The following is a 61,271-nucleotide window of genomic DNA, read 5'->3' as shown; positions in this document are numbered from 1 at the left end:
CGCTGATGGTACCAATGGCTTCTGGTCTTCCACCTCGCTAAGAGGTGGGGTCAGAAAGCGCTTGGCCCCCTTAATTGGTGTTCGCAGCTATATTTAGTACCAGAACTTTGAAATGGCTACGCAAGAAATTTGTACCATGGGAAAAATAAACCATGGGAACTTCAAGGAAATTATCTCTTTTGTTGGAGGAGAATTTGCAGGCAATGGTCACCTTCAAGGCTATCTTGGTTACAATCTAACAGATGCAACTCCAGTGTTCTCAGTACAGAAATTGGGCCTCCAATGCATTCTCGGCACTGAGCCGAGGCATATGAACTCGTACGATAACTTAAGGCTTATGACGAGATGATTTGAATTCTCATTGTCTCCCGTGAAACTACACACTGTATGGCAAGCAGATATAACCATCGATAGTCTTGAAGGCAATCACTGCCTGCGATTTCTCGTTCAACAAAAGAGACAACAACTTCACCAAATCCTCAGTGTCCCGCATTTTACCACTCAGATCAGAATGGTCCTCTGATATGTACTATTTTATCATAGTATCATTGTTCTCTAAATATTTCAACTTTTTCTCATAATACCAGATATTATGACTTTTTTCTTGATATGACTTTCTTTCTCAAATATCATGACTTTATCCTTCAAATTTATATATATATATATATATATATATATATATATATATATATATATATTTTTTTTCAATCAGTGGCCCTAACCCTAAAACACCGTTATAAAGGTTCATGTCATCCAGTGCTGGTAAAATTATTTTTACTGTAGAGCTTGTTCTTCAGTCAAGTTAAATACATTAATGATGACGTGTCGCTCCACAGACGACATCTCGAGAGACTCTTTTTCCGGGATTACTCGTTCGAATAATGCGCACGCGCAAGTTTCTGATTCATGCGTCACAACCGTGATTCATTAAAAGTGTCAAATATTTTCGTTACACCGGATATGAAATAATGATCTCGACCCACATTGAATCTCGCGAGATCTCACTGGCTACTCTTTACCGCTGCAACGAAAATAGTTGACTCTGTTAAAATAATAATAATAATAATAATAATCAAAAGCCTTGAGCTTAAATCCGCATTCGCGGAGCACGAAAAGTTGACAATTTGGGCAACTGTAAAAATAGCTAAAGTCACACTATATATTTATTCTCGTTAGCAGACAGAAAGCTACACGACCTATGACTCCAAAAGACAGGAAGCAGCTACAAGGCATGATGGATTAAAATATGTCTAAACGTTACGCAAATAAACTGTTTATCAGCTATTTTTTTCACACCGGAAATAGACGTGGCAAATTGAACGGTTCCTGGTGTTTATAGCTACAGCTGTTCAAGTCCAAGAACTTTTGAATCGACTCTGATTCAAGCTTCATGTCCGTGGCCTGTGTCTGAATTAAGCGGCTTTAAATGTCAACTCTCCAGTCAAATGCAGTAACAGAGGGACATGAGCTCAGTCTACATTCCCCATAATCTATCTGTCAGCTGCTTTTATCCTTAATACACTTTAGCACTTGCGATCATATTTTTGTTAATTAGATTTTTTTTTTAAAACAAATGTTTCTTTCTTTGATTTCTCCACGTTAAAATGCAGTGAATGAAGCAATAACGTTACACCTGTGCTATGGCCAAACCAGTTTTATTGTGTGAATCGACTCCTTAAGCTTTTGTATCGACTCTTGATTCCCAGTGACTGGAATCGGAGAATCGACTCTATTTGGGCTCGACTTCCAACCCTAGCCTGAGGTAGTTAGTTAGCTATATAGCAAGCACTGCTGTTGGATTTGTGTATGAGTCGGAACTACGAGTCAGTCACTGGCACAGTTAAAGTGTTCTCGCATCTTCTTTGTACTCCGTCCCGTTAACTGTCCCATGTGGCTATAGCAGACCGGATAAAGTGGCTAGTCGGAGCCATGCTCGGAGTTCGCCTGTGTTTGGTGTGTTTTGATGCACTGCTGCTGTTGTATGTCGGAGCTTCTGCACATCGCGGAGCCTCGCATTTATTCACAGATGAGATCCCCTTCAAAATCAGCTGGCCCGGGGAACATTTCACCTTGGTAAACCAGTTTGCACAAATTAGCAGTGTTGTCAAAACAGTGAAATGTGTTTCAAGCCAGCTAAGTGGCTAACACTAGGACGTATTGGTTACATTACCTTGTTTCGTATTTAATACTGCTGAAACTCATTTACAAATTACGTTATATAGCATTAATTTTCAATGGACAATTGTTACAGCATGACATGCACTTCATATATTAATTCATTTATATTTATTGTATATTATTATCTAGTTCTCTGGTAGTGCCCTTAGTTCCGTGTGTGATGCGTTTCGCCGTTGCGGATCACGTGATCGCTTTTCTTTGGTATGATTAACACTGCTCTGAAAGTAATTTTGTTAACCTGCTCTGTCCTCCAAAGCCAGCCTCCGGAGCCCTTTATGAAGAAGATGACTTCCTTATTATGACAACGGCAGAAAAGGAGAAATACAAGTGTTTATTGCCTTCTTTGTCTAAGGGAGATGAGGTAAAACCTTTTACTTAGTTTAATTCCATCACAGCGCAGTTTATCAGATATTGACAGGTGTCACTAGTGGTTTAAATGCCTGAATCAACTAAGAAGCATAATCTGTGCTGTTTGAACATGGCAGATTATGACAATAACCCTAACCCTAACCCAAATTTTCAAAGTTATAGTTGTTTAGTTTTTGTGTATTTGAACATTTGACTCCTTACAACTTTTCATCTAACAAAAGTTTCTTAGATGATAAACGCCTTGTCCTGCCTTGTCTAGTGATAATTGTTCACAAATTCATTTAAACTTCAAAATAATCAAATATAAGTCATAATATCAAAATAAATAAGATGATAAATATCTTTTTTTTTTTCTTCTATAATACAGAGTCATAGTCTCTCACTTTGTCTGTGCTTGCTTCCTCCTGATCTTTCTTATTTGATCCCTTTTTCACTTAATAATGGTCTTTTCATCAGGATGAAGAGAAGGACTATATGGGACATGGTCCAGCTGTTCTACTTGCACCATTATTCAAACAGAGCAGCTGCTCATACAGGGCAAGTTTCATATCTCAGTTTTCGTTATTTTAAAATTACTTTCGATTTTCACACTTTGAGAGCTTTTCAGGTTTCTGGCCAGCTATGACATAATTTGTCTACACTGGTTTGTGTCAGTGCTGTTTCAAGATTTCAGGAATAAAGTCTTAATATTTCTAGAATAAAGTTGTAATATTTTGATTAAAAAAAGTCATAATATTTCCAGACAAATTCTGGAAAAGTCTGAAAAAAATTTTAGGTTACAGTCAGATCCATAATTATTTGGACAGAGACACAATTTTCGTAATTTTGCCTCTGTACACCACCACAAAGGATTTGAAATGAAGCAGTCAAGATGTGATTGAAGTATAGACTTTCATCTAATTCAAGGGGTTTAAAAAATATTGCATTAGCTGTTTAGGAATTACAGGCTTTTTTTTTTTTTTTAATTAAACATAGTCCCTCCATTTTCACAGGTTCAAAAGTACTTGGACAGTTGACTGATAAGCAGTTTCATGGCCAGCTGTGGCCTGTTTCCTCGTTATTTCATGACAAATTAAGGAGGTAAAAGGGATGGAGTTGATTCCAAGTGTTCAGTTTGCATTTGGTAGCTGTTCAAGGGAACTCTCAATATGTGGTCCAAAAAGGTGTTGACATTCTTAAAAAAAAAAAAAAAAAGGAATGCATTGGAGAGCTCAGCAACACCAAAAGGCCTGGAAGACCACAGACGACAACTAAAGTGGGTGATTGCAGAATTCTTTCCTTGGTGAAGAAAAACCCCTTCACAATATCCTAGCCAAGTCAAGAACACTCTGGAGGACATAGGCGTATCATTGTCGGTCTACAATGAAGAGACTCCTTCATGAATGTATATACAGATGGTTTACCTCAAGATGCAAACCACTGGTAACACTCAAGAACAGAAAGGCCAGATTAGACTTTGCTATAAAACCTCTTAAAAAGCCTGACCAGTTCTGATGCAAGATTAACTTGTACCAGAATGATGGGAAGAGAAGAGTTTGGAGAAGGAAAGGAAGGGCTCATGATCCAAAGCATACCATGTCATCTGTCAAATGTGGTGGAGGAAGTGTTATGGCATGTATGGCTGCCAATGGAAGTGGGTTACTGGTGTTTATTGATGATGTGACTGCAGATAGCAAGATGAATTCTTAAGTGTATGGAGTTATACTTTCTGCTCAGATTCAGTCAAATGCTGCAAAAACTGATAGGGTGGCGCTTCACAATAGAGATGGGTAAAGGCCCAAAATATACTGTGAAAGCAACCCAAGAGCTTCTTAAAATAAAGGAAAGGAATATTCTTAAATGGCCAAGTCAGTCACCTGACCTCAACCCAATAGAGTATGCTTTTCACTTACTGGAGACAAAACTGAAGGCAGAAAGACTCACAAACAAGCAGCAACTGAAGGTGGGCTGCCAAAGCATCTCAGTGGAGGAAACTCAGCATTAGGTGATGTCCATGGGTTCCAGACTTCAGGCAGTCATTGACTGCAAAGGATTTGCTTCCAAATATTAAAAATAAGTCTAATATTTGTGATTGTTAGTTTGTCCAATTACTTTTGAGCCTGTGAAAATGGAGGGACAATGTAAAAAAATGGCTGTAATTCTTAAACGGTTAATGCAATATTTTTGCTAAACCCCTTGAATTAAAGCTGAAAGTCTACACTTCAGTCTTGATTGCATCATTTCAAATCCATTGTGGTGTACAGAGGCAAAATTATGAAAATTGTGTCCAAGTGCTTATGGACCTGACTGTATGACAAAAATTTGTGTGTTAAATTGAGGAATTGTGAGGATTTGGTGAAGTTATTGTCTCTTTTGTTGAAGGAGAAATCTCAGGCAGTGTTCTCCTTCAAGGCTATCAGTGGTTACATCTGCATGCCATTTAAAGAAGGTGTGTAGATGAATGATAGTCAAAATGATCGATCCTGAAGGAGTAGAACTCTGGCTTGCTAAGCGTCGAGCCTCTAATATGTTGTGTTATATGGACTTGTACGATAAACTTAAGACTTGGGGAAGTCCATATGCCATAACACATTTAGAGCTCAATTGTTTTACTGAGTGCTCTGGAGTTGCATCTGTTAGGCTGCAAATGTAACCATTGATACCTTTGAAGGTGACCACTGCTTGGGATTTGTCCTTCAACAAAAGAGACCATTTCCTCTATGTTCTTGTGGTACTTTCTTTTAAAGAAACGCAATTTCTTGCACAGCTGTTTCAAAGATCTAGTACTAATAATAAGGAGCTGAAGACTTTTCTCAAAATCTTCTATTTTTTTAAACAGTTGCCCTAAAATACCATCGTAGATATGTACCATTTAGTAATAGTATTATGACTATTCTCAGAATATCGTGGCTTTTTACTCGAAATAGTGCAACTTTATTCTCAAATTATGACTTTTTTTTTTTTTCCTCGAAATCATGGATTTTTATTTTTTTTAAACAGTGGGGCTAAAACTCTTACAAATTCCTGTATTTTCCATTCTGGTATATTTATATTCTGTTATATAATAAATAAAATCAGACACGGTGGACAGATGATAAATTTGTTAGCCAGCCCACCAGGCAGGTGAAGGCACCAGGACCATGTTTTGGTTCCCTAGGTTAGGCAAACGTAGCTAACATAATGTAATAATGTATGGCCAGCTGGTCAGATAGTTAACTGCATTAATATAGACTGAGTGAAATGACCATGTATATGATTTCCTGGAAATGGGGTGACTGGGTAGTCATAGTCCTTATCCTCTCCTGAAGTTTTTGGTGTCGAATATCATGTTTATGATCCTGACAAAAAGTCACTGAGTTTTCAGCAACCGTTTTGGCTGTATGGAGTTCTCTCCTCGCATTACAAGTAAACATGTTACATGAGTGTGGCTAACATTTATGTGGCAGCTTTTTTTTTGCTGGATTTGATTTTGCTTGGTTTTGTCTTTCCACAAAACTCTGTTCCTGATTTTATGTTTTTTGTTTGAATCACATCATCAAAGTGCGTCACATCATAGTGAAATGTGTTACATTTTAATAACACATACTAAATTAAAACTTTTGTTCTGCAAACGTCAATGGGAAATAAGATATATATTCTTTCTCTGGTTAAAACTTACTTGTCCACCAGGCAACTTTGAATAAAGCACTAAGCCTGGACATAAAATCTGTTCATTCTTGATGCCTGGGCTGGTGATCTGTCCACTCCTGTTAAAGTTTTTATTAAAAATTGGTCGGTTGTAAGCTTCTAGATATTCAACCATAATTTATTTGTTATATGTATATAATGTTAAATTTTTTCTGTTCTCTGTATTTTGAGTGTTATATAGTTACTTAATTTGGGTTGTTGTAGTTTGCTCATAAGTTAACCCTTAATAGTAAAATTAATAATGAACTTTCTTACGCTGCTTGTCTTTAGTGCTAGCTGTAGATGGGGTCTTAGCCATGTCATTTTAATATTTTGACTTGTTGTTAAGCAATAAAACCTAAATATCCATTTCTTGTTAATGACACTCTTTAATTTGTGACCATCATAATATACTTCCCTTTTCAGTCATATAATAAGGCCTCTGTTTGTTCCAGATTGAGTCTTACTGGTCCTATGAGGTGTGCCATGGTAAACATGTGAGGCAATATCATGAGGAAAAAGAGACTGGTCAGGTCTGTTAGACTGTTCCAATTCCCTTTATGGTTAAAAGCCAAGCACATAATGTAACAGTGTTTAAACAGTTTCGAAAAAGTTACCTAGTACAAGGACCTACTAAACTGCATTTATAGAAATTATGCAGCTGTAATGCTGATTTGTCTGTTCTGGGCCTGCAGAAAGTGAACTTACAGGAGTATTACCTGGGGACCATGACCAGCAAACACACTGATTCTTTAGCAGGTGGCTTGTTGTTATTATTATTATTATTGTTATTATTATTATTATTATAGTTTTGCTGATGCAAGTTTTTAAGCCTATGAGGTTTTCATATGCTTTGTCTGCTCCTCAGATTCAGAACCTAGTAAAGCAGGGGAAGCTGCCAATGAAAGACTAGACACCAACACTGAGGTTTGTGAAGTTCCAATCAATTAGGTTAACCAACTAACATGTAAAAAGCCAATAGACTTTCCATAGATTAAAACACAGTATTAGTGAAGTCATTTGTTTTTTGTTTGTTTCTGAAGAAATATATAAATATGTTGGTAAATATTACAGGTGCCAACTAAAAATATAGAAGGCCAGCTGACCCCTTATTTCCCGGTGGAGATGGGAAATGGGACCCCATGTGTGTTGAAACAGAACAAGCCTCGTTCTACCTCTGTGCTGTACGTGTGTCACCCAGAGGCAAAACATGAGATCCTTTCCATTGCTGAGGTGACAACCTGCGAGTATGAGGTGGTGGTGCTCACACCACTGCTCTGCGCTCATCCTAAATATAGGTAGGTAAGCGCAGGGAGTAAACGCAGCCAATAAACAAGAGAGCTGATGTTAGGCTCCTAATGCAACCTGCAATTGTATTTATATAATTATATATACACTCACCATCCACTTTAATAGGAACACCTGTATACCTGCCCATTTATACAGTTATCCAATCATTCAGTCATGTGACAGCAGCACAATACATAAATTTATGCAGATACAGGTCAAGAGCTTCAGTTAATGTTCACATCAAACACCAAGAATGGGGAAAACGTGATCTCAGTGACTTTAACCGTGGCATGATTGTTGGTGCCAGATATACTGGTTTATTTATTTCAGAAACTGACAATCTCCTGGGATTTTCACACACAACAGTCTCTTTACACCGAATGGTGCAAAAAACAAAAAACATCCTGTGAATGGAGGGTCTGCAGGCTGAAACACCTTGTTGATGAGAGAGATCAGAGGAGAATGACCAGGCTGGTTTGAGCTGACAGGAAGTCTATAGTACCTCAAATAAGCACTCTTTACAACCATGGTGAGCAGAAGGCTATCAGAATGCACAACATATCAAACTTTGAGGTGGATGGGCTACAACAGCAGAAGACCACATCAGTTTCCACTCCTGTCAGCAAAGAACAAGAATCTGAGGCTATCATTAGCACAGACTCACCGAAACTGGACACTTGAAGACTGGAAAAAGACCATGTGGTGTTTTAAAACAAACAAACAAAAAAACACCCCTCTAATCTTCAACTTCCCAGTTTCTGTGAGCCTGTGTCCACTATAGCCTCAGATTCCGGTTCTGGGCTGACAGGAGTGGAATCCATGTAGTCTTCTGCTGTTGTAGCCCATCCACCTGCTTTTCTGCTCAAAACAGTTATAAAGAGTGATTATATGAATTAATACTATTTATAGGTATGTGTTCGAGTAAAATGAACATTTTTTTTTATTCTACAAACTACTGACAACATTTCTTCCAAATTCCAAATAAAAATATTGTCATTTATAGAATTTATTTGCAGAAAATGACAACTGGTCAAAATAACAAAAAAGATGCAGTGTTTTCAGACCTCGAATAATGCAAAAAAAAATTATTATTTGGTGGAATAACCCTAATTTTCAATAACTGCTTTCATGTTGGCATGCTCTCCATCAGTCTTTCATATTGCTGTTGGGTGACTTTATGCCACTCCTGGCTCAAAAATTCAAGCAGCTAAGCCATCAAACAAAGCTGGTGACCATCCATCTTCCACTTGCTCAAATTTCAGAGGTTTTCAGGTTTGGAGTTCAGGTTTGGAGATTTAGCTGGCCATGACATGGTCTTGATCTGGTGGTCCTCCATCCACACCTTGATTGACCTTGCTGTGTGGCATGGAGCATTGTCCTGCTGGAAAAACCAATTCTGAGAGTTGTGGAACATTTGTCAGAGCAAAAAGAAGATGAATCTGCCCGAGTCCAGGCTTGTTGAAGCACCCCAGATCATCACCGATCCTCCACCAGATTTCACAGTGGGTGCGAGACACTGTGGCTTGTAGGCCCGGTTTTGGGAAAAGCTGAAAATTGGACTCATCAGAGAAGATGACCTTCAGTCATCTGCAGTCTTTTATGGTCCAATCCTTATGGTCTTTTGCAGACCTCAGCCTGGCTCTTCTTTGCTCCTCATTGATGAAGGGCAATTTTTCTATCTTTGCACGACAGCCCTGTCCCTAGGAGCCTGTTTCGAACCATCTTTGCCGTGCACTTCACCCCAGCTGCCGTTTGCCGTTTGCAGGTGACTTGATGTCATCCTACGGTTGCTGAGTGACATTTGAATGAGTTGGCGGTCATCCCGGTCAGTGGAGAGTCATTTTCCAAAGGTATTTTTGATTCCAATTACTCTTGAGGTACTACTAGCACTGTTTTCCCATCCAGCTGGTCCTATTGCAGGAGGATAGTGATGATCACAGCAGCGGTTTTTATACTTTTCCTCCTCAAATAAGATTTGGTTCAAGTTATCACCTAATCAGTACCTTATTAAGTAGAATGAGGTGTTCTTGTGTTGGGATTCAACAGACACTGGAATGGAATGGCTGGCATACATGTAGATATGCTGATTTAAGAAAAATTTGACATGGTCTCTTAATTTTTCCAGAGCGTGCACACACACACACACACACCTTGATCAGCCAACATTAACATTAAAACCACCTGCCTAATATTGTGTAGGTCCCCCTTGTGCAACCGAAACAGCTTTGACCTGTCTAGACATGGACTCCACAAGACCTCTGAAGGTGTGCTGTGGTATCTGGCACCATGATGTTAGCAGCAGATCCTTTAAGTCCAGTAAGTTGCGAGGTGGGGCCTCCATGGATTGGACTCGTTTGTCCAGCACATCCCACAGATGCTTGGTCGGGTTGAGACTTGGGGAATTTGGAGGCCAAGCCAACACCTTGAGCTCTTTGTCATGTTCCTCAAACCATTCCTGAACAATTTTTGCAGTGTGGCAGGACGCATTATCCTGCTGAAAGAGGCCACTGCCTTTAGGGAATACCGTTGCCATGAAGGGGTGTACTTGGTCTGCAACAATGTTTTAGGTAGGTGGTACGTGTCAAAGTAACATCCACATGAATGCCAGGACCCAAGGTTTCCCAGCAGAACATTGCCTGGAGCATCACACTGCCTCCGCTGGCTTACTTTCTTCCCACAGTGCATCCTGGTGCCAGCTCTTCCCCTGGTAAGTGGACACACCCTGATGTGATTCATCAGACCATACCACCTTCTTCCATTGCTCCATGGTCCAGTCCTGATGATCATGTGCCCATTGTAGGTGCTGGACAGTGGTCAGCATGGGCACTCTGACCAGTCCACAGCTATGCAGCCCAATACGCAGCAATCTGCGATGCACTGTGTGTTCTGACACCTTTCTGACATAGCCAGCCTAAACCTTTCCTGCAATTTGTGCTACAGTACTTCTGTGGGATCATTATATATACAGTCAGGTCCGGAAGTATTTGGACAGTGACGGAGTTTTCGTGGTTTTGCCTTTATACACCACCACAACGGATTTGAAATAAAAAGACTTTCAGCTTTATTTTAAGAGGTTCCCCAAAAATATGGCATTTGCCATTTAGGAATTACAGACATTTTAAGCAAAGTACTTCCATTTAAGGTATGACAATAAGTTAATTGACCAGGTGTGGTCCATTCCCTCGTTACTTCAAGACAAATAAAGCAGATAAATGGTCTGGAGTTGATATCAGGTATTGAGTTGGCATTTGGCAGTTGTTCGACTGGAGCTACCAATATGAAGTCCAAGGAGATCTCAATGCAAGTGAAGAAGGCCATCGTTAGGCTGAAAAAACAACATAAATCTATAAGAGAGATAGCAAAAACCTTAGTTGTGGCCAAATCAACAGTTGGGTACATTCTTAAAAAGAAAGAAAGCACTGGTGAGCTCAACAACATCGAAAGGCCTGGAAGACCACGGAAGACAACTAAAGTGGTGTATTGCAGAATCCTTTCTTTGGTGAAGAAAAAACCCCTTCACAACATCAACAGAAGTCAAGAATACTCTGGAGAAAGTAGGCATAAAAAAATCTGTCAAAATCTACAATCAAGAGACGCCTTCATGAATGCAAATACAGAGGGCTTACAACAAGGTGCAACATTGAAGAACAGGAAAGCCAGATTAGACTTTGCCAGAAAACATCTTTAAAAAAAAAAAAAAAAAAAAAAAAAAGCCTCCCATGTTCTGGAATAAGATTCTTTGGACTGATGAAACCAAGATTAACTTGTTCCAGAATGATGGGAAGAGAAAAGTATGGCGAAAGAAAGGAACAGCTCATGATCCGAAGTATACCACATCATCTGTCAAACATGGTGGAGGCAGTGTTATGGCATGGGCATGTATGGCTGCCAGTGGAACGGGCTCACTGGTGTTTATTGATGATGTGACTGCTGACAGAAGTAGCAACATGAATTCTGAGGTGTATAGGGCTGCACTCTCTGCTCACATTCAGCCAAATGCTACAAAACTGATAGGACGCTGCTTCACAGTGCAGGTGGATAATGACCCTAAACATACTGCGAAAGCAACTCAGGACTTTTTGAAGGCAAAGAAATGGAATATTCTTGAATTCAAGTCAGTCACCTGATCTCAACACAATAGAGTATGCTTTTCACTTACTGAAGACAAGACTGAAGGCAGAAAGACCCACAAACAAGCAGCAACTGAAGGTGGCTGCAATGAAGGCCTTGCAAAGCATCTCCAGGGAGGAAACTCAGAATTTGGTGATGTCCATGGGCTCCAGACTTCAGGCAGTCATTGACTGCAAAGGATTTTCATCCAAGTATTAAAACTATGGTTATATTTACAATTATGTCACTTTGTCCAAATACCTTTGAGCCCCTGAAAATGGAAGTACTTTGCTTAAAATGGCTGTAATGAAGCAATCAAGATGTGATTGAAGTGTAGACTTTCAGCTTTAATTTAAGGGGTTTAACAAAAATATTGCATTAATCATTTAGGAATTACAGCCATTTCTTACATAGTACCTCCATTTTTCACAGGCTCAAAAGTAATTGGACAAACTAACACTCACATATTAGGATTATCAAAATGGCTATAATTCCTAAATGGTTAATGCAATATTTTTGTTTAACCCCTTGAATTAAAGCTGAAAGACAAACCACTTGTCAAAGTACCAATTAAACAATTTATTTTACTCTACTTCCTGCAACAGTTGCTCTTTACTGTCTGTGAAGTAGTTCATTATCTTAGAAGTTGTGCTAGTCTTTATTCTGCAATAAGCAGTTCCACAAAAAAAGGTTTTTTTTTTTTTTTTTTTTAAAGTTTTTAAATATACATGTGTATATTTATTATTACACTATTACAGTCAGGTCCATAAATATTGGGACATCGACACAATTCTAACATTTTTGGCTCTATACACCACCACAATGGATTTTAAATGAAATGAAGAGGTGCGTTGAACTGCAGACTGTCAGCTTTAATTTGAGGGTATGTACATCCAAATCAGGTGAACGGTGTAGGAATTACAACAGTTTGCATATGTGCCTCCCACTTGTTAAGGGACTAAAAGTAATGGGACAGAATAATAATCATAAATCAAACTTTCACTTTTTAATAATTGGTTGCAAATCCTTTGCAGTCAATTACAGCCCGAAGTCTGGAACGCATAGACATCACCAGACGCTGGGTTTCATCCCTGGTGATGCTCTGCCAGGCCTCTACTGCAACTGTCTTCAGTTCCTGCTTGTTCTTGGGGCATTTTCCCTTCAGTTTTGTCTTCAGCAAGTGAAATGCATGCTCAGTCGGATTCAGGTCAGGTGATTGACTTGGCCATTGCATAACAGTCCACTTCTTTCCCTTCAAAAACTCTTTGGTTGCTTTTGCAGTATGCTTTGGGTCATTGTCCATCTGCACTGTGAAGTGCCGTCCAATGAGTTCTGAAGCATTTGGCTGAATATGAGCAGATAATATTGCCCGAAACACTTCAGAATTCATCCTGCTGCTTTTGTCAGCAGTCACATCATCAATAAATACAAGAGAACCAGTTCCATTGGCAGCCATACATGCCCACGCCATGACACTGCCACCACCATGCTTCACTGATGAGGTGGTATGCTTAGGATCATGAGCAGTTCTGTTCCTTCTCCATACTCTTCTCTTCCCATCACTCTGGTACAAGTTGATCTTGGTCTCATCTGTCCATAGGATGTTGTTCCAGAACAGTGAAGGCTTTTTTAGATGTCGTTTGGCAAACTCTAATCTGGCCTTCCTGTTTTTGAGGCTCACCAATGGTTTACATCTTGTGGTGAACCCTCTGTATTCACTCTGGTGAAGTCTTCTCTTGATTGTTGACTTTGACACATACACCTACCTCCTGGAGAGTGTTCTTGATCTGGCCAACTGTTGTGAAGGGTGTTTTCTTCACCAGGGAAAGAATTCTTCGGTCATCCACCACAGTTGTTTTCCGTGGTCTTCCGGGTCTTTTGGTGTTGCTGAGCTCACCGGTGCGTTCCTTCTTTTTAAGAATGTTCCAAACAGTTGTTTTGGCCACGCCTAATGTTTTTGCTATAGCTCTGATGGGTTTGTTTTGTTTTTTCAGCCTAATGATGGCTTGCTTCACTGATAGTGACAGCTCTTTGGATCTCATCTTGAGAGTTGACAGCAACAGATTCCAAATGCAAATAGCACACTTGAAATGAACTCTGGACCTTTTATCTGCTCATTGTAATTGGGATAATGAGGGAATAACACACACCTGGCCATGGAACAGCTGAGAAGCCAATCGTCCCATCACTTTTGGTCCCTTAACAAGTGGGAGGCACAAATGCAAACTGTTGTAATTCCTTCACCGTTCACCTGATTTGGATGTAAATACCCTCAAATTAAAGCTGACAGTCTGCAGTTAAAGCACATCTTGTTCGTTTCATTTGAAATCCATTGTGGTGGTGTATAGAGCCAAAAATGTTAAAATTGTGTCGATGTCCCAATATTTATGGACCTGACTGTATATTGTCTAACAAAGTTGAACATTTCTAGAGGGAGATTTCAGAATTCTGGACTTGACTGTATTTGATTGAATCAGTAAGGGATTTGCTGTTTATTACATTATTTTTTATGCTTAGTTTAATGTACAATTTTTTTATTTAAAAATGTAGGTTTTTTTCTATTCTAGATTGTTTTAGCATTATGCCTTTGTCCTGTTCTTGTCACAAAACATTCAGGTTCAAGTCATCGCCAGTGAATGCCATCTTTTGCCAAGCTCTGGCAGGCTCTCCACTCCGGCCCCACAGCCTCTCCCAACTGGACCAGCGGCAGGAGGAGCTACTTAGGCCACACTTCACCCCTCCCACTGAGCGAGAGGTGAGAGCAACACACATGTAACATTCACTACATTTAGGTCATTATTCCGCTTGTACGCATACTATCATACTTTCCAGTTTGTCTCTCACATTCACGTTAAAGCTTTGCCTGTCGTGTTCCCGTCATTAAGGTGTATTTTCTATGTATTGAATTGTAACAATAGTGAAGTTTAGATCTTTTTTTAATGTGTAAGATTTAAATAATGGCCCAAACACCACTTCACAGACTCACTCTCACAGTCCCTCTGGTATAATCAGAAGACCCCATTTTTAGGCAGATGGGTCTTTTCTCTTTTAGGAGGACACATCACCTGTGCGGGAGGAGGCCTTTACTTCTACCCACAAACCCATGGCAGTAGGTGGACACACCCAGGTGACAGTGGGCACTACCCACATATCTCGCCTGACTGATGAGCAGCTCATAAAGGAATTTCTGAGTGGCTCATACTGTCTACATGGGGTGAGGCCTTTCAGAGTGTTGATATAATCTTTTTTTCAAGAACTTTATTTACATGTGAAAAGGGAAATGATCCTAAATTAGGGCTTTTATGGTTTTCTGCCTATGTTAATGTTTTAATTATAGTAGAATTGCTACTTTTTTGCCTTGATAAAGCCATGATTCATTCATGACATTGTACTCTTCTGTTCAGGGTGTGGGATGGTGGAAATATGAATTCTGTTATGGAAAACATGTTCATCAGTATCATGAGGTGAGAGGAAAGAGAATGTTTTGTAAATGATGTAAATAAATGTACATTACATGCTAGATGACAAACAGTTGTTTGGATCTACACTTTGGGTTTTGAATTTGAGCAAAATAGTAACCATGCAATTACAGTGCAGACTCCTGCTTTAAATTGGGCTTATTTACATCTGTTGGTAAAGCATCTAGGAATTAAACATATATTATGCCTTATTAGTTCATGACAAAACGGCCCTGAAATAAACAGGAACTGAAAATGACTACATTTCAAACCTGGCAGAACATTGTCAACAAAAATACCCAGTACCTATTATTGTCTATGGATTACAGATTTCAGAGGGCCAGTGACTGCAGAAAAATACTATAAATAGTAAACATCTACAATTTATGTTCATTAGCTATGTTGGTATTAGTGACAAGAATGGGGAAAAGTATAAAAAAAAAAAAAAAAGGATTATATGGTTTCTATATATAATTTATATGGTTCTCCCTGTGTGACTGTATGTACATTCAAATGAAAATATTCAGCTTTTTTAAAATTTTTTTTTTTATTTTTAAAACCATCATGACCATTATTTTGTCTCGTATTCACTATACTGGACTACAAAACACAAGAATTGCCACTGTCAAATTACTTACGGACTGTACTATATTATTTCAGTATTTTAAAAAGGTAATTAAGCTATGATAATGAGTTCAACCCAAGAAAATAAATGGAGAAAAATTTTATTTGCATCCCCAGACATAACAATATGATTTTTATGAGTGACCAAGTCACTTGTTTTCATGTTGTCTCAGGACAAAGAACAAGGGAAGAGTATTGTAGTGGTGGGCAGTTGGAATCACGCTGAGCATTTAGAGTGGTCTAAGAAGAATGTGGCACGTACCTACCAGCTTAAAGAAGAGGGAATCCAGAAAGTGAAGTATGAAATCTGTGTATTGCTCCTTCATGTGTAAATATGACAGGTTAATGTGTTATGTTATATAGGAACAAAAAACTTGGGGGTGTGCAGTTATGGGAATATAATCAATCATGTGGTGGTGCATAGCAGAGTTAGTTACCACCCTGAAGATGATTATTTTCCAGGAATGTTAGTTCCTGTTATCACTTAAGTTATAACAGTTATACATTTTCAGCCTATTTCTTCCAGCCTATTTCCCCCACCCTCTCTCTTGAGCTTAATAAGACAAAAATCTGCAGCTTGTCATGTTGCCGAGCAATTGAAAAGCCCTCCATCCTGAAGACTTTCCTGTCAGTAAAAAAATATACAATATTTTTGTATTGGGTTATACCCCCACATTAATATAAAGCTGTGATTTGCCAGAAAATTCATCAACACCTTCTGTAATTAGAAATCTGTGTATGTGTGTATAAGCAAAAAAAAAAAGCATTTATATATATATATATATATATATATATATATATATATATATATATATATATATATATATATATATATATATATATATATATATAGTGTGTGTGTATACATATATATCTATAATATTATATGTATAATATTATATGTATAATATTATATGTATATTATATGTACATATAATAATGCATTTTTTTGCTTACTTGTAATATTCCAGGGTGGTATCCCACTTCTATGGGCATGGAGATGTGTGTGACCTCACAGGGAAGCCAAGACAGGTCATTGTGAAGCTCAAGTGAGTCACTTCAGTAATCAGTTTAAAAAAAAAAAAAAGTGTTTGAGACAGTGAGAATTTGTATGAATGCTGCCATTCTTTCATTTTCAGGTGTAAGGAATCTGAGTCTCCTCATGCTGTTGTTGTGTATCTCTTGGAACCCCAGACTTGCCAGTATATTCTTGGGGTAAGAAGTTGTAACTCATTAATATTCTGTAATAAAGACCAATGCTCTAGTAGGTTTTCTCACATAAATGTATAAAGAGGAATGAGGTTTTGAACTGTGCTTCTCTTTGTTTATCTTCTTTGTTCTTTTTTTCCTCCTCAGGTTGAGTCTCCTGTGATCTGTAAAGTCTTGGACACAGCTGATGAGAATGGCCTTCTCTCTCTCCCTAGCTAGAAATAAGACCTACTAGTGAAATGGGCATGTTTTAGAAGAGGAAGAATATTATAATTCTAGTGAAATGTGCGTTTTTGAAGGAAAGCAGAGTGCCTGAACCCAGGAATTCCTCATTATCCCTTTAAAAAAAATTGAGAATTTGCTCTAGGCTGAGCTCTGGATGATGTGTTTGTCCTGTGTTGCAGCAGGTGTGTTGTTGAAAGTATGTCATGTTATGAACTGGCAGTTGTGGAACTGTTTAATTTCCTGATCTGCTGGAGAATATCACTCTGTTTTTGTAACTTTTTGGCATATTTTAATGACTGCTCATGTTTTTTTTTTATTTTATTTAATGCAATAATTTCTGCAGGGTAATATATTGGGTTGTTTTAACTGTTTATTTATTTCTGTTAATTACATGCTTGCTGTTGCAAGCATTAAATTACATTTTAAGTAAAGCAAGGATTCAAGAATTGAAACAGTTTGTTCACTGAATATATGGAGAGCTAGAATACAATGAAAAAGTAGTCGAACAGTTACATAATCAATCCATATAAGCATAAAGAGGACTACGCAAATGCAGAAAGAATGCAGACTGAACTTTTATTTTGGACTACATCTGAACATACAATATGTTTCATGTTGATACTGCCATGAAATTATGGCAGTATCATTACCACATTTAAGTGGGCACAAGTGCTTCCAGTCATACATTATGGTAAGCATGTGTTTTTTTATTTAAAAACAACAAAACTAGATTGTGCTTTGGTTAATTGTTAAAATATTTAGGGTGTGCACTGTGTATATACACCCCTAAATGAATGTAGTTAGTGAACTGTGATTTAATTCAGGGATGTTTGCCTGGGTTTTGAAAACTGTGATATTCATGATTTAGGATGGAATCCCATTGTCCAATTCAGTAAGAAGACTTGAGCAAATAAAAGATGAATATTTTTTGGTTATAATTAATTTGCATAGGATTTAATGTTCTTAAAACTAAAACTTCAGTCTTGATGTTAAATACAAGTATACACCAACAGGCTCTTACAATTTAGATAACTTGGAAACAAAATTGTTTCCTCTGTTTTAATGAAACAGCCCAGTGGTCCTTTCTAGAAAACAGATGTTCAGTGACGGTGAATGGAAATTGACCACCATTATGATATAGGTTGTGTAGAGCCCTACCTATTGCAGACTTTACTTCCAACAGGGCTTTACTGTTCATATTCCAGCAGGTAAAGGTTGTAAACAAATGTTGAAGGGCAGTAGATCTCTCAGTGTCATATTATGTCAGATATAAGCTCATGGATGCAAAACATAGAAAAAATACTTTTTTGAGATCTACTGCAGATGCAGGCAAATTAAATGAAAAACTGGTGGCTCTGTGGGGGCATTTTGCTGGCAGGGTTTGGTTCAGTTTGTCCTCTTAGAGGGAGGACACTGCAAAGCAAACTTATTCTGACAAAACATTTTTCGCCTGATGCGAGTGGTTTCTTACAGGATGACCCCACCCCAACCTACAGGAAACGAGGGGACACTGAATAGTTTGATGAAAATTATGTATATTATATGCTATGGTCTTCACAGTCACCAAATCTCAATGTAACTGAACACCTATGGGAGATTTTGAAGCAATGTATTAGACAGCACTCTTCATCATTCTTTGGAAGAATGGTGTTCCTCCCTCCAGTACAGTTCTAGGAACTAGGATTTAAGCATGTAAGCTGTTCTGGTGGCTTGTAGTGGCCTAGCACTTTACTTGGCTTTTCATTTATTTTACCCAGTAATTAATTAATTCACCCATTTCAACATCAGTTAAAATTTGCACTCTGAAAACAACTGCTTAAAACAGTCATTAATTTAAAATGAACATTTGCATTTTGAGTTGCTATAATATAGAATTAGCATGTTTTGAATGTTATTTTCATCTAGATACTCTGGACAATCTGGCTTAGACATATCATGTATTATATCTGAAAATAAATACTTAGAGTGTAGCTCTCCAGGACAAGTTAAACAAAGCTGACACAAAATATAATTGTACTTTCATAATGAAGCTGCTAAATGTTTAATTCTATTATTGATTTTTTTTTGGGTGTAACAAATCTATAACATTGATGATGGTTGACCATTTACATGATTTCACCTTATTCAGATGGGCCTCATCAGAATCTACAGTGAACCTACAGTGTGCTCCATCTCTCCCTCGGTTTAGTTCTTCAAAATGAAGTCAATAAAAAATACACTTGCAAAACATTTAATACGACATTAAATGTATAACAATTTCACAAATACTTTATCTTAATGAAAAGACACTTTCGCCACCAACTCCATGTCAGTGTAAAAATAGAATATCCTTAAGTCAAGGAACATCAGTAACACTTTGTGGATAGTCTGCATTACCATCAACTCTGTTTAAATGTGCACAGCCTCTCAAAGTCCAGCACTGAAAAACCACAAATGAACAATGTACATTCTCTTGTATATCATGTAAGCAAACACTGCAATTCTATTGCTCCATATATGCTTAGAAGCAGTACAGCATTCATACTGATGGTGTGGGGATCTGATGGGCTGAGGTACTGTCAAAGTCCTGCAGTGCCTCCTGGTGGATGTGATAATGCATGGCCATGAAGCTCTTAGCAAAGCCTGTAGTCTGAGAGTTCACTGGCTTCAGGCTGTTCGGAGAACTGGGTCCAGCTGAGGGACTGCTATTGTAGATGCTATAGTAGGGCTCTATGCGGGTGTTGATGGGTGTGGAGGTGCTAGGAGGATGGGATTTGCATTCAGTTGTGGCGCGCATACTGGGCATGCTGTTCCGAGACTGGCTAGGCCCGCATGCCTGGTCCACCAGCCTCCTCTGCGGCTTTGGCGAGAGCATATAGGCCGAGTTGGTTTCATGGTGTGAGGACTTATTGCGGTTTACCTCCAGGTTTCCCTTGCCCATGGCATGCAAACGGGTCTTGTGCTTGCAGCAGAAGGAGCCAAATGCCAGCCACTGGAGGAAGCAGAGCACACGGCGTCGCAAGCCAGCACTGTTCCTGGAGTAAACAAATGGGTTTATGCCCGACTTGAGAAAGATCAGAGCAAATCCACACAGCTCAAACTGGTAGTGAACGAAGCTGTTCTCAGGCGACAAAACATCCTGTGCCAAAGCCACACCCATGGGCAGGCAGCACAGAAGTACAGATATGACTATGACCACACATGTCACTACAGCCTTGGAATCCTTGGCTGTGGACAGGTTGGAAACAAACTGACAGCAGGTAGCATGTGTGGCAGCCCTGGACACCAGGGCCCGATTGCTACTCTTTGTAAAGGGGTGTGTCTGAACATGCTGAAGCTTGTTGTAGGTCTGGTTACGATATAGTGAGGGCACCTGGACAGCACACTGTATGCCCTCAAATCCAGCAGCAATGAAGGCTGGAGGAGCGGCTGGGGGACCTGTGGCACCCACCATGATAACAGAACACTTCCGAACCAGGGCATTCTTTCGCAGTGCCTGTGCAATCAGAAGATATGACATGGACACCACACCCACACAAAAAGCAAAATCTGCTAGGTACACATACAACACCACCTTTGCCCGATTCCCCGTGAGACCAAAGTGAGGCAGGCAGGGACCAGCACTCCTGGGGTAGGCTCTTAAGCTGACCAAGGCTGCCAGGGTGAAGCTAGAAGTCCACAGTAGGGCAGTGAGGGACAAAGTGCATGGGAAGGAAGCAGCATGGTTTGGCTGCTGGCCAAGTACCATGCGCAACCGATGCAGGGCGATGACTGCCACTGTTTCCAAAGACATGATGATGAAACCTGAGCTAGTGAGATGAAAGGCAAAGCAGAAGCCCTTTGATACACCACCTCCACTGTCCCCGACGTCCAGGAAAAGGATGAGAGCAAACATGGGTGCAGTAACGCAGCAGATGAACAGGTCGCAGAAGGACAGGTTCAGGATCATAAAGTCAAAGTTGGTACGGAACTTGCGGAATGCTGGATCAAAGAAGGAGAGGAACACTACCAAGTTGCCATAAGAGCCCAGGCAGAAGATAAGGACGAGGAGAAGAGAGCAGGAGGCCAGAGTAGCAGTGTGGATCAAGGCCCAGCCGCTGACAGGAGTCTGCCCAAGAGTGCTGTTGAAGGCTTGGCTCCTAGCAAAATCTGCAAGGTCCAAAGGCCAGGCAGTGCTGTTCATGGTACAAATGGAGTTGGTTGGTATTACAGCCTTAGACTACTTTGCCCATTGTGCAGCAATCCCCCAGCAGCGTGTTTTCTCCTGGAGTACTGATAGAACACAGAAAGAAAAACATGAGTCTTCCTCACCAGGAGCTCTCTGAAGATTAATATTAACAAAAATGCTATCCATGCGCAATCTAACCGAAGATCCATACCCTTTATGAATTATTTATGAATTACGCTACGTTCGCCTGAGCGATTAAATATGTTGTAAGCTGTAGCCTCTTAGTTTTGCTGTAAGACTTTAAACTAGCTGTTCTAGTGTTCGCCTTGTTTTTGACGATTATCTGTTATATGACATCTGTCTTTTTCATAGATGTATGTGTAGAAAACGGGGAGTTGATGATTCAGTACGTTGATTCAATACGTTGGAAATGCTAAATCGGTTATTTTTACTACGAGTATTTCACACGAACAGACCATTTCATATCGTTCACAACCAACCATCAGCGCCCCTGTATCTGATGGACAAATATACAGTAAATAGAAATGAAGCCCGGAAATATGCAGATTTCCTCCAGCCTGGACAAGAAGACACCACATCAATGCTCAGTTCGCATATTTTACCAAATTATAATAGCTATATAACGCCATATTTATATGTATCGCTTCTATCAACAGCATGGCGATTTTTACCTTATCAATAAAAAGAAATACATAAACAGAAAATGACCTTACCACATTGTAATTTCCTATTTTGATAATCTATACTGTTTCCAGTATGAATGTATATCTTGTAGCGCTAACAGAAATCGACTGTACTGAAATACACGCAATGTAGAGGAATAAAAAGACTGAATACAGCTGCGGCGCGCGCGCGGTAGCTGCAGCTCTCACCGATTGGACCAAACCTGTAAGAGAAGACACAGCATGCGCGTGCCCGTGAAAAACCGCTAAAGTGGCAGAAGCATGATGGGAAACTAACTGTCAGTGTGTCGTCAATTTGATTTACATCAATTTCCGGCCATAATCCAATACTTAAGGACGACACTGTTCTGAAATTCACAAGCTGATGTCTTATTATATCAGAAGGAAAACAGGAAAACATTTCCTCTAGTAATCTCGTGAGGTGTAGGGGCGGATTTCGGGTGTGAAACAATCTGAAATGTTTTATGACAGTTTAATGCTTATGCGTTGGTTAACTTAACGCACACAGAGCACAGTTGTATGCCTGTATATACATACGGCACCGTTGTGCTGTGTGTCAAACATTTTTTTGGTGCAGTAATTGCACTATAATGATGTTCATAAAAGGTCAACAGTGTCATCATTTCGACCACATTGGTTTATTTAATCACATTTTATTAGCTACCAGGTGCCATGGTGGGAAACTGGATTAACCAGTCAGGATCATGGATTTTCCCTGTTTCTGTTTCACCTAGGTACACTGAATGTAAAAAAAAAAAAAAAAAGAATCTCAGTGACTTGACACACACACACACACACACACACACACACACATATATACTGCTCAAAAAAAATTAAAGGAACACTTGGAAAACACATCAGATCTCAATGGGGAAAAATATCATGAAAAATATCATGCTGGATATACTGATATGGACTGGGTAATGTGTTAGAAACGAAAGGATGACACATTGTTTGATGGAAATGAAAATTATCAACCTACAGAGGGCTGAATTCAAAGAAACCCCGAAAATCAAAGTGAAAAAATTATGCAGCAGCCTAGTCCATTTTGCTGAAATTTCATTGCACCAACTCAAAATGGTACTCAGTAGTTTGTATGGCCCCCATGTGCTTGTATGCATGCCTGACAACGTCGGGGCATGCTCCTAATGAGACGACGGATGGTGTCCTGGGGTATTTCCTCCCAGATCTGGACCAGGGCATCAGGTGGACAGTCTGAGGTGCAACCTGGCGGCGTTGGATGGACCAAAACATAATGTCCCAGAGGTGTTCTATGGGATTTAGGTCAGGTGAGCGTGGGGGCCATTCAATGGTATCAATTCCTTCATCCTCTAGGAACTGCCTGCATACACTCGCCACATGAGGCCGGGCATTGTTGTGCACCAGGAGGAACCCAGGACCCACTGCACCCGCGTAGGGTCTGACAACGGGTCCAAGGATTTCATCCCAATACCTAATGGCAGTCAGGGTGCCATTGTCTAGCCTGTAGAGGTCTGTGCATCCCTCCATGGATATGCCTCCCCAGACCATCACTGACCCACCACCAAACCGGTCATGCTGAACGATGCTTCTCCAGACCCTTTCACGTCTGTCACATGTGCTCAGGGTGAACCTGCTCTTATCTGTGAAAAGCACACGGCGCCAGTGGCGGACCTGCCAATTCTGGTGTTCAATGGCAAATGCCAATCGAGCTCCATGGTCCCGGGCAGTGAGCACAGGGCCCACTAGAGGACGTTGGGCCCTCAGGCCACCCTCACGAAGTCTGTTTCTGATTGTTTGGTCAGATATATGGCCTGCTGGAGGTCATTTTGTAGGGCTCTGGCAGTGCTCATCCTGTTCCTCCTTGCACAAAGGAGCAGATACCGGTCCTGCTGATGGGTTAAGGACCTTCTATGGCCCTGTCCAGCTCTCCTAGAGTAACTGCCTGTCTCCTGGAATCTCCTCCATGCTCTTGAGACTGTGCTGGGAGACACAGCAAACCTTCTGGCAATGGCACGTATTGATGTGCCATCCTGGAGGAGTTGGACTGCCTGTGCAACCTCTGTAAGGTTTGGGTATCGCCTCATGCTACCAGTAGTGACACTGACCCTAGCCAAATGCAAAACTAGTGAAAAACAGTCAGAAAAGATGAGTAGGGAAAAAATGTCAGTGGCCTCCACCTGTAAAACCATTCCTGTTTTGGGGGTCGTCTCATTGTTGCCCATCTAGTGCACCTGTTGTTAATTTCATTGACACCAAAGCAGCTGAAACTGATTAACAACTCCCTCTGCTACTTTACTGACCAGATCAATATTCCAGGAGTTTAACTGACTTGATGCTATACTCTGATTAAAAAGTGTTCCTTTAATTTTTTTGAGCAGTATATATATATATATACATACATACAGTACTTTGCAAAACTCTTAGGAACCCTATTTTTTAGTACAAACTTTGTTATAGATTTTTATTTTTTGACTTCTACATTATTGATTCAGTACAAAAACTTTTTAGAATTCCAAACAGCACAAAGTTTTCCAGCACAAAATTAAATGTTACAGAAAAATGTTTGTATGTCAGTAAAGAAAGCAGCATATTACATAAGAGACCACTTTTCAGACAAAGGCCCTTAACCCTCAATGCTCCAGGGATGCCTATCATGGGATACAAGCTGGGATATGGAAAGAAAATTACTTTTCCACATAGGAAAATTTTATTGCTCAAAGCTTTTTAATATAACATGAGACTTAACAATGATTCTCACTTCTGTTTCATTTGACTCAGATGTTTCTCCTAAAATTCCTTAGACAGTTAGACAAAAAACAATTAGACATGAGGTACTTCTGTAATTAAAGGAGTCAAAACGGATAATTTATCTTCAAAAGCATATTGAACAACGGTCAGTCTCTTGCTTTAATCTCCTTCAAACTTTAGACTTGAACTTATTCAGTGGGTCAGCAAAGTACAGTAGCTAGCATTCAGAAGTACTACAGCTCTATTTCCATATTTCCATAAGCAAATAAAAGTGTAGCTCTTGTCATTGTATTATAATAGAAACATCTGTCACAATAATAACTTTGTAGTTGCCAAAAAAAAAAAAAAAAAAAATTCCGGGTAATGTACTCACATCCGTTTTCCTAAATTTTTCCTAAATCTGCATAAATTTGTTTCATTAATCTCTTTTATTTATTTAGTACAGTTGTGTGTAATTTTTTTTTTTTGTAGGACAAACAGAACTAAAAAGTCTTGCCAGATTTCAGTAATGTTGTTTTCTTTGTACTCACATGCGTACTGCATGTTGATAAATGCCAATTACATAAAGTCATAGTGCGTTCATGACACAGCTCTTTTGCATTTAGTTATGCCCACAAAACTTGATTAAAAAGGAAAAGCTCACAGAGAGCTGAAAGCACAAAATGAAAATAAACAAAGCAGTGAAAGAAAAGGAATATCTCAAAGTGGAAATGAATTATTCAATTTCATTCTCAGAAAAAAATCATATCCATTCCTTTCTAAACGTGTCATGGCTAAATCAGTAGTAGCTACTAAATCAGTAATAGTCTAATGTCAGCTGAATTATTTGCAGGGCATCAGCGTATGGCTACCATATGCACAGACTAGCCCGTCCTCCTTTTATACAGTGACATTCTTTATTAAATTACTAAATGCCTTATTTGTCATAATTTCTGGATTTTTGGCTTGCTTTCATTAATTATTAAAATAATATTAAGTGCATTAATATAAAACAAATAAGTTTCACAAAATTTTAATTAAATTTGTGTGTACTTGAAATAAGTAAGCTATTTAAACTTGACAGTGTATTCTGTGTATAAAATTGCAGTAACTCTCCAATTATACGACCGACTAGTGAGTCTCATATGTACAGTGGGATCCTGACCTAAAATCTGATGTTTTGTACAAAGCAGTTAACACGGTCAATATCACAAATTTGCTTACATTTAAATAGGGACTTAGAAATAGTGCAGAATCTTGAATATTAAATACTCATGTCGAACATTCAACTTCTTTGTTTTACATATTTCAAAATTCTAAAACTTTCTGTTTATTTCCAATTTAAATGGAAAGAAGTCCCAGATTTTGAATGTGGTCTCAGACTTTTGGACTCCACTGTGTATTTACACAAACTCAGGAGCTCTTGCAGGATACAAACATACAAATACAAACTGTAATGATGTTCATAAAAGGTCATAAACGTCATCATTAAGATCCCATATTTAACTGCCCCAGACATCAAGTGAAGCTCCCCTTAAGTTGGTTAATCACATTTTATTCGCTATCAGGATTAACCAATTAATATCATGCATTTTCCTGTTTCTGTTTGAAAGCTCCTAGCCAGCTACAGTTATATGAAAAAGTATTTACCCTCTTCCTGATTTCTTCTATTTTGCATATTTGCAAATATTCACACTTCATTGTTTCAGATCTTCAGACAAAATATAGTATAGGACAAAGTCAACCTTAGTAAACTTCAATTCAATTCAATTCACTTTCATTTGTGTCCTGCTTTTAACAATGGACATTGTCACAAAGCAGCTTTACAGAAATATATAAATTCTGGATATAAATTTTAAATTTATCAAATTATCCCTAATGAGCAAACCAGAGGCGACGGTGACAAGGAAAAACTCCCTGAGACGACATTAGGAAGAAACCTGAGAGGAACCAGAATCAAAAGGGAACCCATCCTCATCCGGGTGACACCAGATAGTGTGATTATAAATAATTTCCCTTATAACTGTATACTATATCAACAAAGTGCAATTGTGTAAACATGAACTTATTAGCAATTTATGAGTATGCGCATTAGAGTAATTTCTGAATTCATAATAGTTTTAACTTGAAGTCTATTGTGTTGATGTTATCAACTGTTCATTGATGGAGTGCAAAACCGTTCATAGTAATTGCAGTCCTAAGGCTATTCAAGGAAGAACATCCACAGCCATCTTTATGGTTTTTATGCAGTATCATCCACAGTAATCTGATGGTGATCTTTAGGCTGTTGATGTGGAGCCATCCTTAGCAGCAAGTGATTTCATCTGATGAGAACTACTTCTGTTTGGAGGGCATCAGGATGGATCAGGCAGATCCCCAGAGCAGAAAGGGTCAGGAGTAGCATCTGTAGCTCAGAGAGAAGGAGAGAGAGAGGGAGAGAGAGAGGGGAGGGAAGAGAGAGCACAGATTATTAGGTATGCTCTTATCATGAATGGTTAAAGAATGCGACAGTAGCTGAACATCCTAGTTTACCAGAACCCTCTATGCCCAGGAACCCTCCAGATCTTGCCTTTACCTAAGAGAAAGGCTATTAACAAAAGGCTTAACTAAGGCCTTAACAAATAGGTTTTCAGCCTAGATTTAAACACTGAGACTTTGAGTCCTGACCACTAATTGGGATACTGTTCCATAACTGTGGGGCTTTGTAAGAAAAAGCTCTTCCCCCTGCTGAGGCAGCACTATCAAAAGATATTCCAGAAGAGATGAGAAAGAAAGTTATTGAAATATACCAGTGTAGGGGTTACAAAGCCATTTTTAAGGCTCCAACAAACTGCAGTGAGAGCCACTATCTCCAAATGAAAAACAGTAGAACAATGGTGAATCTTCTCAGAAGAATGAAAATTGTCAACGGTCGGTGAAAGTTGGTGTCATCCTAAGGTGCAGCAATGACACATCCAGCAAGTCACTAAAAAACCTAGAAGAACTATGGACATGCAGTCCTTGCTTGCTTCAGATAAGGTCAGCATTCATGATTTCACCATTAAAAAGAGACAAATATGGTATCCGTGAGAGAGTTGCAAGACAAAAATCACTGTTAACCAAGAAGAACATATGTGGACAAAATTGTTGGTACCCTTCCAAGAAAAAGAAGAACCCACAACTACCTCTGAAATAATTTGAAACTGACAAACATTAATGGCATCACTCACTGTTAATTCCATGTTTAACACAAATCAGACATTACTTTTGATTTTCGATTAAACTGAATATTTTACATAATGAACCAAATGAAAATGACATGGGAAAAAAAAGATGGTACCTTAACTTAATATTTTGTTGCACCACCTTTAGCAGCAATCACTGCCAACAAGCGATCGCAGTAGTTTACAAGGAGACTTCTGCATCGGGTAACGGATATTTTGGCCCACTCTTACTGAGCAAACTGCTCTAACTGTCTGAGGGTTGAAGGGTGCCTTCTGCACACTGCATTTTTCAGATCTTTCCACAGATGTTCAATAGGATTAAGATCAGGGCTCATAGAGGGCCATTTAAGAATAGTCCAATTTCTTTTTTCCCAGCCATTCTTGAGTGCTTTTAGCTGTGTGTTTTGGGTCATTATCCTGTTGGAGGACCTGCAACTGAGGCAGAGCTTTCTGAAACTAGGCAGTATGTTTCTCTCCAGGATGCCTTGATAGTCTTGAGCCTTCATTGTGCCCTGCACAGATTCAAGGCCCCCTGTGCCAGACACAGCAAAGCAGCCCCAAAATATGACACCTCCATGTTTCACAGTAGGTATGGTGTTCTTTTCTTTGAAAGTCTCATTTTTCTGTCTGTGAACATACAGCTGGTATGACTTGCCAAAATGCTCTAGTTTTGTTTCATCAGTCCAAAGGACATTCTCCCAGAAACTTTGTGGCTTGTCAACATGCATTTTAGCAAATTCCAGTCTGGATTTTTTATGTTTTCCTTTCAATAATGGTGTTATCCTGGGTCTTCTTCCATGGAGCCCATTGTTGTTTAAAATGCAACGGACCTTGGAGTTCAGCTTGAATGGATGTTTTCCTTGGCTCTTTGTCTATCATCTGCACAATCCTTCTGATCAACCCAGGGTTGCATTTCTTCTTGCGGCCACGTCCTGGGAGGTTGGCTACAGTCCCATGGACCTTATACTTTTTAATAATATTTGCAACTGTAGTCACAGGAACATCAAACTGCTTGGAAATGGTCTTATTGCCTTTACCTTTCAGATGGCTATCTATAATTTTCTTCCTGAGCTCCTCAGACAACTCTCTCTTTTGCTTTCTCTGGTCCATGATACCATCCTACACAGTGGACCGTTTTCTCTCTTTAAATAGGCTGATTGGTTGTTACAAAGATTGAAGACACCTGTGACACTAATTAAGATTAAACAATTAGTTTGAAACATGATTAGAATGCAATGATTTCTAATCTTTTTTTTTTTTTATCTGTCTAGGCTGTTTTAGATTATCTTGGTAAAATAAACAATAAGTCATTTCTCTTCACAATTCTATTGGTTTAATCTATCACATACTATGGGCAGGCAGGTATATATGAGACTATTGCTTTTGGTTTAATCACTTTTCAGGAGCAATGAATCATTGTTTCAAAGAACTGTAAGGGTACCAACAAATTTGTCCACGTCTGTAAAGACTGGTCTTAAGTTTGCCTTAAAAAACTCCTTGATGGCCCCCAAGCATTTTGGGTTAATGTTCAGTGGACTTATGTGTTGAAAGTGTAATTTTTTCAAAGACATGGGTCGCGTTACATGAGATGTAATGCTAACACGGCGTTCCACAATAAGAACATCATACCAACAGTCAAACATGATGGTGAAAGTGTAATGGTCTGGGGATGCTTTGCTGCTTCAGGGCCTTGGCAACCTGCCATACTTGACAAAACCATGAATTCTGCTCTCTACCAGAAAGTCCTGAAGGGGGATATCCCTTCAGGTATCAGTCCATGATCTGAAGCTCAAGTACAACTGGGCTATTCAGGAAGACAACCTTCCGAAGCACAAGAGCAAGTCTAAATGGCTCAAAAGAAACAGAATTAAAGTTTTGGGGTGGCCTGGTTAAAGTCCTAACCTGTACCCCATTGAAATGCTGTGGTAGGACCTTAAACAGGCAGTTCATGTTCGAAATCCCTCTATTGTCGCTGAATTAAAGCAACTCTGCAAAGAAGAGTGGGCCAAAATTCCTCCACAGCAATGTGAAAGACTCCAGTTATTGGAAGCGTTTGGTTACAGTTGTTGCTGCTAAAGGTGACACGACCAGTTACTAGGTTTAGAGGGGCAATTAATTTTTCACATGGGTAATATAAGTTTTGCATAGACTTTTTCCTTCAATAAATGAAATGATCATTTAAAAACTGTCTTTTGTATTTCCTTTTGTTCTCCTTTGTCTTGCATTACACTTCTCTGAAACCATTTAGTGTGATAAATATGCATAAATAGAGGAAATCAGAGGGGTCAAATACTTTTTCACAGCATTGTAGCTACACTTTCAATTCAGGGATATCAATTAAGTACTGGAGATTTACTGCAGGAGAAGAAAATAAGGGTAGATCTGGGGTTATAAGATGGTATTTCCTCGCCTGTAATTTCTCCATGTTATTTTATAGCAAGATCATTAACAGGGTAAGATGGGTTAATGGTAGATCGAGCTTTTAATGATTAAATGAAAAATCAATGCCATCAATGCTTCTATTACTGGCTGGCATCAACCTAAATTGCAGGAGCATAATGCTATCAGTGTCAGATCAGTATATTAGTATAGTAGTATATTTCTTCATCCCTCCTGAAATTAATTTCTGGCTGTGCCATTGTATACTCATGCATTATATTTAGAAAATCCTAATGGTGCCTCATTTTAACAAACAATTATTTTCACTACATACTGTATATTTAATGCAAATACCATAAGAACATCTCCACCTCATGAAACACATTAAATAAATTTATATTAAAATATTTGTGATGTGCTTCATGATTTCTTGTGATAGTTTGTTGGTTGGGGCTGTACCTGTGAGAAGTGAGAATCCTGGAAAAATTATGGAATTTAGAAACTGTTCTTTCCAGACCTGGCAAAGTAATTGAAGAACAATTGCATGCAGGAAAGACTGGAAAACTCATGGAATTTTTCTTGTATTTCATGTTTGTGTTTTTAAACTAATTATGAGAAATGTGTATTTAACAATGCTTTGTTGCACCGCGAGAAACATCAGTATTGGCTCACAAAACATGGACACTCAGGGCGGGCCAAGTGTAAACTGTGTTGCAGGATGTTCAACATTTAAATACGGGAGAGGCGGCATTACCTAGCCATGTGAAGGGAAGAAACACCAGAATACACTCTCCAGCTTACGCTGACTATTTCACAATTACCCTCCATATCATGAAGACTTTGTGAGAGCCACTGATTGCAGGATCAGGATGCTTAGATCCTGTAAACATATGCTATATCGCCAAAACACCTGACAATCACACCCATATGTGGGCAGATCCCCAAACTGTTGCTACAAAGTTGGAACCACACAGTTGTCCTCAACTGTTATTATGCATTAAGATTTCCTTTCACTGTAAGTAAGGGGGGGCCTAGCCCAAATCTTTTCCAACACGACAAAGCAAAATCCATAAAGCAAGGTCCATAAAGACATGGTTTTTTAAGATCGTTGTGGAAGAACTCTAGTGGCTTGCACAGAGCCCTGACCCACGGAACACCTTTGGGGTGAATTGGAACACCAGCACCAATTTTGTTTAAAGTATTTATTGATTGCCATTTAGCATGTTACTTATCTTTTAAGATTAGTCATATTAGGACTGTTTGAACTAAATTCTTTATTTTGAAAATGATGAAAGTAACAGACGCTACAGCTAATTCAAATATATATGCATACAGTCATGGGAAAAAGAAAGTGCACCCTCTTTCAATTTTAGGTCACCAGCTTCTATATACAAACAAATAACCTCATGACACAAAAAAAAAAAAAAAAAAAAAAAACCCACAACAGATTTCAGTATGTAGTCATTTTTTTTCAAAAAGTAAACCAACATTCAGAAACCAGGTGGGAAAAAATAAGTACAGCCTATAATTCAGTAACATGTAGAACCACCTTTAGCAACAATAACATGAAGTGAATGTTTTCTGTAGGAGTTTGTTTGAGGGCATTCTTTTATGCACAGCTATCTTAAGATCCCACCACAGCATCTCAATGGGGTTGAGGTCTGGACTTTGATTTTCTTCTTTAGCCATTCAGATGTCGATTTGCTGGTGTGCTTTGGATCACTGACCTGTTGCATGACCCCATTTCGGGCCAGCTTAAGCTGCTGGACAGATGGCCTTACATTTGTCTCAAGAATTTTCTGGTATAAAACGGAGTTAGTCATTGTATTAATGACTGCAAGTTTCCCAGGTCTGGTGGCTGCAGAACAAGCACAACTCATCACTTTCTACCACCATGCTTAATAGTTTGTATGAGGTGTTTGTGGTGATACGCTGTGTTTGGTTTTCACCAAACATGGCATTGTGCATGATAACCAAACATCTCCACCTTGGTCTCATCAGTCCAAAGGACATCGTTCCAGATCTTTGTGGTTTGTTCAGATGCAGATTTGCAAACCTAAGTTGTGCTGCCTTATTCTTTTTGGAACGAAGGGGCTTTTTCCTTCTATGAAAGCCATACTTGTTCAGTCTTTATGATTGTATTGTCATGAACAAAAACATTTAAATGTACTTACAGAGGCCTGTAAGTCACATGATGTAGCACTTGTGTTTTTCTTTATATCTCTGAGCATTAAATGGTCTGACCTTGGACTGAATTTGCTGGGACACGCACTCCTGAGAAGATTGGCAACTGTCTTGAAGGCTCTCCATTTGTAAACAATCCTTCTCACTGTAGAATAGTGAATTTTAATTCATTTGGAGATGGTCTTATAACATTTCCCAGACTGATGAGCAGCAAAATTGCTTCTCTGAGGTCATGGCTGATAGACTTTCTTCTTGGCATGATGTACACACTGATTGCTCCAGAACAGCAAACTGCCAAAAGCTTTTATATACGTAGTCAAACTTCTTGATGATTAACTAACCTTGTGCATTTCATTAGTAACATGTGGCTGCTAATTACTCTCTTAATGATTGTGGAGGTAGTAAGGGTGTACTTATTTTTCCCACACAGTTTCTGAATGTTGGTTTACTTTTTGAGAAAAAAAAAAGACTATTTGTTGTACCTGAGGTTATTTGTTTGTTTATAGAAGTTAGGACTATAGGCTGTACTTAGGCTGTACTTTCTTTTTCCAATGACATTAAATTGAAGTAAATAACACTTAATATTTGGATGCATATCCCTTGCTTGCAATAACTGCACAAGCTTGTGATGCTATTCCAGATTTGTACTGCAGCTTTTTTCAGTTTAAGGGTTTTTTTTCAGTTGTTTAGGGGGTTTCTCCCTTTGTTCTCCTCTTCAGGATTTGAAATTAATGCTCCCTTGTGTTAAGGTCTGGTGATTGACTTGGCCAGTCTAAAACTTTCTACTTTTTTCCTCTGATGAAGTCCTTTGTTGTGATGGCAGTGTGTTTTTGATCAGCTAGCACCAGAGATAGCCAGGACACTATGCTCGAGTAAACCAGCCAGTACAACCGGAAAGGCTCGGAGCCGGCGTTGCAACCATAAACAAAGACCGGGTGAGTGAGGTGGGCTATGGGCTAGGCTAAGGCTAAGTCCTCACTGATGATGTTACCTATCATCTTTCTCACCAATGAACGGTCTCTGGCAAAAAAGATCAAATGCTGATGAAAAAAAAGATCACTCAGAAAATGCTGATGGACTGCAATGTGTTGTTTTTCACAGAAACCTGGCTCAACTGCAACAAGCTGAATCAGTGCTATTGAGCTAGTGGGCCATAACATCTTCAGGGCCAAGAGAACAGTTGTGGAAACTGGTAAAGGAAAAGCTGGATGTGTTTGCATAAGGCTTGGTGCATGGATACTGTTGTTTCTGAGACCCAATGTTCTGCTTATATTGAGTTCTGCATTAAGTGTAAACCCTTCTAACAGCCCCGTGAGTTCATAGGTACCATAATCGCTGCCATCTATGTCACTCCGGATGCTAATGCCAAGTCAGCCATGAAAGAACTTGGTGCTGCTATTGGCAAGCTGCAAACTGCACGCCCAGATTCCACCAGAATGTCTTCTGTCCCACAATACCCTGGATCATGTCTACACCAATATTACTGAAACCTACAGAGCCTGCCCCCACACTTCAGCTAATCCGATCAACTGTCCCTGCTTTTACTCCCCAAATACACCCCATTATCAACTGTGTAAAGCCCTCAGTCAAAATTGTAAAAATGTAGCTACAGGGAGCAGACTCTTCACTACAGCACCAGTTCCAACACAGGGACTCTCTGTTCACCCACAACTCTGTACCTGTTCATAGCTTGAACTCAATAATCAAGTTTGCAGATGACACCATGGTGGTAGGCCTGATCAGCAATGATGATGAGATGGCATACCTGGCATACCTGTCTCTCAACACCCAGAAGACCAAGGAGCACATTGTGGACTAGCAGATCAAGAAGAGCCACACACACACCCCTATCTACACCAATGGGGCTGAGGTAGAGCGGGTGCCTGACTTTAAGTTCCTGGTTGTCCACATCCCCGAGGACCTGACCTGGGCCATCAACACCTCCACCCTTATTAAGAAGGCATGTCAGCATTTTTACTTTCTGAGGAGTCTAAGGAAAGCTCACCTATCTACTCAGATAGTAGTGAGCTTCTATCACTGTACCATTGAGAGTATACTGACAAACTGCATCTCAGTGTGGTATGGCAGTTGCTCAGTCTCCACCTGGAAGGCCCTCCAGCGAGAGGTCAAAACCGCCCAGCACATCACTGGTGCCGAGCTACCCTCCATCACAGATATCTATCACAAACATTGTCTACGGAGATTGAAAGGCATCATCAAGGACATCTCTCCCCCAGCCATAGACCTTTCTCGCATCTGGGAACCTCCACTGCTGTACAAGCAGGCTAAAAACAGCTTCTTCTCCTCAATAATCAACATACAGAACTCCTCACAACATTGCTAATTCCACCATCCTCCAACAAGCCATTTCTTTATTGATTTTGATGTATGCTTTGGGTAATTGTTTTGCAGTAAAATTGACTGGTATTTGTAGCTGTTCAGCCCTCCAAGCCCCAGTTCTGGCTGAAGAAAAGCAGCCCTAAAGCATGATGGTGCCACCACCATGCTTAACCTTGGGTATGGGGTTCTTCGGATGATGTATTTTTTTTTCGCCAATTATTATATTATATTATTATATAATAAATATTGAACTATTATTTATAATAAATATTGAGCACGCTCCCCTTTCTCATTCTGCTGCTGTGCTGCTCTCTCTCTTTCTCTCTCTCTCTCTTTTTCATGCATGACTATGTAGAACTATGTGAGCATACATGACTTATCCAGCAGCTGTCCTTGTTTATTAGAAATATTTTATCTTTGAATATACTGACCTTGGCTGTGTTGATAAATCACCATTCCTCCTTTCTCAGTCACTGTTTTTGCCTTGAAGAGATGAACTATTGCACACTATTGCACTGGCCCCCACCCTTCTGTTTCTGTGTGTACATATATAGTCTTGTGTTCCACAATAAACTTTGAGAGCTTTGCTGTCTGAACCTCGTGTCAGTGTGTTTCATTTAGCAACTTTCCCCAGCGTTGGTACAGAGGCAGCTGTAGCGGTGTGAACTCGGACAACACCATTTTCAGAACTGAACCCAAGAAACCTATCATTATACCTTTTGGAACTAGTCTCATCAGAGAATACACATTTTGACAAATGTTTTGGGGTGATTTAGTTGGGCTTGGATGTTTTTTGTGAGAAAGGGATTCTGTCCAGGCGTGTGAAGAATACAAGATATTGTTGTCACATACAGATAGTAATCAGTACTTGTTAGATATTCCCCAGCTCCTTTATTGTTGCCATAGGTCTCTTGGCACCCTCCCTGGTAAGTCTTTGTCTTGTCCTTTTGTAAATTTTGGAGGGATGTCCTGTTCTTGGTAATGTCACTGTGGTGCCCCATTTTCTCTACTTGTTGATGATGGCCTTCATGGTGTTCCATGGTACATCTAATGTTTTGGAAAATCTTTTATATCCCTCTTCTGATTGATATCTTTTGACAAGTGAGATACTGTACATGCTTTGTAAGTTTTTTGTGGACCATGGCTCCAGCAGTCAGATGAAACCAAGATGATGATGTCAAGAAAATCCTATAGAAACAGCTTTGAGATTGAATGTGATTGGTTCATTCTGAGTACAGCCACATCCCCAATTATAAAACGATGTGCACAAGTATGCAACCAGGTTATTGTAGCTTTTTTTATTTTTCCTATTTTCCCTAAAATGTTTTTCACTTAATTTTTATACCTTGTAATTTCCTGGATATACATTATATGACCAAAGGCTGTGGACACCTCACCATCACACCCATATGTGGGCCTTCCCCAAACTGCCACAAAATTGGAAGCACACCATTATATAGTTTGTACTTCATTGGTACTAAGGGGCCTAGCCCAATCATGTTCCAACATGACAGTACCCCTGTGCACAAAGCGAGGTCCATGAAGACATGGTTTGCCAAGTTTGGCATGGATAAACTCAAGTGGCCTGCACAGAACCCTTACTTCAACCACACTAAACACCTTTGGGATGAACTGGAACACTAATATGCCCCAGGCCATCTAGGCCAACATCAGTACCTGATCACCCTAGTGCTCTTGTGGCTGAATGGGCAAATCCCCACAGCCACGCTCCAAGATCTAGTGGAAACCTTCTGAGAAGAATGGAGATTATTGTAACAGCAATGGGGGGACTAAATCTGGTGTAGGTACCATGCATCCACAGATAGCTAGTTTTGCCGGAGTCGCTGCTTGCACTCTGCACGCAAAGTACATTGTCCTTAACCATTAGAGGACAAAAGCTTACCTAACAATCTCTCCCTCTCTCTCTCACTCTCTGTTGAGCTACACAAGCTCTCCGGACCTGCCTGACCCATCCTGATGCCCTACTTCTGGTTGGAGTTTTCATCGGTAAAGTTTGCTTGCTGCTGCTGGGGATGGCCCCATATGGACGGCCTGAAGAACCGTTTGGATTGCTGGGGATGGTGCCACCTGGCGGCTGGGGAGATGGCTTGGGGATTACATATGGGGAGTTGTACTGTGATGGCTTGGGACCGCGATTGCTGTGGTGGCTTTGGGGCTGCAGTTGCCACGAGCACCTTCACACTCAGGACTCCATCAGTTGACAGTGGATAGATTTTAACCAACCAGACTTCTTGCAAAAACTGTGATGAATGGTTGCACATTTGCATTATTTGTCCATATAGTACACAATAATAGAAGGGATTTATTTATTATTGCACTATCTGTTGCACCCAGATGAAGATGGGTTCCCTTTTGAGCCTGGTTCCTCTCAAGGTTTCTTCCTCATATTGTCTCAGGGAGTTTTTCCTTGCCACCGTTGCCTCTGGCTTGCTCATTAGGAATAAATTCACATATTTCCAATATATTTTTTGAATCCATTTATTTCTGTAAAGCTGCTTTATGACATTGTTAAAAGTGCTATACAAGTAAAATTGAATTGAACTGAATGATAGGGGCACACTTTTATTAAAGGACTTTACAGCAACTGGAAGTATGTAACATAAGTGTATATCTCCCCTACCCCAAACCATCAAAAGGACTTCACCAACTTTTGTTCAATCTCTCTGGGTCCAACCAGATGAACCATAAAAAGAGAGACTCTCTCTCTTGGGCTGGTCATCATGCGTGATCTGGCTGAAAAGAAGAGGCCTACTTTTCTCTCATCTGAGATTGTAATGAGATTGTAATGATCATTAATGAGCTGTAGCATTATTCCCATTAACATTACTGTGCATTTGAATTTATTTTGTCATTGGAAATATTTTTATAGTTTCTATCACTGGCTATCCACCATGTTAAAAGACATGGTGGCTGGTTAGTGATAGAAGCTATAAAAATATTTCTATAAATGTAAAATATTATGCCTGGGGCATGTCATGTTTCTATTCCCTATGGCTTTCCTTGTTTCACATACCAGGAGGTGCCACCATGTATCTCATATGGTTCATTGTTATTCATCGTTTATAAGCACAGCGTGAACGTGCACATGGACACGTGAGCTCTAGAGCAGAGTATGTGTACTCTTTCCCTCTCTCTTTTGCCCTTGCGCACACACATGCATTCCTTTCCTCTCTCTTTCACACACATGCAAGTCTTCTTTGTCTCTCCCTTTTTAGAATAGTAACTATAGTTAATAGTTAATTGGTGTTTATTCTTTTCTATGTATTTCAATAAATGCTATATTACTGAACATCTTATTGCCTTGCTGTGATTATTATTTTGATATTGCAAGAAGCCAAACTATTCAGAACTAAGCTTTCAGAAACCAAGTCATTGATTATTATTGTTCTCTATAAAAATTGAGGTTTTAATAATTTTGTCTTATTCAAAGGTTAGTAATCAATATTGAACTGTTGACTAAGTCTAATTGTGCAGTTTTAAACTTATTATATTTATCAGTTTAAGATTAACACCCATCACAAATGCCATTTATTGTTGGAATAAAAGCTGAAGGGCTGAATGACAGTATATCATCATTCTCAGATCAAGAGACAACCAAGATTCTGCCCATGGTACCACTTGTTGTGGATGGCATAATGTAATATATTGCAGCATAAAGTGATATGAATGCATGTAAGACATTACTCAGCTCATACTTGGTTGAGAATTGCCAGAGAAGTTTCTCTTTGACATCTGCCAGTGGCTAAAAGCCTAGAATAGAGATCAACTTAAACTGCTCTTGACAAACAAAATCAACTGATCAGCCAGGCATCAATCTCAGCAAGCAATCTTTAAATATGCCTTTGATATGATTTTACTTTACATTTTGCCTGTGCCATCTGTCTGCACCTTGTGAGTACTCAATTAGTGTCAATTATGAAGTGAAGTGACTTGTGGCCAAGTATGGTGACCCATACTCGGAATTTGTGCTCTGCATTTAACCCATCCAAGTGCACACACACAGTAGTGAACACACACACACACCGTGAACACACACCCGGAGCAGTGGGCAGCCTTTTTTTGCGGTGCCCGGGGAGCAGTTGGGGGTTTCGGTGCCTTGCTCAAGGGTCTCACCTCAGTCTTGGTATTGAGGGTGGGAGAGAGCGCTCCAATCATGATTGGATCACCGTCTGACCCCGAAGAACTTGCCCAGGCAACTGAATGCTTAGAATCAAATTTCCACTACACTATAGATAAAGTAGCTCTGTGATGCAGTAGACTTTTGTCAGGGTCTACTGTGGGCGTGTTAAGGTCCAAAAGGAGGGAAAAAAAAAAGATGGCTCAACCCGCAAGTACTCTTTAGAGTATGGTGATGTTTATTTACAGGTGCACCGAAAATCCAATAGTCCAACCGTGAGAAAAAAAAAGAATACAAAAACAAAAAATTAATAATTTACAAGTGAACCGTCCCAGAAAAATACAAAGTACCAAAGCAACCAAAAATAAATAAATTAATAAATCAAGATATATATATCTATACAAATATATACACAAAATCAAAAGTATCCACACTATACAAGGGGTTTTCACCTCACGGCACCGCAGTAGCACGTTTGCTTTGACTTGGTGAACAAGCCCCAACTGGAGTCTGGATGAGGCTTATAAAGGCCAGACTCCGCCCCTTTTTTGGGTACACCATTAATAGGTATGTTTTCCGGGTACATTGTCTTCTACATTAAGATAATTCATAATAATGTAACCCTTAAAATCAAACAAACATTATACAAACAAACTGCATTAAATATAACCATAATAAAACCAACATCAATAACGCAGTCTAACTCTTTTGCAGGTTAGAACTCTGATACCCCCACATAAAGACAAGACATGGTTTCACCTGGTTCTGGTCCATTGCGCCTGCGCCGTGCAATCTGATGACATCTTAAGGGTTCGCTGCCATGGGCTCGTGTTTGCCAGCACAGCTCCAAGGAACCCTGTTATACCAACAGATAACACAGACGTTTAACAATAAAACATAAAACAAATGAAAAATGAGTATGTGTGATATGTTCTGAGGGAATAATGAAAGGAGAGTATGAAATGTGGATGAATGACCAAGCGCTATCAGATCGCGTGTGCACCCGCTTTCCAAACAGCATTACGAGGTAACAGATGGGTGCGTGTGGTGAATGAATGTGTATGAGTGCGTACAAAGGAGCGCCAGTGCTGCCGCTTGCTGCGGTGAAGAAGGTCACTTCTTCACAAGCTCCACTAAAAAGAAAAATAATTGGAAAGAAAAAACTAGTACCCTGGAATAACGATCACGCACGCACCTTAAAACAGATCACTCGAAAATTAGACCATAAATGGCATCAACCTCAATTGGTAGTATTTCAAACAGCATGGAAGGAGAGAGTTCTGAGCTATAGAAAAGCTCTTGGTGCTGCTAGATCAATGTATCTCTCCACCTTAATGGAAGATAACGAAAATAGAAAAAACTAGATTCTTATTTAATACTGTAGTAAAATTAACTAGGAATAAGACCACAGGAATAGAGACATATACACAATCATTATATAGGAGAGATGACTTCATGAATTTTCTCAATGGTAAAATTGAAAATATCAGCAAAAAAATCAGACTATTAATTTAAAACCAGACGGTTTTATAACTAACCCTGTAGATAATAATATAGTGATAACAGATCAATGATTAGAATGTTTTACTCTCCTTTGAGAGACCAAACTAATTTCACTAATTTCCTCATCAAAATAATCAACTTGTATACTAGATCCCTTACCTATGTATTTCTTCAAACAGATAATTCCAGAAGCAATTGACCCTCTTCTAAAAATAATCAATTCTTTCCTTAGCACTGGCTATGTACCTAAATCTTTTCAACTAGCAGTTATCAAACCCATGATTAAAAAAACCTGAACTCAACCCCTGTCCATTGTCCAACTACAGGCCAATATGAAATCTCCCCTTTATCTCTAAGATTCTAGAAAAGTTTGTAGCACAGTAGTTATGCTCATAGTTACATAGGAATACTATTCATGAAATGAATCAATCAGGATTTAGGCCTCATCATAGCACAGAGACAGCGCTGGTTAAAGTGGTAAATGACCTACCACTGGCCTCTGATCAGGATTGTGTCTCTTCCTTGTGTTGCTTGACCTTAGTGCAGCGTTAAGGAAACGTCCCTCTCCTGGCTCAGTTCTTATTTGACGGATCGTTATCAGTTTGTAGATGTAAATGTTGACTTCTCTACGCATAATAAGGTTAAGTTTGGTGTTCCACAAGGTTCTGTTTTAGGCCCACTGCTCTGGGCAAATTTACTTGTAAACATGGTATTAGCTTCCACTGTTATGCTGATGACACACAGTTGTATGTTTCAGCAAAGCACATTAGACACTGAATCTGTATTATCTTTCTTTTACTTAATTCTGACAATTCTTCTCAAGACAGAAGTATTTGTACTAGGACCACATCCACAGCTTTCTGATTACATAATAACTCTGGATGGCCTGGATGGATCATGTGCAGCAGTAGTTCATGCTTTTGTTACCTCTAGGTTGAATTATTCTAATGCCTTGCTGTATGTATGTTCCGGTAGGTAAACAAACAAACTCCATTTGGACCAGAATGCAGCAGCAAGAGTCCTTACTAAAACCAGAAGATATGAACACATCAACCCTATCTTATCCACAGTGCATTGGCTCCCAATCAAATTTTGTATTGATTATAAAATATTATTATTGAGCTACTCAGTACCTGAGCCAACTTTTGATCTTTATGATCCATCATATTTTAGACAGCATATTGACTTTTCAAGTATTGACTTTTCAAGTAAACAAAACACGACAGCATGGAAACGCTGTTATGCGTGCTTCTGCAAGCCGCGTTTGGCATGAGGGGGAAATCCCTGACAGATCCGCCCCAAGGGTGCTGCTCCCACAGCGCCTATAAACACTCCCCCCAGCGGTCCTGCCCCCCAGTGTAAAATGAGCAGGACCAGGACTTAGGAAGGCCACCTTGTTGGCCTCAGGCATGAGCAGGTCTTGGGAGGCTGCCTTGTCGGCCTCGGGCATGAGCAGATCTTGAGAGGCCACACCTTCAACCTGAAGCAGGAGCATGACTTGGGAGGCTGAACCGTCAGCTTCTGGCATTAACAGGTCATGGGAAGCTACGCAATCGGCCTCAGGAATCAGCAGGACTCGGGAGGCCATGCGGTCAGTGACAAGCGTGAGCAGGACTTGGGTGGCTGCACCATCAGCCTCGGGCAGGAACATAACTTGGGAGGCCATGCTGTCAGCCTCAGGCAGGAGCAGGACTTGGGAGGTCATGCCCTCAGCCTCTAGCTCCTGGGAGGCTGCACTGTTCGCCTCAGGCAGGAGCACGGTGTGGGAGGCCTCACCATCTGCCTCAGACTTGAGCAGGACTTGGAAGCTCAGCTATGGAAGCCGCCCTATCAGCCTCTGGAGGGAGCTCTCAACTCAACTTTATTTATAAAGCACTTTCAACACCATGGAACCAAAGTGCTGTACAGAAAAGATAAAAGATAAAACAAAACAAGACAAAACCAAAAACATAAAATCAATGCAAACATAAGACATACACCATTTACAAAGCATTATCGAATGCTAAAGAAAACAAATAAGTTTTAAGCGCACTCTGGAATACACCCAATGTAGAAGAAGATTTTACATACAACAGAAGGTCATTCCAGAGCCTAGGAGCTGCAACAGAGAATGCACGATCAACTTTACATTTTAAATGGGAACGTGGAACCATAAGGAGCAACTGGTCATTTGAGCGCAGAGATCTACTAGATTTACAGGGACTGATTAAATCAGTAACATACTCTGGTGCAAGACCATGCAAAGCCTTATAAACATACAACAGCACTTTGTAATGAATTCTGTAATGTATGGGTAACCAATGCAGTTTCATTAACACAGGAGTAATATGCTCTCTCTTCTTAGTGCCCATTAAAAGTCTGGCAGCTGAATTCTGAACAAGCTGCAAATGAGAGAAAGAGGCCTGACTCACACCCAGATACAACCCTGTTACAATAATCCAAACGGGATGACACAAAGGCATGAACAACCTTCTCCATATCTCCAAAAGAGAGGATAAACTTCAGTTTAGATATAGATCTAAGATGGAAAAAGCTATTCTTAACAACAGCATTGATTTGCCGGTCAAATTTAAGATTGGAGTCAAAAATGTCACCAAGGTTTCTCACGCTGATCATTTTTTTCCCAGGAATCAACTCCAGGCAGTCATAAACATTTTCTACACTCCCCTTATTACCAAATAAAATCATCTCTGTTTTATCCTCATTTAATTGGAGAAAGTTATTTGCCAATCAGCACTTAACCTCAGTCAAACATTCATGGAGGGACTGAATGGTACACTTTTGCCCATATTTCAGTGGTAAATAAATTTGAGAATCATCTGCATACAGATGATAATGAATCCCAAATTTATCAAAAATAGCACCTAAAGGGAGCATATAAAGGGAAAATAAAATAGGTCCCAGAATAGAACCCTGAGGAACCCCGCACACAAGAGGGGTAACAGTAGAAGAAAAATCCCCTAAGACTAACTGAGAAAGTCCTATCTTTCAAATAGGAAAAAAAACATTTCAGGGCTAAGCCAACCTTATCCCTAAGACGATCAATAAGAATATTATGATTGACTGTATCAAATGCTGCCATAAGATCTAACAAAAGTAAGACAACACTACTCCCAGAATCAACGCCGCGTAAAATGTCATTAGAGACCCTCAGAAGAGCAGACTGTACTATAACCAACTCTAAAACCTGACTGGAATCTATCTAAAATTTTATTCCTCATTAAAACATCATTAAGCTGTGTATACACTCATTTGTATATTCGTATATTACTCATCTCAAAGGGGTCTAAGCCATTTTTCTTGAGAAGAGGCTGAATAACAGCATGCTTAAAACTAGCTGGAATCACTCCAGATGACAGACTAAGATTCATAATAGACAAAACACTTGGACCAATAGAATCAAATACCTGCTTAAAGAGAAGAAGGAATCACATCACCAGAAGACCTAGTAGGCTTCATATGAGCAATTATATCTTTAAGCTGATGCAAAGAAACAGATGTAAAACAGATCAGTTGATTAGCAGGGTCAACAGAAGCAATAAAGTCATCGCTAACAGAAGAAATCTGAGATCTAATTCCAGCAATCTTGCCAATAAAAAATGTAAAAACTCTTCACACATATCAACAGAAGGAGTAAATGATGAAGTAGCAACAGGGTGGAGCACAGCATTCACAGTAGAAAAAGTACATTAGAATTATGACAGTTTCTGAAGATAATGCCAGAAAAATACACTAATCTTCACTCTTTGATATTCATTCAAACAGTTCCTCAAAATTTCATAAGAAACCTGTAATTTATCTTTAAGCCATTTACGTTCAGCCCTCCTACACTCCTGCCTAAGAGCATGGGTGATATTGTTCAACCAGGGCTGTCATTTGACCTTTTTTTCCCTGACTTCAAAAGGAGCCACAACATGGTAACCAACTCTTCTAAACCCATAGAGGGAGAAGGAGACTCAAACAATGCAACTGAAGGAGAGACCTCAAAAAATGCTGAAAATCTACTAGCTGTGCAGGGAGTGAGTACACGAGATGCAACAGAGACAGAAACATTATTACTCAGAGCACCACATGAAAAATTGGAGTTAAAAAGAACAGTCTTATGATCAGAAAAAACTGTATCAGCAATCTTCACACCATCAACAGAGAATCCCAAAGATAATACAAGGTCAAGCATATGACCACGCTCATGAGTTGGACCAGAAACACATTGTAAAAAGTCAGATGACTCTACTAAATTTAAAAATTCTTTAACCAGGGGCTTTGAAGGGCAGCACACATGTATATTGAAATCCTCCAAAATTAAAATATTATCAAAAGATGGGACAATTGCAGATAAAAATTCTAAAAACTCCTTTATAAAATCCCCATTAAAGTTTGGGGGTCTGTAAATCAAAACACATAACACAGATTTAAAAGAATTCAACACAATTAGCTGAAATTCAAAAGTACTATAGGACTCAGAAGGAACATGTCTGCACTTAAACTTGTCCTTAAAAATAACTGCAAGACCCCCACCCTGGCCAACAGACCTAGGGGTACTGAAAAAACTGCAGCCAGGAGGAGAAAGTTCTGAGAGAGAAGTCAGTTCGCTGGCATTAAGCCAGGTCTCAGTAACAAATAGAAAATCAAGTTCATAAGACAGAAAGAGATTGTTCAAAATAAAAGTCTTATTTGCCAGAGATCTCGCATTAATTAACGTCATCAATACCAGAGTGATGTCAGTAGCTGTTTTCTGAGAGGAATCACAAAAGTTTACCGAACTTCCATCACATAACAACTCCTCGAACTGCAGACTGCCGCCTTCCGCGAACCATCCGCGAGGAATGAGGCAACAGTTCCGAAGACGGAAAGGCAGGCACAAGGTACGAACATCTCAGGTTCACCTCTACAGCCTCCACCATTGAAGATGCTTGTCCGATGAATGGAAACCTCCCGAGCTTCTTTGATCTCACTCGGACTTCTGCGCGCTTCCTTCGGTGTTTGCTCCACAGGCACAGACAACCTGGCAGGTAACAGACTTTCCTTAGTGCGACTGGCACATAGTGAGAGTCAGTCATCTCTGGGTTCGCGTAACAAACAATCGGACACCGCTGATCAAATATTCAATAAAGTCAGGCGATCATACACCAGAGGAGAGCAAACATATTGTGTAATAAAACAAACAAAAACAAGAAAAATAAAACAAATAAGGACAAACTGTGACTGCAAGCCTGCAAACATCCTGGCGCCATCTTGGAAGGCCTATCGGACATGGGAGCTCTGCATGGGAGGCCACCCTGTCAGCCTCTGGCTGGAGTTTGGCTGGAGAAGCTGCCCCGTCAGTTTCTGGCTAAGGCTTGGCAGAGGAGGCTGCCCTGTCAGCTCTTCATCTACAGCCTTCCTCTCCTCATAGTATTTTGTGAATGACAGCGTGGGTTTGGCTGACGGGCTGGCCCTCCCCAAAAATTTTTCAAGGTTGGGGTTAAACTCCGGACACCCGAACACCTTTCTTAATAAGCTGACAAACTTAGCCACGTTGCAAAGGCCTCTGGTTCCCGTGGCGAGCTCCACCTACTGGTGGGCTCAGTCAGTGAGCCGGGACAACAAGAACCTTAGCCACTGCTTCTCGTTGGTCTTGAAGTTTGATGGGCTCTCAAATAAATTTGGCACTGCAGCAGTTAGCATTCTGGGTAAACTGCAAAGCCATCGAAGGGTTCCGGGGGATAAGTGAAAGTCAATCTCTGGCATGGTAATACTGGCTTGACGCCCCTCTCATGTTCCCACTGCATCCATGGTGATGGTGAAGTAATCTGTCATGAAACGCGAGTGGAGACAGATGCAATCGCAGTTAAAGCATTTATTAAAGAGAGACAGGCAGAAAAATCCAAAACATGAATCAAACTCAAAAACAGGAAACAGTCAGAATTCGGGTGATCAGCAAACAACAATATAAAGGGGATATCAAAAAACACACAGAACAAGGGACAGAAGAAGATCAAGAACCAAGGCAGCAAGAACTGAAACAAAAGGCTTGGCAAAGGCAGGCACCAAAACAAACAAACAAAAAACTAATCAAAGGGAAAACTAGGACCAAGTGTGAGTGACAAGGACATGTGAGGGATACAACCAGTGACAACACAGTGAAGGAGACCAAGACATGAACTAAAAAAAACCACACATGGCAAAGTAAACAAAACATGACAGCACAGAAGCACACACCATGGTGTTATTGTCAGGACCAGGGATCGAACCCAGGGCTCCAGCATGAGGGATGGACATTTTACCATTGAGCCACAGGGAGGCATGAGTGTATGAAGCAAATGCTAAGGTGGTGCACAAGAATTTTATTTAAAAAATCAAGAAAATGACAAGGGCAAAAACGGGGAAAACAAGAAGGCAAAGGATATCAAAAACGGAGAGGAGGCAGGGGAACTGAAGACTGCCAAAAACTAAATAGAGAAACAGGGAAAAAAAAGACAAAAAACAAGGCAAGGGCGCTAGAAAAAACCCAGAAGATATTAACTCGAGAGAAGCAACAATAAAGACAACAGGGGCTTAGGAAACAACAATAACCAAGTGGGGAACAAAGGCAAAAGGGACAGCTTAAATACACAGAATAGGAACAAGACACAGGTGAAAGCAATGAAACCAATTACAACAAAGAAAAACTAAGGCTGGGTGACATCTATTGGGAAAAAAAAACATAACACAACAAAAAACACAGAAAAAGGACCAAAACTCTGACAGGACCCCCCAGGAATGGCTCCTGACTCCGGCTGGTGCGAATTAAAGTCCTGAATGAGCCCGGGGTCCAGGATGTCTCGGGCCGGGACCCAGGAGTGTTCCTCAGGGCCATAGCCTTCCCAGTCCACGAGCCCTGTACTCGCCGGACATCCAGGATTTAGTGGACTGTGTAGGCAGGCTGGCCGTCGATGATGCGCGGAAGGGGTGGTTTACCTGGCACAGAGAAGGGAGAGGAGTTTTAACAAAGACACATGGAATTTGGGGTTAATTCTTAATGACCTAGGGCGAAACAACTTATAAGTGATGGAATTAACTTTCCTGGCAATCCTGAAGGGACCAATGAACCTCTGGGCCAACTTGCGGGACTCCACCCGCAAGGGAAGGTTCTTGGTGGAGAGCCAGACTCGTTGACCGGGGCGCAGAGTAGGGGCCGTTCTTCGTTGTCAGTTCTCCTGCCGTTGGTACTGCTGCGAGGTTCTCAGGAGCTTTAGTCTGGCCTTTCTCCAGGTTTGGCGGCAGTGCTTGACAAACTGTTAAGCGGAGGGAACAGCCGTCTCCACTTCTTGCTCTGGGAACAGTGGAGGAGCATACTCAAACTGGCACTCAAATGGGGACATGCCTGTGGCTGAGGAGTGGAGAGTGTTGTGCGTGTATTCCGCCCACATGATGAAGGTGGACCAGGAGGACGGGTTGTTGGCAGCCATACACCTCAGGGTGGTCTCGAGATCCTGGTTGATTCTCTCCGTCTCACCGTTGGACTCGGGATGGAACCCGGACGATAGGCTCACGGAGGCCCCCAGAGACTCACAGAAGGCCCGCCAGAATCACGAGGAGAATTGGGGTCCCCGATCAGAGACGATGTGCCGTGGTATGCCAAAGGTGCGGAAAACATGAGTAATGATCAGCTTCACCATTTCTTTGGCTGTGGGTAGTTTGGGCAAGGGGATGAACTTGACGGCCTTGGAAAACCGGTCAACAATGACGATGACGCTGGTGTTTCCTTGAGACGGTGGAAGCCCCGTAATGAAGTCCATGGACAGGTGGGACCAGGGTCTATGAGGGATGGGAAGAGGCTGCAGGAGACCCTGGGGAGACTGGTGCGTGGTTTTGCTCTGGTTGCATATGGGACAGGCCCTGACATAGGTGGTGACGTCCTCCTTGATGATAGGCCACCAAAATCGCCTCTGGAGGAACTTGAGAGTACGCGAGGGACCCGGGTGACATGAGAAACGGGAGGAATGCCCCCACTGGGGAACCGGGGATCGAACAGCCTTGGGTACATACAAGCGGTTGGTCCGGCCGCTTCCTGGGTCGGGTTCTCTGGCTTGGGCTTGTCTCACAGTGTCCTCAAGTTTCCACCTGACCGGAGCTACTATTTTCAAGCTCAGCATGATAGGGAGGACCTTATCCTCTCGTGACGTGCTTCCGTAGACTCGGGACAGTGAATCTGGCTTAAGGTTCTTGGAACCAGGACGGTGTTGAAATATGTTGAAGAACAGCGACCAACACACCTGTCGGGGATTGAGCCGCTTGGCTTGTTGGATATACTTGAGATTTTTGTGGTCCGTGAGTACTTGGAACGGGTGTTTTGCTCCCTCGAGCCAGTGCCTCCACTCCTTCAGCTCTGACTTAACAGCCAGAAGCTCTCGATCACCCACATGGTAGTTTCTCTCTGTCGGGGTAAGACGGTGGGAAAAGAAGGCGCAGGGGTGCAGCTTGCCGTCTTTACCCCTTTGAGACAGAACCGCTCCGACTCTTACTTCAGAGCGGTTCTGTCTCAAAGGGGTAAAGACGGCAAGCTGCACCCCTGCGCCTTCTTTTCCCACCGTCTTACCCCGACAAAGGGAATCTCCAGATCTGGGAGAGCCAGAATAGTAGCCGAGGAGAAGCGGGTCTTGAGTTCACAGAAGGCCGACTCAGCGTCCTGGCTCCAGCGAATATCGGCGGAGGTGCCCTTGGTGAGTGCTGATAACGGGGCTGCAACGGAGCTGAAGTTCTGGATAAACTTGCGATGGAAATTGACGAACCAGAGGAAGCGTTGGACCTCTTTTACTGAAGAGGGGGTAGGCCAATCCATGACTGCACGCACATTTTTTGGGTCCATTTGGATTAGACCGGGCTTGACGACGAATCCCAAGAACTGGACCTGGGTTACGTGGAACTCGCATTTCTCCGGCTTGACGTACAGGTGGTTGTCCAGTAGGCATCCGGGGACTTTGCTGACACGGGTAACATGCTCCTGCAGAGAGCTCGAGAAAATGAGGATGTCATCCAGATACACAAAGACGAATTTGTTGAGCATGTCCCTAAGTACGTCGTTGACCAGGGTTTGGAAGACCGCAGGAACATTAGTGAGGCCAAAAGGCGTAACCAGGTACTCATAGTGCCCCGTAGGTGTGTTGAAGGCCGTCTTCCATTTGTCACCCATTCCATTCGTCGGATAAGCACAAGGTGGTAGGCATTAGGCAAGTCCAGTTTGGTGAAAATCAAGGCCTCTTGAAGGACCTCAAAAGCGGTGGCCATGAGAGGTAGGGGATAGCGGTTGCGAACAGTGATCCTGTTGAGCCCCCTGTAATCGATACATGGCCAAAGGCCCCCGTCCTTCTTCCTGACGAAAAAGAACCCTGCCCCAGCCAGGGAAGTGGATGGACGGATAATCCCGGCTGCAAGGGACTCTTCAATGTACTCGTTCATGGCGGCCCTTTCAGGAGGGGACAACCAGAAGATGCGACCTCTAGGGGGACTGGAGTCAGGGACGAGGTCTATAGCGCAGTCGCAGGGACGATGAGGAGGCAATGAAGTGGCTTTCCTCTTACTTAAAAACTGTCTTGAGGTGGCGGTACTGCGGGGGAATTCGGGACAGATCTATGGTTTCTAGGGACTCGGGAGCAGGGTCAGGTCTCTCTGGCCCAAGCACATAGTCTGGCATGACGCACCCTAACAGAGAATTGCCCCCCTGGACCAGTTGATGTGTGGGTTGTGCTGGAGGAGCCAGGGGTACCCAAGGATGATGGGAATCTCGGGAGACTCGATAAGGTAGAAACAAATCTCCGCCTGGTGCTGGTGAACGGCCAGCCGAAGGGAAGAGGTAAGATGGGTTATTTCGCCAGAGGCTAGCGGCCTACCATCCAACGCTGTGGCAGTCATGGGAGCAGGAAGAGGGTTCCTGGGGATCTGGAGTCTCTGGGCTAGGGAAATATCCATAAAGTTCCCAGCAGCGCCGGAGTCAATCCAGCGCCTGGAGTGGGTGTTGCTGGTGACTCCAGGTGAGAGTGATGGGAAGGACCAGCCCGGAGTCAGAGAGAGCGGCAGTGCGAGTTACTCTTGTGACCGTCCTGCCTCGCCTGTACGGGACTGGACGTTTTCTGAGAGCTCGGGACAAGAGGTATGGAAATGGCCAGATCGACCACAGTATAAGCAACAATGTTCCCGCATGCGATGGTTTCGCTCCACAGGGGAGAGACGGGCCCTGCCCAACTTTGGTTTGGTACAATTTGTGCAGTTTTATAAGGAAATTATCTGGTAAGTTTTACTGAGCATCTTGCAGAACCAGCCACAGTTCTTTCTGGATACTTTGACTGTCGGACTTGCTTCTTATTTTTGCAGCAAAGCCCAGCAGCCTCCATTATGTTTTTGTCTGAAAAGTGGTCTCTTATGGAATATGCTGCTTTCTTTACTGACATACAAACATTTTTCTGTAATATTTAATTTTTGCTGGAAAACTAATGTTTGGAAATCTAAAATGTTTTTGTACTGACTCGATAATGTAGAAGTCATTAAATAAAAATCTATAATAAAGTTTGTACTAAAAAACTGTGCCTAAGACTTTTGCACAGTACTGTAGATCCAGGGATATATAATGCGAAAGCACATAATTTTACAAAATAACATCCTCAAAATAAACCCAGTAAGAAAAATGTTCAAAATCACATCATACAAAATACCTGTAGCCTCTCAAGTAAAGCAGGGGAAAAAATACCAGGCTCTCAGATTTCACCAGTTACAGAGTTCGTCACATGTTACACAACAACAATGGGAAAAGAGAAAGAAAGAAAAATGATTAACACACAAGCAACATATATATTGGGAAGGGAAAAACACACGAACATTTAACACTTATTAACATAGACGTAAACCCTATAAGAAATGGTTCATCATCAGGCTTTATACACATAATCTATTTATCTTCTGCAGAAATAATTATAGTTTCCAACATACTGAAATATATCTAATGGGAGCAACTCAGCCACATTAATGCCGAAATCCCTGCTCTCAGATGGTACATTCCAATATTCACTGAGAACTCAAGTTACTCTGTTTCCAGTCAGTGCTTTTTAGCTGCAGGACAAAACAATACAATGCTGCAAGCCAACAGGTAAATCTACTATCCTTTTACACACCAAATATTAACAATAAAGCAAAGAAACATCAAACTCTGTATTGTCCTTCATTTAAAAACTCTGTGTAAATGTATATATGTATAAGAACTGTGAGTACATTTTATATATACAAGTCTGTGCATGTTACAGGAGGTTTAACTCCCGCGACCATCACAGGGAGTCAGCATATACCACAGCGAGGTACTGAAACAAATGCAAATGAAAACTAGGTTACGACCATAACGCCAGTTCTCTGATAGCATAAGTGAGGTATCTCACCAGACCACCCTCCCTACACAAAGTGAGGAAGCGGTGTGCTTGTGTAAATGACGAGGTGATGGTCTGTCTGCCCATAAATACGGGGGAGGAGTGTCTCGTCCTCGATGCCTACATCACGGCTGTCAGTCAATGAGATTTCGTGTATAGAAATAAGGGATTTTGAGGACCACACAGTGACACACAGGTGTATCCCACAGTGAGATACCTCACTTATGCCATTAGTGAACTGGGGTTTACAGTTATAACCTAAAGTGCTTCACAAACCAGGAGGTGCGGCCACATACACTATATGCCCAAAAGTATGTGGACACTTGACCATCACACCTATATTAGCTTGTTGGACATCACATTCCAAAACCATGGGCATTAATATGAAGTTATCCCCCTTTTGCAGCTATAACAGCCTCTACTCTTCTGGGAAGGCTTTCTTACAAGATTCTGGACTGTGTCTGTGGGCATTTGTGCCCATTCAGTCAAAAGAGCATTTGTGAGGTCATGCACTGATGTTGGATGTGAAGGCCTTCCTCGCAATCAATGTTGAAATTCAGCCCGAGGGTGTTCAGTGCAGTTGAGGTCAGGTTTCTATGCATGCCACTGGAGTTCCTCCACATCAAACCCACCAAAACATTTCTTTATGGACCTTGCTTTGTGCACAGGGGCACAACCATGCTGGAACAACAAAGAGCCTTCCCCAAACTGTTGGATGCTATAGCATTAGCATTGCCATTCACTGGAACTAAGAGGCCTAGCCCAATTACTCTGAAACACAGCCCCAGACCATTACCCCTCCTCCACAAAACTTTACTTTTGGCACTATGCAGGTAGGTAATGTTATCCTGTCATCCACCAAACCCAGATTCTTCCATCAGACTGCCAGACAGTCAAGCGTAGTTCATCATGTGGTGGAAAATATTACCTTCTGAAGACAAATAAAAGTTAGACTCACAGAGACACAGTTGACTCCAGAGTAATATGTTTATTCTCGTCACAGCCAGGGAGAAGAACTCCAATGGCCAAAGTGTTACATGCAATTATATATTTCACTGCACAGTGTTTCATGATTGGTTACAGGTAAACAAAGAACTCAATGCTTACTGGTCTAATAAAGATAAAATTAACATGAATTATCATAAATGATTACATGATTAACAGGAAAAGGAATACATATATGGTGAAAACCTAAAATTACTAGGACTGTGAGAACCAGTTGTGAGAATTACTTCATCTCAACCTCGGGTCGCAAACCTATTCTATTCATCATACGTAACAAGACATGACTGCAAGCAACTTCACCTCAGGTATCTTAAATCAGTCCTGATGGAGTAGGCCTGCCTCTATGCCTTAAATCAGGGCTTCAAAGATGTTTTCCTGCTTTTGCACACACAAAAATAATGAACCTGATGCAGATGCAATAGACTTCTAACCAACCACACAAATGTGTGACCGTGAAGTACAATGAAGTAATAACTAATAGGTAAATGATTAACATATTAATAAAGGAATGATATTAAATCATTTTCCATAATCATAATATAATCATAACATATAATCATCTTGCTCTAGAGTCCAGTGACAGCGTGCTTTACATCACACAAGCTGGTGCTTAGCATTGGGTGTAATGATCTTAGGCTTGCGTGCAGCTGCTCAGCCATGGAAACCTATTTCATGAAGCTCCCTGTGCACAGTTCTTTCTTGTGTTGATGTTGCTTCCAGCGGAGCTTTGGAATTCTGTAGTGAGTGATGCAACAGAGGATAAGCAATTTTTTTGCACTACGTGTTTCAGCACTGGGCTGCTCCACTCTGAGTTTGCATGATCTTTGTGACTGAGCTGTTGGTGCTTCTAGATGCTTCAATTTCACAATAATAGCACATGCATTTGACCAGGGCAGATACAGCAGGGCAGATATTTCAAGACCTGACTTGTGGTGAAGATAGCAGTCTGTGACAGTGCCACTTGAACATTTTATTGCCTTGCTGTGGTTAATCTATTCAGAAATAAGCCTTCAGAAACCAAGTCATTGCTTATTATTGCTTTCAGCTAAAAGTGTGGTTTTAATAATTTTGAATTATTTGTTTGTCTTTTTAATTTCTAATTTAAATTCTAAACTAAAAAGGGGATATTCTATGAGACTGATTTAATTTTCATTTATTTATGTTGGGATTAATTCAATTTACTGTGAAGCACATATATTGCTTGTAGGTATTTTTCATTTCTTCAGTGCTTCCTGTATAAACAGACCCACTTCCCCAACACTCCAATGGACTGTAGCCCCATCGCATGCCTAGTGTTACTGGGATAGGCTCTGGATCCACCTTGGCCAGGATAAAGCTGTTACTGAAGATTAATGAATGAACAAAAATGTGTTGACCTTTTGTAAATTAAACAGAAAAGTTATTATGAAGAAAAGAGTAATACATTGTACATTTAATCATTTGCTTCATATACATCAGTTCACTGTCTTATTTTCATTCATTCCTCTTCCTTACAATGGCAGGTCAGACTCCCTCACCCCCAGACAACTGAGCTAGTGGATCCTAGTCTTTTTGTCGTAAATGAAATCATTTTAATACAAAATTGTAACTTATAGCAGGTTATGGTTGGCTATACACTGAATGCTTGGAAAACAATGTGGGCTTTATAGAAAACTAGGCTAATACTGAGGGTATACACACACACACAACACAATACAATAACAGAACTAACTAGCTAGTTAACTATTTTGCAAATGTATTCACGCTAAGACAATTCAATTTTATTTTATTTGTATAGCTCTTTTAACAATGGACATTGTCACAAAGCAGCTTTACAGAAATAAATACATACAGGATATAAACTGTAAATATATGAATTTATCCCTAATGAGCAAGCCAGAGGCGACGGTGGCAAGGAAAAACTTCCTGAGACAATATGAGGAAGAAACCTTGACAGGAACCCGACTCAGAAGGGAACCCATCCTCATCTGGATGACAATGGATAAATAAATCCCTTTTATAACTGTGTACTACATTGAAAAATATTTCAATTGTGTAACCAGGAAATTCATTACAGTTTTCACATGAAGTCTATTTTGTTGAACCTGTCCACTGTCCACTGATGGAGACCTGAGTGCAAAACTGCTCACAGCAGCCGCAGCCCCAAAGCCACCACAGCAATCGCAGTCCCAAGCCATCACAGTACAACTGCCCATATGAACTGCAGTCCAAAGCCATCTCCATGGTCCCCAAGTGGCACCATCCCCAGCATTCCCAATGATCTTCAGGCCGTCCATGTGGGGCCAATCTCAGCAGCAGCGAGCAATCTACAACCAGTGAGAACTCCAACCAGAAGTAGGGCATCAGGATGGATCAGGCAGGTCCGGAGAGCAGAAGGGGTCAGGATCACTGGTATCTCAGGAGTAGCATTTGTAGATCGACAGAGAGAGAGAGGGAGAGAAAGAGAGATTGTTAGGGATTGCTTTTTTCCTGTAATGTTTAAGGACAATGTACTTTGCGTGCAGAGTGCATTCAGGGACCCCAGCAAGACTAACTATGACAGAATAACTAAAAGGGAGAGCCAGAAGGTAACACAGACATGAGGGCCCTGGGACATAATGTGGCCAGCCACTCTACCATCAACAAACCTGAGTGAATGCGTGAGAGTGGGAGTGGGTGGGGCAGCATCCAAATATCCCAGTTCACCATAACACTCTCTACCTGTGAACCCTCCAGGTCTGCTCCTTTACCTAAGAAAAAAATATTCACAAAAGGCTTGAATAAACAAATACTTTTTCAGCCTAGACTCAAACACTGAGACTGTATCTGGGACACTGAGGTGGCCAGCAGTTGGGGCACTTTTAGACATGTGGCATGGCACTGGGGTGACCAGCTGATGATTTTGCATTCAGCCCAGGAGCTTTGGGGGCTGTGGGCCTGTATCCAGGGGAAGGCAAGGATAATGGAGTATTTGGTGGTGATGGTGACCAGAAATTATTGTGATGCAGCTCGCTGACTTGGAGTGTGGTGGGCTTTGTGCAAGGTGTTATGGACCCTCCTCCAATGGGTCCACCATCAAGGGCTTGAACTTGGAAAGGATTCTGGAGTGCCTGAGTGCCAAGGCTGAGTTTCTCAAAAAGTGATTGGTCGATGAAATTGCCAGCTGCACCAGAGTCAAACAATGCTGCAACAAGAGAGGTGCCTTCTGAGTATCTTATCTAAACTAGATGTAAAATTCTTGAGGAGATAAGAATTGAGAAGGACTCACTGTAGAAGAGTGTGTAGAGGGGATGAATTGCTTGGATGGCTGTTGTGGAGACTTGGACAACCTTCGTCCACATACTGTATTTATGCCTTGAATAAGTACAGTACGTGTACACATCTTATTAATTTATCTAAGTGTCAGAAATAGGTAGTTGAGGTAGGTGAAAGTGCAGGCTTTTTTAAATTAAATTACCAACTGATACACAAAAAAATAACCAAAACAAGACTATAAGCACGAACATGGACTCAACAGACACCAGACAAGAAACAAACCATAACATAGGTGGCACATCATAAAAGTAGATAAAAAAAAAAAAACACAGCCAACAGAACTTAAATAGGGTGCTTAACAAGGCATAACAAGACACAGGTGAGGGTAATTACTCAGGCATGTGACAATCTCATGTGATGTGCTTCCATGACAGAAGCCGCCACCACCCACCCCCCTTTTATGCACTGCTCCCAAACTGTAATATACAGTCATGAGGGGGTCCTGGACAAACAGACAAAATGTCTCCTTGCTGATGGGGGCCCTTAGGCAGACACGGTCCATAGGGAGTGATACCCTTAGCTGAGCAGGCAGGATACGTGACACCCTCCATTGAACAGTGAGCGACTTCTTCAGCATAGCTAAGGGGTGGTGCGACGTCCAAGATGGAACCCAAGAGTGGAACAACGGCCACCCCAAATCAAGCGGCAGGAGTGAAGCCCAAGGCGGGGCCAGAGGGGGGGGAGCAACATACACCAAAAAGCAAGGGGGAGGAGTGATGATCTCAACAGAGCAAAGAGGCAGAGTGACGTCCTCAGCAGAGCAAGGAGGCAGGGCGATGTACTCAGCAGAGCATAATGAGACACAGGTTATGGTGATTAGGAAGGCATGTGACAAGCTCATGTGATGTGCAGGGGCTGATGGGCTTCTGTGCTTCCATGACACTAAGCATTCATTTTGATAAATCCCACAGTTTGCATTCTAATCTTCACACAATTTGCATACATATTTGTGCATACACAATATTGATAAATGAGAGCCCTGGTCTATACTTATTTATTCTGAGTCCCTGCCATGAAATAGACAAATGGTACCAATACAAAACTTCCACAAGGCATTATAGTATTATAGTCTTATTTTGGTTATTTGTTTGTGTATCACTTGGTAACTTACTTGAAAAAAGCCTGCACATTCATCTACCTCAACTACTTATTCCTGTCACTTAGATAAATTAATAAGATGTGTACACATAATGTACTTATTCAAGGCATAAATACAGTATGTGCACAAAGGTTGTCCAAGTCTCCATTATAGGGAGAAAGTGTTATATCTAGAGCTGTTTTGTCTTCTCACTCCTCACTCTATCACTATGCCATTGCATTAACAAAACTGTTTTATTTGTGTCAGATTATTTTAAATGATACCTAATGTATACGATGTTGTGGTTAATAGTCACTGGTTGGTGCTTTTTGGTATGGGTGGTTTTTACTTTGTCTCAATTCACGTGAATAATACTAGGAGTTCAAATATCTGTCAGTAAAAGACCTAATTAATGTAGTTTTTTTAATGATTTTTCTTACAATTAATATTTTAATAACATTTTATAAACAGCAACAGAATCTATTCATAACCCTTATATAAACTATGTAGACTCCTAAGGCTATTAAATATTTATATAACCATTTAAGGAATTTAAGGGTGATAGAGAGTCCATTTTCCCTCATAATAGGTTAGTGGGTCAATTTGGAAAATGTGGCCTTTGGGAACATATTTGGGAAATGGTTTGTGCACCACTGATCTTCTCTAGGATGCTTTAAAGATAATGTCTGAGAAATTCTGCCAAAGACGAAGTCAAAATTTCTCCCATGATACCTAAAATGAGAACACATTCCTCTCAGGGTGACTCAGGGTTTTTCCCCACTAATCCAATTTCACAATGTCTCATGATTTAGAGAGGGCCAGAGAGGACACATAGAGAACTTAACAAGCAGATAACAGATAAGTGAAAAGGAACAGATAAGTGTCTGTAAAAAAGGATCAGATAAGTGGTACTGTTTGGATAAAGATATATTGGAAACTTTTTATTTATCACAGGTTCTGTATATTATTTGGAATATATAGATTTTTCATATAGGCCTACTTCACAGAATTGTAATTCCACATGAATATTCAGCAAGAGTCATCAAAGCCACTGTATGTCTTTTTCATATTAAACCCCTGAAGTTGATTTTCACAGATTTTTCATATTCTTCACATATTTCAAAGAATTGTAATTCCACAGGAATATTCAGCATGAGTCCTCAAAGCCACTTTTCCAGATGAAACCCTTGAAATTAATTTTCACTCTACCCTAGGCAAATATAGATAGGTTTAGCACCTACCAGTCTTCTGGCAGAGAAAGAAAGACAAAGAAGGAGAGTTTATAGAAACATAATTAGCTAACTTTCAGATTATTCTGCAGCATGTAGTGCCTAAGTGTGATGTCTCTCTGATATGATCTGCAGGGAGGTACAGAGCATCGTCCAGCCTCTGCTGCTTTTCCACTGACCAGTGGAAACTTTAAATAATGAATTTATCAGCTTAAAGAAAGAACCGTTTTGGCTCTACCTATAGAGTTTATGCTGCTGACTACTGAATCATCAGTTTTGTTAAAAGTTGTCATTTGACCACATTTCAAACTACGTTGTGTCTTATGTGTATGACACTATGTGTTGATACCATTTATGACATTGCATTTGGAAAAAAAAAACACCAATTTAGTATTTTTTAAAAGTTGGCTCTAAACATTACTATAATTATTGATGATGTCAAAATAATATGCAGAAGCACAGTTTCCCTTTTAGTATAGCATCTGTGCCCTTTCTGGATTCAGTTGTTATTACGCAGAATTTCCAAGACCTGACCTGACCTGTCTATTTGTCTTATGTAGCACCTTGGTCCTGGAGAAACATTTCGTTTCACTATGTTTCACATTTGACCCATCCTGATGCCCTACTTCTGGTTGGAGTTCTCATCGGTTGAGTTCGCTCGCTGCTGCTGGGGGTGGCCCCATATGGACTGCCTGAAGAACTGTTTGGATTGCTGGGGATGGTGCCACCTGGGGGCTGTGGAGATGGCTTGGGGATCACATATGGGGAGCTGTACTGTAATGGCTTGGGACTGCGATTGCTGTAGTGGCTTTGGGGCTGCAGTTGCCACGAGCAGCTTCGTACTCAGGACTCCATCAGTGGACAGTGGATAGATTTTAACCAGCCGGACCTCTTGCAAATACTGCGATGAATTTATTGGTTGCACAATTGCACTATTTGTCCATATAGTACACAATAGAAGGGATTTATTTATAATTGCACTATCCGTTGCACCCAGATGAGGATGGGTTCCCTTTTGAGCCTGGTTCCTCTCAAGGTTTCTTCCTCATATCATCTCGGGGAGTTTTTCCTTGCCACCGTCGCCACTGGCTTGCTCATTAGGGATAAATTCACAGTGATAAATTTAAATATTTACAATATATTTTTGTGAATCCATTTATTTCTGTAAAGCTGCTTTGTGACAATGTCCATTGTTAAAAGCGCTATACAAATAAAATTGAATTGAATTGAATTGAACTATGTACTAACTGGCTGTATATGGTTGAAATGACAATAAACTCCACTTGACTTGACTTGACTTGACTTGATTTTAGGTGTTGATGTTTAACATATCTAATCATTTTCTTGACTGGTGAATTTCAGGTACGCACAAACTCTGACACTAATGTAAGGGCTCACATTATGGGCAAATTATCCATAGATAATCTTGTTAATCAAATGATTTATGAATTAAATTTCTAATGTCAAAAATGGACGGTGTAGCACAAACTCATGTGAGAAAAACAAGTATTCACCCTTAAGATTTACTGTAAGGTATAGTATACAATTACATGTGCTCTAACATTATGTGCTACTATAGTTTCTGATTATAAACAGTCTGGAGGTGTCATAATCCAATTAATTTTTTATTTGTGTTAAATTCTGTTGGGTATAACCAGGTACTTGACTTGCTGCTGACCATGTATGCTGTGTTTTGAACTTGTCATCACCAGACTATCAGGAAGCAGAGACAGATGCAGTTGCAGGTATAGGCTTATTAAAAAAAACAGGCAGACAAATTTAAAACTTAATGCAGAAACATGGTTAAAAACTTGCGCAAGGTCAGGTGATCAGCAAACAGACTAAACAGGGCAAAACCCAGGATCAAAATCATAAACCAGATCAAAAACCAGAGAATTATGCATGATAAACAAAGGCTCAGTCTGTCAGGCAGATAAACATGGAATTCAAGATTTATTTACAGTCAGGTCCATAAATATTGGGACATTGTTGTGAGAAGGGGTACCGGCTTACCTGCTGGAAGCATTCTGGGAACCTTTCCCTGGGCACAGGAAGAGCATGAGGAGATGAAAGCATGGATGTCTGAGAGTGTGCTTGGCCACCAATATTTTCCTTGGAGAACTTGATGGGTTTTCTGGACCCCTGGATGCCCTGTAGTTGGGGAAGTGTTTGTTCAGGTATTGAGTTTGCCTCTCTGGGCAGTGGACACATAGGTCTTGCCTTCTGGACATGCTGTAGACACCTCATGAGATGAGGTCTGAGCTAGCTCCTGGTCAATGTCTCAAGTTAGTGCTCCCATGAAACAAGATGGCATTAGGATGAATTTATCCTTGGAGTCATTGGGAGGAATAGGGAAAAGCCATGATAGGGAGTCTGCGTTAGTTTTCTTTGAACCAGGATGTTAGGACAGACTGAAATGGAACCTGGTGAAGAAGAGGGCCCAGCAAGCTTGGTGGGAACTCAGCCTCTTGGCTGTCTAAAGATATTCAAGGTTATTGTGGTCAGTGAAGATGGAGAAGGGATGTGCCACCCCATCTAGCCAGTGACAACAACTTCACAGCAAAGAGTTCTCTCGTACCAATGTCACAGATACATTCAGCAGGTCAAAGTTCCTTTAAACATAATGCTTCTCTGAAATGCTAAGATAATATGCATCCCTGTCTTGGATGCGTCAACCTCCACAATGAATGGACATTGTGGATCTGGGTGTTTTAGGATGGGCTCCATTGTGAATGCCCCCTTGAGTTGCTTAGTTTCAATAACAACGTGAGTGGGGCTGTGGTGGAGCTGAAACTATGTGTGAATCAATGATAGAAATTTGCAAACCCCAGAAACCTCTGGAGCTCCTTGACAGTGGAGAGTCTAGGCCATTCACATA

General features: G+C 40.7%; 2 protein-coding genes across 4 annotated transcripts; one reads left to right on the top strand and one right to left on the bottom strand.

Moving 5' to 3' along the window:
- The first annotated feature begins 1,081 nt into the window (after window positions 1-1,081).
- On the top strand, window positions 1,082-18,046 carry erlec1 (endoplasmic reticulum lectin 1). 3 transcript variants are annotated; one of them, XM_034301218.2, is made up of 14 exons: window positions 1,082-2,073; window positions 2,435-2,539; window positions 3,004-3,084; window positions 6,648-6,725; window positions 6,888-6,951; window positions 7,061-7,119; window positions 7,267-7,490; window positions 14,209-14,347; window positions 14,645-14,701; window positions 14,997-15,056; window positions 15,848-15,972; window positions 16,646-16,723; window positions 16,814-16,889; window positions 17,031-18,046. In XM_034301218.2, exons 1-14 carry the CDS (start codon window positions 1,930-1,932, stop codon window positions 17,100-17,102), a joined length of 1,362 nt encoding a protein of 453 aa, XP_034157109.2. In that variant the 5' UTR covers window positions 1,082-1,929; the 3' UTR covers window positions 17,103-18,046. The 3 variants fall into 3 exon arrangements, with proteins under 3 accessions (XP_034157109.2, XP_053086963.1, XP_026798905.3); XM_026943104.3 differs by having other exon boundaries at window positions 1,085-2,073; window positions 14,645-14,806; XM_053230988.1 differs by lacking the exon at window positions 3,004-3,084 and having other exon boundaries at window positions 1,083-2,073; window positions 14,645-14,806.
- Window positions 18,047-19,322: 1,276 nt separating this feature from the next.
- On the bottom strand, window positions 19,323-22,279 carry gpr75 (G protein-coupled receptor 75). Its single transcript, XM_026943103.3, has 2 exons — window positions 21,990-22,279; window positions 19,323-21,359 (listed from the first exon to the last, which is right to left on the bottom strand). The coding sequence occupies exon 2, from the start codon at window positions 21,268-21,270 to the stop codon at window positions 19,627-19,629; it is 1,644 nt and encodes a 547-aa protein (XP_026798904.3). The 5' UTR covers window positions 21,271-21,359; window positions 21,990-22,279; the 3' UTR covers window positions 19,323-19,626.
- Between the last annotated feature and the right edge of the window lie 38,992 nt (window positions 22,280-61,271).

The sequence above is a fragment of the Pangasianodon hypophthalmus genome, chromosome 28 (assembly GCF_027358585.1).
Source record: "Pangasianodon hypophthalmus isolate fPanHyp1 chromosome 28, fPanHyp1.pri, whole genome shotgun sequence".
Lineage (NCBI taxonomy): Eukaryota > Metazoa > Chordata > Actinopteri > Siluriformes > Pangasiidae > Pangasianodon > Pangasianodon hypophthalmus.
Note: the sequence above shows the minus strand (reverse complement) of the source record. Positions and strands in the feature narration are given on the sequence as shown.

What these genes read in the sequence shown, in the direction of transcription:
- gpr75 (XM_026943103.3), bottom strand. Translation starts at nt 21,270, where the DNA reads ATGAACAGCACTGCCTGGCCTTTGGACCTTGCAGATTTTGCTAGGAGC.
- erlec1 (XM_026943104.3), top strand. Translation starts at nt 1,930, where the DNA reads ATGCTCGGAGTTCGCCTGTGTTTGGTGTGTTTTGATGCACTGCTGCTG. An exon ending in CCGGGGAACATTTCACCTTG is followed by an intron (nt 2,074 to 2,434) that starts GTAAACCAGTTT and finishes TGTCCTCCAAAG; the next exon opens with CCAGCCTCCGGAGCCCTTTA. An exon ending in GCTCATACTGTCTACATGGG is followed by an intron (nt 14,807 to 14,996) that starts GTGAGGCCTTTC and finishes TCTTCTGTTCAG; the next exon opens with GGTGTGGGATGGTGGAAATA.